This window comes from Gavia stellata, chromosome 24 (genome assembly GCF_030936135.1).
Source record: "Gavia stellata isolate bGavSte3 chromosome 24, bGavSte3.hap2, whole genome shotgun sequence".
NCBI classification, from domain to species: domain Eukaryota; kingdom Metazoa; phylum Chordata; class Aves; order Gaviiformes; family Gaviidae; genus Gavia; species Gavia stellata.
In genome coordinates, this window is record NC_082617.1 from 6692429 (window position 1) to 6755698 (window position 63270).

At 46.2% G+C, this 63270-nt stretch overlaps 4 protein-coding genes across 13 annotated transcripts in view; 2 read left to right on the top strand and 2 right to left on the bottom strand.

The window, feature by feature from the left end:
• Positions 1–19823, bottom strand: part of DNM1 (dynamin 1) — a 69182-nt gene extending 49359 nt beyond the window's left edge. For all 9 annotated transcript variants that reach the window (XM_059828982.1, XM_059828981.1, XM_059828978.1 and 6 more), the window contains exon 1: positions 19663–19823. In XM_059828982.1, coding sequence (XP_059684965.1) covers positions 19663–19823 — 161 coding nt within the window. The remainder of the gene's footprint in view (positions 1–19662) is intronic.
• Positions 19824–28519: 8696 nt separating this feature from the next.
• Positions 28520–47900, top strand: CIZ1 (CDKN1A interacting zinc finger protein 1). Of its 2 annotated transcripts, none has more exons than XM_059828762.1 (15): positions 28520–28710; positions 30780–30895; positions 33386–33552; positions 34597–34732; positions 35650–35710; positions 38566–38645; positions 39016–39095; positions 40144–40326; positions 40679–40809; positions 41229–41313; positions 41925–42038; positions 42365–42544; positions 43201–43270; positions 44349–44470; positions 47151–47900. In XM_059828762.1, exons 1-15 carry the CDS (start codon positions 28613–28615, stop codon positions 47754–47756), a joined length of 2229 nt encoding a protein of 742 aa, XP_059684745.1. In that variant the 5' UTR covers positions 28520–28612; the 3' UTR covers positions 47757–47900. The 2 variants fall into 2 exon arrangements, with proteins under 2 accessions (XP_059684745.1, XP_059684746.1); XM_059828763.1 differs by having other exon boundaries at positions 47214–47900.
• A 36-nt stretch (positions 47901–47936) lies between these two features.
• Positions 47937–52672, bottom strand: BBLN (bublin coiled coil protein). The gene is made up of 2 exons (XM_059828764.1): positions 52585–52672; positions 47937–49419 (listed from the first exon to the last, which is right to left on the bottom strand). Exons 1-2 carry the CDS (start codon positions 52670–52672, stop codon positions 49226–49228), a joined length of 282 nt encoding a protein of 93 aa, XP_059684747.1. The 3' UTR covers positions 47937–49225.
• A 1410-nt stretch (positions 52673–54082) lies between these two features.
• Positions 54083–59696, top strand: PTGES2 (prostaglandin E synthase 2). The gene is made up of 7 exons (XM_059828841.1): positions 54083–54289; positions 55352–55546; positions 56144–56199; positions 56815–56967; positions 57535–57735; positions 58050–58167; positions 58897–59696. Exons 1-7 carry the CDS (start codon positions 54083–54085, stop codon positions 59023–59025), a joined length of 1059 nt encoding a protein of 352 aa, XP_059684824.1. The 3' UTR covers positions 59026–59696.
• The last annotated feature ends 3574 nt before the right edge of the window (positions 59697–63270 follow it).

The following is a 63270-nucleotide window of genomic DNA, read 5'->3' on the forward strand; positions in this document are numbered from 1 at the left end:
TTTGTGCTCTAGGGCTTAGAGATTCCCTGTAACAGTTACAGTGACATTTAATTCCAGCACTATAGCATCTGCAGCTAACTCACCTGTAATCTTGTAGCTGTGCCATTCTGTAGTGGCAAGCATATCTTCCTAACAGTGAAGGAAAGTAACATACAAACAGCATCCCTGCGTATCAGCTCACACTGCAACTGCTTCTCAATAGATACTCTTCCACTGCAAGCATGAGCATTGTGCATTCCCTCCTTCCATCAAATTCAGGTGGAAAAGCACCTCTTCTGGCCATCTCCTTTGCATTGCATATAGACATCATCTACTTCTTTTGCAGCTCATTGCTTTAACAACAGAGGCCCCCTGAGGTTTGTCAAAAGATCATTATGTACTGACCAAGAAATTAAATTCCAGCTATAAACACACCTATGAGAGGAGACTGCATTAATGCAGATCTTCAGAGACAGACCCAACAGAAACACTTTCTTATCGGTCATATGCTCTAGAAACCTTAATATGGTCGGACAAGAAGACTTACTGCAATCCTTTATGTGGCACTACAAATGCATTTTTATGAGCCCAGCTCTGATCTCAGCAAGAACTCAATTTCAGAACAGAAAGATATATAGAAAATACACACACAAGGAAACACAAGAACATTTGTCAGTTCACAGGACAGGCAGCTAGGACTCCTGGACTATAAAATTATTTTTGCCCCTGGTTTATTGAGCCTCATGAACAAGGTACTCTTTGTACCGCAGAATTAAAGCGGTTTTGCACCTTCTCCATCCACTGGTAATCTGTATTTCTGAAAGGAGTTTGAGTCAAAGTTTTTTCATGCATGATTTTAGTCTTCACTGAAGTTGCAACAAGTCATTGGCAGTCAACAACACAACCGAGTCCCTGGTACTATCTCTTGTTCTAAATGGAAAAGACACCAAATGCTTCTACCGCCACTTACTTTCCCTTCTTCCAGGGAAGCTGGAAGGCTTGCAAAGCTGTTTGTAGAGGGCTTTGAAATAAGAGTCTAGCCCTTGTCTAGATATACCAATATACCATCCTTGCAGTTTATTGTTTGTCAGTCCTTTGAGATTCTTGGATTAAAATGCACTAGAGAAGGTAAAGCCTCAATTAAAAAGCCAAAACTGCAGCTTATGAAGAAATAAAGCAGTTCCAAAGAATAGAAGAGTGAACACCACCATCTGATCATTTAATTTCAATTTGATTTCTTATTAAACATCTACAGACAAATAGGGTATTAAGCGATGTGATTAATCCTCAGTTTGGATTATATTATAGTTTCAGAAAATTAAGATTCACACACCCTCCACAATTTCACATAGCTGTTTCTGATTTTTAAATCCAGTATTTGTTAACTCATGTGTTCTAGTGGTGCCCAGGGACAGCAATTCAATCAGAACTGCACTGCACAAAGCTCTATGCCAATATACAGCAAGAAATACCTGCCCCTATGGATTTTACTATCTGGTTACACAGTTCGGACCTGCTCCTGGCTTAAGCTTCAAACTACCTTCATTTCATCTGTCAAGTTTTATAGTTGATTATTCATCATTCACACACATCCAGATCAAGTGTTCTTCATTAGCTCACTATGGCACAATGCATTACAAGAATCCCAGGACAGTCTAGGGGTATCGGTACCTTTGACATATGACTCTTCTGATCATTGCCCTGAATGGCAACACTGACATCTTCATACAGGCTGCATTCTATGAACAGCTTAGAGATATCTCTAAATAGCACTTCATCTCACAGCACAACAGCTATGTTTTCAAACACATTCTTAATCCAGCACGTGTCTCAAATGAATCCTTAAAACACAGGTTGACACCTCAGCAACACATTACCCACAGAGTATCTGCAAGGCTAAAAATATTACTATTAATCTTATTGCCTGCTAAAACAAACACCTCAGAAATGGTAGTAGCTTTCCACTTCTTAGAGACTAACTCAAGCATGGTGCTCCTTCGTAACAGACATCATCTAGTTCTACCAGAAGGTAGAAGCCTGATGCAGGAACCACCCTTGAGAGCACCTTCCTGGTCTGATCTTTCAAGTGACATACAAGTACATTCATAAGCAATTCCGTAACTCAGACATGAGGCAAGAACAAGGACAAATTTGTTCTTTCCTCTACCACCCAGTAGGTTAGCCAGAGGGCTGCATTACAGATTTAGACTTTCCTTTCCTGCCGACTTTGTGGCCTCTATGAGCTCTTATCTTCCCTCAACCGAAGTGCTTCTCAAACAAAAAAGCTAAGACAGGCCAACATGAACAGCAAGCATTTAAAAGCAGGTGTATTACAAACACAAGTGCCCATCAACCTGTTATTTTAACTGTTTTTCTCTGCCCTTAGCTTTCATCTTCCTTTCACGGTGCATCATGTGAGCTCGGACACCAGTGCTACAGACTCATAATCACATGGTAAGTCTCATTCCTAGATAGCCACATTTTTTTTCCATTAAGGTTAGCACTTTTAGACTCAGAAGTTTAAGGCAGGGGATGTGTGTTATTTATCTGCCAACCTCCGCAGCACAACAGTGTGCCTAGCCTTGACCCACTGTGAAAGAGAGCAATTCCCTAAGCACTTGGTATAGTATCATTTCTTAGGGTGTAATTGGTACTGGTCACACAATGGATACATATAGAAATAAAGATCTACTGTAAGTACACCACATTCCAGCATACTGGCAATATTATTGTGCACAATGATTCATTATTCAAGAACACAATCGTGAAAAATAAAGACAGGCAATAGTTCATGAGCATCATCATAATATACATGTTAGCAGAAACAAAAAAAAATACAGAGAAGGCTTCCCACTGCCTTGTACCTTGAGTTCCTATTTACAGTAGCGCAAAGGGAGGTTAACACTATTGTGCTGACTTGGAACACTTACAATTGCTTTCTTAAGTAGTTCTGGCACTCAGCACCTCCAACACCTAGCCACTTCTCCCCAGCACAGGTCTCCAGATCAGTAGCCAAGAAGGGCCAAGCAGACCTCTTCTCAAGTTTCGGAGTTTGCTGTACATAAAGTGAGTTCCCAGAGACTGTCTTACAAAGTTCACAGGTGCTGTCTGAGCAGGGCAAAGCACAAATGCTAGTGTAAGCTGGACCCATTTATAGCATACTACTGGATAATTTGCAAATAAGAGTCAGAGGCAATAGATGATGAACTAGAAAGTGACTGAAGTTTGCACCTTCTCCTATTCCCCTATCTGCCTTGAGTTCTTCTACTTCTTTGCATTGTATTGCAGTTGATACCAGCACAGGTCCTCAGCAACTGTGAGGTGTATTCTGTATGAGATGCCTTTATTAAGGTTTTATGCTAAGACTGAGGCACTGTGGTCTTCAAACATGAAAGGACAGCAACTATGCTAATTCACTGTAAGAAAAAAAAATAAATGTAGAAAGAGGTTGTATTACATGTTCACACACACATCCTGCTCCAGGACTGACATTATGATTTTTACCACAAGAACCACTTTTCTGTTTTACTTCCTCTGCCCCTTTTACAACTGACCAGGATGTGTGGTGTTCCAAAGCTCTCTTGCATTTTTTCCCATGCTGTCCTCTCACTTTATTCAAAGTAAGAAAAAACCAGTAGTATATTCAGAGTTAACATATGAACTAAATAAAGCTACATAAGAAACCTATATTTACTGCAAAAGGCAACATTTCAAAACCATAATAACTCCATATCACAGGCTTTGCCAAAAAGACAGGAAACCTTTCAGGAGACTGCCCCCTCCAAGAGAATCCACCTCCATAGAAAACTGCATGGCTGGCTGTTTGAAAGCCTACATACAGTAAGTTTGGAGAATCAAATCCAGCTCCTCATGAACAAGCATAATGGTGGGGTTTGTTTCACTGACATTTGGGACTAAACAATGTGCCATGGAGAGACAGAAGCTGAATGAGCATCCATCACAGCCATAGGGCTTGTCTTCTCGTTGTGGGACACAGCACAGTTACTTGGCCACTGATCTAGATACACAGAGGTGACAGTCTCCAGCGCTGTTCCCTGTGTCATGTTCTTGGTAATTTCTGGTAGAGCATAGATCTTTTCTTTCCTACAGAACAGGATAAAGCCTTTTGTTACTGAAATGCATTGTCATATTTATGTGCTCTTGTGGGTCGCTGGGAGGACCCGCATGCCTTGAACATGAAGTGTTAATCAAAAATGTGCTTCCCCCACTCAGAACACATTTGTTGAGTCAAGTGTGGGCTGAGGGGGCTCACACAACTAGAGAGGTGATAGGCCCTGTGCAACGTTCTCTTGCATCACTGATACTTTAGCTACAGCGGCCATGTTCAGACTTCAGCCTGCAGCACCTTTATAAACACTGCTAAAGCAAAAAGGAAAGTGCACAGCAATTTTTACATGAACGCTTGCTTAGAAACAGCTCTCTCCTACACCTCCCAGAGCGCACTAAATTCTGCTTTTCTGGCTTATCTCTGACTACACAGACTGGTTCCCAGGAGTCATTGCAGTCAGTGCCTTTCTGATTTACTCTTTCCACATCTCCCTTCTTTGTATCTCACTCGGCCCCTCTCCTGCACATGCCTCTATGCAGGTCTCTGGAAGCAGTGGGATAAAATAAAAAGGTTTTCTATTGTTTATTTTGATTTGAATCCTTTGGGCTGATTTTTCTGTTTCACACTCCACTAGCTTCAGTGTACATCAAAATCTGGAAGATGGCTGTATGTATTATGCCAAGTCATGGCTGCAGCAGAGCCTCTGTGCACAAGTTAATCTGATGTAGAATTACAGAGCTTCATGACTGTACTGCTTCCACAGGGCAAGAGACATCCAAGGAGGTCAGAAGCATTCTTACACTTTAGGTATTACACTTCTATTCAATGGCCTGGGGACCTGCCAGCCTGCAGAGTAAACCGGCACAGCCCAGAGTTTGCCTCAGGGATTTCTGCTGCTGTATGTCTACAGTAATTCCAAGGAAGCCAGTATACCCTAGCTTTATGCTTGGTAGACCTTGCAGCAGGATCTGGCCTGACTTTCAAGGTGCACTATATATATTTTTAGATGACCTGCAAGTAAGGCAGAAATGTTGCTACATTCTTCTGATGCACCCCTGCAAACGTATAATAAGGGTTAACGCATCTAATCAACTCACTGGCTGTGTTACAAAGCATAAAGCAAGAATTTCTGATAGAACTGCACTCCGTCCCTAACTCAGTTTACATAACATGTACTGAAGTCCCTCTCTACAGTGAAGGGAGACAGAAGTCAAGCAAATGGAGTTTCTCTCCATTAGAGAAAGTTACACAGCTCCTGCGCTACATTTGTAGGAGGGGAAGAAGAGAACAGACCTTGGGAAGAGGCTCAAACATGCACAGGCATTACCATTTTTGCCAGTTTTCCATGGTCTGCTTTCCTTCTATGCAGAAATCCAAGCTTCCCCTCTCAGAGTCATTGCTGGGGCCTAGATGGGCAAGTACCTTTAGGACATGAGAGCCTGAATTAGAGGTGTTGGTCAGCCCCTTTTGAAGAATCAGCACTAGGATCTTGCACAAGGGCACAGGGTCCATTCAAACAGACTCAGTACTACAGACCACTAGGAAGATATGGGTTTTATGAAGTACTGTTCTTATTTGAACCTGTTGATCAAGGTTTGTAGTCATGCTTTGATTGCTCCTCTAGTATCACATGACTAACTTTCTTTTTAGAAAAAAGGTTTTAAAATCATTGCCCCCAGTCATAGGACTTCAGGTGCTGGGACTTTCTGAAAGCAGTACACCAAATATAACGGGACATACAATAATTTCATCAGCAAGCAACACTTGAAGCCTCTCTGAAAGATCTCAGCTTCCCCCAGTCCTTGCCGATACCACAAATAGTTCTCAGCTCTTGCCTAGAAGAAGGTGTGCTGAAGTATGAGCACAGTTCATCACCTTAGCCATCCTAATTGAAAAGTCATGCGGGATACACAGTCACAGCTGCCTGTACTATAATGCAGGCCTCTCTGGCTATGAGAATTAACCAAGGTTAATTTTTTTGCTTTTAAGTGCCATGGAGGGCTGTGACCCTGGGAATCCTGGCACACAACAGCAGTGCCTTGTGTCATCCCTGCTGAGGAAGCCTGCAATGGGAGCAGATTGGATCCATGTGCTTCTCTCCCTAGTTGTGATCACCGACTGGATAGATAATCTCTTCATGGGCTGCTGCTCTACAATTGCAGTGCAGCAACCAATCCAATCTGAGAGCCAGAACCAGGCCCAGGGGGATAATTCCCCTCCTACTTCCCTACAACATGGTGAAATCTGCTTGTTTCCATAGAAACAAATCAGTTTGATGTCCACACAGCTCCTGCATCCCTCACTGCTGTGCATCAGCCCCAAGCTGCTGAGGCTGAGAGATTTTAAGCAAGTGTCTACAGCTATAGATCAAGAGTTTGCAGGAGAAACAAGAGGCAATCCTGGCATACAAAACCAACCACCTCACCTGAGATGTCATTTGCTTCAGTTCATCTCTGCTGTAAGAGAATTAATCAGGAATATCCTTCCCCTCCTCCATTTTGAGCATTGACTTATCTGCCAGATCCCTCCCTGTTATCTTCCTGCAGATGGGTTAGCCCAGAATACGTGAGGACACAGAACACAGATGGGAGAGGAAAACAGGGCACTCCAACTCCTCAAGTGCACTTGTGAGCCAATTTCCTCTTTGTATTTTTGCAGGTAAAAACTGTAAAGGGATCTTCTTGTTTCAAACTCTTCATTTTACTGTGGAGGATTATTTAGAAAGTGGTACAGCCTACAGTGCATTGCCTGATCTCAAAAAGTCACTGCCCATTATAGCAAATGCCGCACTGACTCTAGGCTGCAGCACTGGGGAAGGAAAGAGTCTTGAGAGAGTAGAAAATTGCAGCACTGCTGCTGTGCAGCTTCCTCTGGGATCTTTTGGGTAAATGAAGTCCTGGATCTTGCTTGCAGCCTTGGGATATTCAAGGTAAAGAATAACACAGCACTGATTCTACATGACAGTATCAGGAACTCAAGGGAATAAACAGCCTGGTGTATCCTGAATGGATGTGGCAGTAAGGATTACACATTCATGGAAAATGGAGCTGTGATTTGAAGAATTACAATTCCAGGAGAAAGAAAACAAAGCTGATTTCACTCATTTAAAAGAGCAAACATAACACCAGATCTGTGTAGTAATACCAGGATTCAGCGAAAAAGCAACCACAGTACTGCCTGGGTCCAGAGGTCTCCAGAGCCACAGGTATAATAGATGTTGCACTAGCATGATATATTCTCTACCCCAGAAGCTGTAAACCAGACCTTTTGTCTGCCTTGCTGAATTTTCACCATCATAGCATGAAAGCAAGTTTTCCTTTTGCTCCCTCCACAGCATATATACCTTGGCAAAAAGGTCAGGTAGATTTTATCTCCAGAACCTCCCTGCAACTTCCAGTCTCCAAGAGGACAATATCAGGCATCAACAACACCCTAGAGCATCAAATTAGTCCAGTCCTGATGGCAGTAGTGAAGAAACACTGTTTTTTATGGCCATAAAGGTAAACCCATGACCCAGCATCTTTGCTTGTCTCTTTCTCAAGCCGCACTGATCTGTCATAATACTGCAGTAACACTGCTCTGCTTTGGTACAAACAAATCTACTGACAAATCCTCGCTTTGCCATAACAGAAGGGTTGCAGCCCTGAAAAACATGACCTGTACAGCACCTGCAACTTGAGCCGGGAGAAAACAAAAGGACAAGCTGTACACTAAAACTCTGGGACAGGAATGACTGATGGGAAAGCACAGCCACAATAACACCCAAGGATTAATGTATGCTAAGATCCATGAGCAACAGGATGACCTTGCTATTTCCCACCACCAGCATCTTAATCTGTCCTAGCTCTCTGGAGTCAGGCTGTAGCTGAGTCTAGACTAAAGGCTGTCCAGCAGTAAAGGCTCTCCTGTGTTCAGGGACACCACTAGGCTGTGCAGCAGTAACTAATATTCAAGCTATTCATCATATGGAGCCTCTGGATAAAAAGGGGTTTATCCCCCTTTTGCCCTTCTCTCCTTCAGAAAAGGAAACGAAGTACAACGGTAGACTTGAAGATACCAAAAAACTCATGGTCAGTATCATCTTAGATTTCTTGTCAAAACAACCACCACCTCTGGGGTCCTGGTATTTGCTGCAAGACCTATAAGAACAAACATAGCTCAAGGCACATTTCATCACTGCAGTATGGCACTTCCCCCACTCCAGGACAGCACTGTGTGCTAGAAAAGGAGACAGTCTCTCCAGAGCCTGAATGCTATACAGGGTACAGACAACTAAAAGTTCATTGGAAAAGGCAGAATCACTTTGATAAGTCCACTAATACAAACCCAAACGGAAGCTGCATGAGGAAATGAGGTGGTACGTCAAGCCACGATGTGCTATTAGTGGCCAGACAGGGTGGTGGGTTTATAAAGTTGAATGCATATACCCTGATAATTTATCTTGGGTCAGCGGTAAGAGGCAGACTGTGTTGTGGACAGGGAGGTAGGCTGCTTCCAACAGGCCAGGCAGGAAGGACAGAGTTCTGTGGGGTACCAGAGTTACACCACACTCGGGCATCCTGACCAAACTGTCCAAGGTGCATGGCTATCCTGCAGAGGCAACTTAAGATGCCAATTTACATCTCCGCTCTGCCTGGAGAAGTATGCAGGAACAGTGCCAAGCTCCTTGCTATGCACTGCACCTCTGCAGTTTCAGATATAATTAGGATCACCCTGGCTGGAAGCATGGTGCAGAGGCACTGCTTCTTAAGCCCTTGAAGAAAAAACAGCAGACTGACTGCTAACACCTCTAGTGCAGAGCAAAGTAGGTAGGAGGCATTAAACTACTTCAAAAACCAGAGAAGACACCCATTTCAGGCTATACCAGAATGAAAGTTGGGTCAACATTCCCAGAAGAGACGAGCTTTTGGCCTCCTGGCTGGTTCCAATGTGTCTGCCAGAGTCCTGTTGACCAACCAGCAGGACAGCACTTCTCATGTCCCAGGGACCATTTTTTTCTGGTCAGGTTTGGGCAGTGACCATAGGAGGTGACAAAAAGGCAGGTTTACATACAGATACACATCCACAGGATTTCTAAAGGAGTCCAAGTCTTCACAGAAAACTTTTAGAGCTTAAATTCAAAAAGCAGAGCAGGGTCAAAATTGGTGTTGCCTATTAATGGGCACCCTGAATCTATAGCAAAATTGTGGCATAGTGACCTGGACAAACAAACCAGAGCCTTCTGGTCTTCCATTCCTTTCCCTATTTTCCACAAGCAAAGAGTTTATCTAAATTCCTTCCCCAGGTATCTTCCCCCCACCCCTTCAAACCAATACACTGATTTCTAATAATTTGCTTTTGCCTGTCCAGGTGTCCAGTTTGAATTCAACTTTGTCCAAATGGAAGATGCCAAAATATCAAGTGCTAATGCAGCGTCTCACTTGTTCTTTTGCAGTAAGTATTCTTTAAATATCATTCTTTCAATAGTCTATACAAATTCATTCAGGAAATGGACCTCTTTCTCCAAGATGAGTTTGGGGTGCCAGGTAGTTTGCAGCCCTGGCATAACACACGCATCTTGTATGAACAGGCATAAACAGAGAGTAATGCCTAGGAACAAGATCAAACCAAAGCAGCACAGCCCAGAAGGAAGAAGTATATTGCTGGGATCTCTGCTGAGAGCTGCACTGGTGTAGAAAAGGTGACCTGAGTTTCAGCACTGGAGCTGCAGCATCAGCTCTGCAGTGGCACATGTCACACACCAATCCCTGAGGGTATTCTGCATTTTGGTATGTATCAATCTCCTTCTTACCTCTAGCTATAACCCCATCACAACAGATCTCCTCTCAAGGCCACCACCATGCTCAAGCAATTGCCAGCTATTCATAGAGGAGCTTCTATTAAAAGTAAAAGCACAATCAGCTTAAGAAATAGCCAGAGATTACTCAAGAGATCACAGCAGCCAGAAAGAGAGAAAACCTAACATGTATTAGAATCAAGGGGCCCCATTCTGACCCAGAGCAGTGTAAGTTCAGACTAAATCATAAGCAAGTCAGTGGAGCTAAATGTCAGCATAAAAACTGTGAGGGTTAGAGCTTTGTTTTTTACTGGCTTAGTTCTGAACTAACAGGTCATCAGGTATACTCCCCGCTGACAGAGAATTGTTCCTATGCTGGCAGGCAAGCAGCAAATGGACAGTTATTTTCATTGTAAGACCCTGTTTGGGGCTTAATTACTTGGGTGAGGAAGAGCTCCCCAAGCTGAAACAGCCTGTTAATTTGTTGTCAGAGCTCTGAGCCAGATCCTACATAACTTACTCTGCCTTTACACGTGCAAGAGCAGCAGGAAGGCAAAGAGGGGGAACTGAACAAAGACTTCAAGATTTTTGCCTTTAGGTAGCTCTTTCTTTGTTCTAAGAAATTCAGCACAGCCTCCCCCATCCCTGGATCTCCATTCTCAAAAAAAGCAAAAATAATCGTTTTTCCTAGTGCTCTCCAGGGAAAGTTAGCTCTGCTGTAAGAACATTTGCAGATGTTGAGAACCGACTACTCAGCATCTCTGTAGACTTCTGCCTATTGATGCTTTGAGAAAGGGTCTAAATGCAGCTGAAAAACTACTCTGAAACACAGCTGCAGTCTATGCTTAGCTTTTTTACAGCATTACAGCAATGCTGCCTGGCTCTTCAGCCAAAATCCACAGCAGTATCAGTTTGATATTGGCTATGTCCTCTCTCAGGCATCCCATACACTACACCAGTCACTTATGTCAAGACTGTTTCACAGCCACAAAATGACAGTCCTAGCATAGTCAGACAGGATCCCAGCAATTCTCATTTTTGTTACGGTAGCATTAACTCTTCACCCTTCAACACCAGCTGCAACAATGCAACCTGAAGCCGTAAGAAACAGGAAAGGGAGTGCTAAAGGGGACTGTTGAGGCAATACATTATTAAAATTGTATTTTCACCCCCAGAGACTCAGGTTCAATTCCCATTTCAGTCACAAGTAAGGAACTGGGTTTATTCCAAACCTCATTTTGTATAATTTATTGTTTATTGTGACTGCAACACAAGTATTTTAGCAGAGTTTATAGTTTTGGGATTAAGCTCTGATTTTTAGGAAGGGAAGAGTAGACAATGGAAATCTTAGAAGTTTTGGGATTCTTTATACTTGTCTCCAGGAGCACTTAAGGAAGCAGCATCTTTTAAAGAAAAAAGGACCCTCAAACATCCATGTTAGAAATTGATGTTTTCAATACAAAAGCTACACTGCTCTTTGTTAGCTTAATTGCTGTGTCCAGAGCTCTAAGAAAAGCAATGCAAGTCACGAGACTTGCGGAAAAATGGCAGAAGTTGGCAAGTTTGCTTCCAGTCAACAAGACACAGCTTGAGGAGCTTGCATAACATCTGCTTCCAAGATGCTTCCAAAAGCACGTTATGTTAAAATGCAAGAAGTTACTGACCAAGGACTGAAACACCATCTCACTTCATTTGGTCATGGCTGGGTCTGCCAAAGCTTTCAGAGCATCTAACGTGGCAGAGAACAATCAGAGACAGTGTTAGATTTCAGACTCAGGGCTCATTCTTCCTGTACTATGCCTTGAAGGAAAGCAAAGCAGTTATCCATTATAGTCAGCACCAACCTAGGAGCTGTGACAAGCTTGAAGGTCACGTAGGAAGCAACCATTGGCAACTTAACTGTCCTGTCTGCCCATCTATATAAGACAACTTAAGAAAATTACTGAGCCACTTTACATTCAATTGGTAAAGTATTCACTAATAGGACTTCGAAAACTAAAAGCTGGACATAAGTACAAAGTATCAACGAGTCACCTGGAATAATTGTTTAAATACCTAACATTAAATTGTACTCTCAGTTGCCAGTCACAATGTTTTGATGCATACTCCTGCCTGCTCCTCAGTAAACACCGAAATGTTGTCTCAGTCCTCTCTTCATAGACACCCCAATATTTACAGTAGTTAGTCCTGAGCAAGGCATCCAATTCTCATGACCAAACTCCATCAAGTCACTCAAAAATAAGCAAGATGCATGCTTTAGAAGGATCACGGATAAATGTAAATAAAGAGAAATAGCTTTTTGGAGCTTTTCAGAACCAGTCTTGCTTGCAGTCTAACCACCTCCAGGCCTGACCAGACCATCCGAGTGTTTAAAGTCAGCAGGGACAAAACCCTGGGCTTATTCCTCTACGGGGCTGCACTACCCATCCCTGCTCAAAAGACTATACTCAAAAACTTAAGTGCTACCAGCTCATCTAGTGCAGCCTCTCATCTCCCAATGCTTGCTAAGAATACCCTGACTCCTCACATCCAGTATCTGATCTACGCCAGCAGCCAAAGGCAGCTGCATCAGTCCCAACCTCTCTGCAGAGCAGACCTACGTAACCAGCAACATTGGGCAAATGAGGCTGCAGGAACAGCTAAAGGTCTTGGCACACCACTTCTGGAGAGATGGCAGGTCTTTCAAAGGGCTCAGGCAGACATCGCTGTACTACCCTTGCGGAGTTTTAATTTATTGTTAGGAAAAATAGTCTCCTACTTTATGGTTAACCTTTTCTAGTGTTATTTCAAGTGTCAATTAATTATATACACCTGCATGGCATGAGAAACCGACAGCCTCTCCTTTCTACAGATGGAGAAAAAGGTATAAAAATATTAGTCACACAAGAATTTAGTTTCAGAGCTGAGAACAGAACTGTATCTCAAGGCTGAACATGCCTGTCTGTCTGTTATCAGAGACAATATTCCTTTACCTTGAGCTTTCACTCTCTATCAGGATGTGCAAAACCAGGTCTGAGAACAGGAAAAGAAAATTTCAAATGGAATGAGAAACTGTCCCACTAGTGAGCTATTTTCCCACCATGCGTGACTAGATTTCTTGTTTTGGACCAGATTTAGTTTTAGCTCTCCTCCCAACTAGCAGTACTCTGACTCATACGGTCACAGATCTGTGAGTCCAAGAAAGTATTACACCCAAAGTTTTTTGGTTTTTTTTTTCAGTGGCATATCAAGGAAGTATGTTTACCCTGCATATTACCTGTAAATTTCCTTTCACAGATGCCACCTCGAAACCAATTTTACATTGGGCATATAAGCTGAACACCATATGCTTCTAGGTGACTGCCTTCCACCCCTTCAGCAAATCTTCTGGGTTTGCCACTCAAATGCACTGCCTGAAACAAAAATTGAGTATTAGCTCGCATGGGTGGAGCACACATGGGTTTGCTCGTCTAATAAATTATGATGCCTTGAGCAGCAAATAAGTTTCACCTCAGTAGCTAGAACACAGCAAGAACTGTTTTCTTGATTAACTTATGCTAAGTTGTCAACTTCTTGCACTTCTCCTCAAAAAGCATCTTAGAGATGCTAAGAAAGCCTTACTTAAAAGAATTTTTACTCACACTTGTACAGACAGGCTCAAACTTGAAGTTAAGTACAAAGTAGGGACGTTCAGTAATTCACCAGATCAGGAAGGGGATTAGCTTCCTGCCTTAGAATAACATTTTCAGAAGCTGCCTCAGATAGGAGGTGCTGCAGACAGACTCCCACACCGTCTATTTAAGTCTAGTGGAGTTCTGCCTGCTCAGAGCATCTGGAGGAGTCAGGTTCAAGGACTTGACTTGGCACCCCCAGCTAGGTATTGAACTATGGCTTCTGAAAACAATCAGTAGCCTTTAAAAATAGAAGTTTGTCTTTGCTTTGTCTTGGTTTTTTTTTTGGCTGTGTAAAAAGTTATAAGCATGTGGAGTTTTGAAAAACAACTGACAGTTTTAGCATAGGGGAATGCTTTTGGGAACTTCTGACTTCTTTCCCCCACTGGGTTTGCAGACTCTTTACAGTCCTGTATCACAGCATACTGTTTATAGAGCAAACAAAAAACCCACAACACTTGCCTATCTCAAAGTACAGTAAGGACTAATTGAAGCTCAGGATGCTCTAAGATTCCCAACATGAGGATTATCATGGTAGCAAGGAAGAGTCCACGCTAGCAGAGAAGGCATCCTCCTGATCTGCCAGCTATCAGGTGATGAATTCCAGCAATGACAAGGCAACCTGTCATTTTCACACACCCGTAGGTCCAGGCAAGCCCCAACTTGCACAATACTGAGCATCAGCTTCCAAACTGGAGATACAGCTGGTTTCCTTTCCCTGAGTAAATTCTGATATGATCCGAGACATGCCATAAGGTTCTTTTTTCCTAGTAAATATAAGGCTAGTGGGCAGTTACCAGAAGTATGAGATCATACTAAAGAGTTAAGTTGAAGAATACAGTCAGACAGTGAGAGCTGCAGAGAACATTTAACTGCTGCAAGAAGTAGAAAAGATATCAGACTTGTATTTATTTGAGCCAATCTCTGTAACATTAAAGCAAGTAGTCAGAGGACAAATACAGGCAGACACTGCTGCTGCATCTACAAACCTTGAGATTCATGCTTCCCACACACACACTTACAGCCATCCATGTTACGTTATGTTTTAACTTAACTATGTACCTCCTCCTAGCATTCCTCCTCCCACAAGTGTCTGCTCAGAGCTGTACAGATTTCTCTTAAGTTAAATTATTTTATCTTGTTGTCTGCTGTAACACATTATCCATTTCCCCAAGTGCTCCATATTTTCTTCCTTCCCCAATTAATCCGAGATGAAAATAGGTATTTTTTCACTGAAGACCAAAGGCTTGCTGGCATCTGAAGGACTATTATTTGACCACGATTTATTTCTCTAAACAGCAGAATCCTACTCTTGGCTCTTGTACCATCGTCCGCAATCCTAAATAAGTCAGTTCCCAACCAATGCCTACGTCTTTAACCTGCAAATACACAACAGCATTTGGTCAGCTTACAGATGTATTTATCATACAACAGTTAAGGGTCCGTGACCTGCAATCACTCTCTCTGCCAGCACTCTGGGCATGTCAATGTATCTCAAAGCAGAACAAAAAAAAAGAATAATCATATTTAAGGACCCCTTTCATGGCCAGAGCAGAGCAAGTTAGTGAGTATATCTTCTTGTCTAAATTTAAATTTGCCACTAAAGAACTGCATTGATGCTCAGCATTACACAGTACAGCAGACATCCTCAATCCATACATAACGTAGCTATGATTTTTAGAAGATTTATACCCTCAATTCTCTTCCTAGCACTCAAGCTCACAAAGCATGTGCTACAGCATATGCCTGAGCAACTTAAAAAGCACCAAGATCATTGACAAAACAGTATTCCTGCAGTATCTGAACAGACCAAGTATCTGCATCTCTGTATGCATCCTTATAGGATCTGTCACATCTAGATAGTTGCTAAATACTGCTGTTGGCCTCTGAAGGTATTTTGCTGGAGAAGCTTCCCATAACAAAACAAAGTATGGTTATCAAAGAAGGCATTCCCTCATCATACCTTAGGGGTGTAAGTATTTATCTCTAAAAGGCTGGGGAAGGTTGAGATACGAAGATATTAAGTTGCTCCTCAAAGTTATACCTGAAGCCAAACTAAATCCTGTGGCTTCAAGATCTAGCTTTGCATTTTCAGTATGTGACATTGCAAGGCAAAGACACAGTTGCAGCACGTGCTGCCTGGCCCTTGCCTGGTTTTGTCAAGGCGATTATTGTAGCACAAGTACCAAGCTTAATACGTACTTATCCTTACCACTACCACAGGCATTGCAATGCTGCATTTTCCCTGCTCTTTTACCCAACTTTACTGTTGAGTTTAGGTCCATGCCTGCCTCCAATTTCCTTCCAGGCGACATACAAACATCAGCTAATTCAGGATATACCATCGGAGACTGGTGACAGACTGCTACGTGCCCCTATTTGGTTTAGGACATAAAAGCTCCCAAGAACGGATGCTTTTGGGGTAATGCTCAGGTCTGGGGTCAAGGAAACCCTGATTCACTCCATAAATGAGATGGTTTCACCTCCATTCAAGTCCTTCCACCTGTGGTTCCCAGTCCTTAGCCACTGCCTCCTCAGCAGCCCCCTAAAACCATCTGTTCTCCAGAAGTCAGAGGTGCCTTGTTTTCCCCATGAAGGGCAATGCAGTTGTCCTAGCAGGGCTGAGCAGCACACTGCCTTGGATCAGACAACAACAACACAAGGCATAGACATTTATGCAGCCATCTGAACATAGGCACAGTCCTTTCTGTTTTTCCTGTAAAGCAGAGATAACAGTAATACTCCCACAAATCCAAAGATCTGTGTAACAGTGCTCCGAGATCTTATGATTTAAAAAACCACACCTGTATTTGTTATTTTCACATGGCAAAATAAGAGTGGCATGAACATGGATGATTTTACAACTTTGTGGGCTGTCTTGTACACGCCCCCTTCTTGGTCCTTTGGGCTCTCTCAGGTTGAATCAGCACATACCACATGCTTTGTTCTTTTTATTCGACCAATTTTGCTGGTACTGGTGCCTGCTCTAAGACCTTCTAATTTAAGAAAGGTGGCAGCAGGGAAGTAACAACACCCTAAGACTGGACTAAATGACCCCCGAGGTCCCTGCCAACCTGAGTTATCCTACAAGCCTATAACCACACCGACAGGAAATGCCTGGAGCTGACCCGATTAACCTTCCTTCCAGTTCTGGGGCCCAGGATAAACCAGTCTACAAAGAGATGTGTCACCCGTCTGGCTTCTACATGGCTTCTCTCATCTCTTCAGTGATTTTAACACCACCAGCCAGTATCCTAGTCACCATGCTGAGTCTCCAGCAGCAAAAGCACTCAGAGCAGCCACATCAACATCTGGTATTATAAATACAGGTTCTGCACTGTTGGATAATCTGTTAACAGCACAGTAAGTGACACTGGAAGAATAATTAGCAGCAATTAGTAAGCTGTTGCATTCAGGAGGAAAAAATAATATTTGTTTGGTAAGACATGTAACTAAACGTTGATTGCAATCAGCATCACTCCTCTGTGCTTCAAGGTTTCTAGCATTCGTGGGATTCAGTGCTACTGTAAGGTGACAGCAGCAGCCCTAGACTGAAGTCCTGCATGGCCACAGGCTAGGTCTGGCAGCGGGGGCAAGCATGCTGCCCTGCTATGTGAACATGCCTTGATGACAATTTGAAAGGAGCCCCACAAGTACTGAGCAGGGAAACCAGCCCTGGCAGGGCCTCCAGCCCCTCTGCTAAAGCATCCCCATCAAGCACATTGGTCAGTACCAACTGCATCAGCATTTGTTCTTGCACAAATTTCCATCTACTCAGAGAAACTCATCAGCACTCACATTCACTGTGCAGCGAGCAGCTGCTGAGCAATAGCTGCACCACCATCCTGGTATCAAGCTGGAGCAGTGACATATGTCATGTCCACACTACAGCAATAATTGTATTTGTACACAGTAGGTCTATACACAATTTCTTCTTATGCCTATTCAGACAAGAAAAGAGCCCCTATCACAATTACATTGAGGAACCATGCTTATTCTGGATACTATTTCCATAGCTTCTTATCATGGTTTTCAATACCCACACAAGAAGAGACTATACATTACAGCAGGGCCCCAACATTATTTTAACAGGATTGAATTTTGCAGCATATACACATACATTCTGTGGTAAGATGTCTCATGTTACCAGTCTCTAAACTGGCCAGCACTCAAGGGTATCAAATGGAGAAAGACCTCTTCCCTTTGACATAATTTCCATCTCCACTCCAATTATTTCCTCTAAATGCTTTTCTACAGACAGATCTCTCAGCTTCTGCTCAGGGGACCCTTCATTATCTCATTTTCTAAACCCCACAGCACTATAACTTGCTGCTAGAGAGACAACTGATGGGACACAGTGAGGTCACAAGTTCTCCTGGGACCAGGGGTCATCAGAAAGAGACAGAAAACAATTTAATTCATTTGCTCTCCACCAGGCAGATAAAATACCCAGTTCCCAATTGGTACCAGTGGAGACGCAATCAAGGATTAATACATCCCCTTCTGTTTGCTCAGTCTAAAAGAGAGGGGCAGCATACCCCAATACACTGACTGTCCTTCCACAAACCCTCCTCTGGCCCAACAGCCATACATTATATATTACGCCACTGCAGCACTGACTGCATAGATCCTCCAAAAAGGATTTACGAGGTTAGGCTGCCAGTACTTAAAAAGCATGAAAACAGCAGAGCCAACAGGTGAACCTGTTTTGCTCACAGATTTCAGGAGACCTATTTTCCTCTTCTTAGAAAGCTACAGCACAGCAAGTTTTGCACTTTGGTGGTAGGAATAATTATATTCTTCCTGTGTCTATGGACAATAAGTGGATCCTGGTCTATGACCTGAGGCTCAGTAAAATGTATTCCTGCAATGCCCTTCCCTTGGCATGATTCCCAACATCCCTGGGGGATACTGCATGGACTGTTGGAAGTTAGCTAGAAAGGATCCCAAACTCTGTGAATGGGTATCTATAGTGAAGAAAAAAATCTTATTCCAACCATGCTTTCTTTGGACCAGATACAATCCCTGTGCCTTCTTCCTAGTACACACAGCACACCCTGCACTCGCTGCTCAAGGCTACCCTTGCACAAGTCCAGAATTTGGGGCTACTGACAGCTAAACAAGCAATTCATACACACCGCAGACCCTTCCAACAGTAGAAAAGCTTTATAAGCCATCTGGCAGCAAACAGCTTAAAAGAAAAAGTGGGGGTGGGGGAACGACATCCAATAGATGTCACAAATGCAGCTTGCTGGAAAAGCCACGCAAGCGTCTGACCAGGTATCACAGCAGTCACTGCTTTGAAGACAAGTCACCAGCAACTTGCATGCCCCTCATGGCATAAAAAAAAATACCTTGATAACTAAAACCTGTATATCACCGAATACAATTAATTAACGAGGCCAGAAACAAGCTGAGGAGCAACCCCCCTCCCCAGGTGTTGTGTGTCTACACTGGAGCAGACAACCAGGCAGCGCAGTCTGCAATTTACTCAAGTTGCAGATGATGAATGCGAAGGTCACACGAAGGGACGGCATCGGTATATTGCCTGTCACAAAATGGTAGCACCCGGGGATTTGAGCATATAGGAGAGATAACCCCGTCCTTCCTATAGCCTCCCCGCAGCTCCTGACATGGCATCCGCTATGGAGGACAGCGAGGCAGGGCTGGGGGAGGAAGCAGATTAAACTTAAACACACACACACAGACCCCCCGCGACAACATCCATCTCTCGGAGCCCCGCGGAGGGGGCACCCCGGCCCGGCGGCCCCGCACCGAGCTGGGGAGGGGAAGGGGCCGGTCCCCAATGACATTTCAGCCCCCCCCCGTTATGCAACAGCCGGGGCGCATCTCCCGGCGGAGGGGGGGGGCTCCCACCGGCCCCGAAGGTGCGGCAAAGGCGGGGACCCCACTGCGGAGATCCCCACACACCCCCCGAGACGGGTAGACCTCCTCTCCGCCCCTCCCTGCCCCTGCACCGCAGCGGCCGGGCGTCCTGCAGCGCTGCCCCGCTGCCCGCGCACTGCACATGCAGCCCGCGGCTCCGCTGGAGAGGGGCACTGCCCGCGCCCCCCGCCCTGCCCGTGCCCGCCGCGGCTCTGCCCGCGCCCCGCGCTCGTCCCTGCGGCAGCTCTGCCCGTGCCCCCCGCAGCCCTGCCTGCGGCGGGGCTGCCCGGGGAACCCCTCACCTCCCGACGAAATTCTCCAGCACGGAGCTCTTGCCGGCGCTCTGCCCCCCCACCACGGCGATCTGCGGCAGGTCGAGGTTGGCGTTCTGCCCGATGGCGGCGAAGGCGTCCTGCAGCCGGTTGACCAGCGGGATGAGGTCCTCCATCCCGCGGTTCCCCATGGCTGCGGCGCGGCACCGGCTCCTCGCACAGGCGAGCTCACAGCACCCCTTCCCGCGCCCTCGCCGGCGGGCAGCCCGGCTCTCGCCGCCGCAGCCGGTGGGGACCGGCACCAGCCCGCGCCCCTCGCCCCGCTCGACGCCGCTCGCTCCCGCTCGAGATCGGATCGCCTCAGCCCGCCCCGCCGCGCCTGCAGACAGACGCGCGTCGCCGCCAGGGGGCCTTAAGGGCGCCGGCACCGCGCTGCATCCTGGGAGATGTAGTCCGGGCGGGCTGTGAGGGCGGCCCGCGGGGCGGGGGTCGCCCGGCGACACAGCCATCTTACCCCCCCCTCCTCCGAGGCCAGGGATGGTGCGGGGGTCTGCGCCGAGAGACGGGCCAGCTCGCTCCCCCGAAACCAGAGCAGCACAGGCTGTCACACACAGAATCACAGAATCACTGAGGTTGGAAAAGACCTGTCAGATCATCAGGTCCAACCACCACCCCAACCCCACCATGCCATGTCCCACAGTGCCACGGCCACACACTCCTTGAACACCTCCAGGGATGGTGACTCCACCACCTCCCTGGGCAGCCTCTTCCAGTGCTTCACCACTCTCTCAGTAAAGAACTTTTTCCTAATATCCAGCCTGAACCTCCCCTGGCACAACTTGAGGCCATTTCCTCTTGTCCTGTCACTCGTCACTTGGGAGAAGAGACCAACACCCACCTCACCACAACCCCCTTTCAGGTAGTTGTAGAGAGCGATGAGGTCTCCCCTCAGCCTCCTCTTCTCCAGACTGAACACCCCCAGCTCCCTCAGCCGCTCCTCATCAGACTTGTGCTCCAGACCCCTCAGCAGCTCCATCGCCCTTCTCTGGACACACTCCAGCACCCCAATGTCCTTCTTGTAGTGAGGGGCCCAACACTGAACACAGGATTCGAGGTGCGGCCTCACCAGCGCTGAGTACACCCCTTACTCCTCCCTGCTCCTGCTGGCCACACTATTTCTGATACAGGCCAGGATGCCGTTGGCCTTCTTGGCCACCTGGGCACACTGCTGGCTCATATCCAGCCGGCTGTCAACCAGCACCCCCAGGTCCTTTTCCACCAGACAGCTTTCCAGCCACTCTTGCCCAAGCCTGTAGCGTGGCCGGTCCCCAGCCCTCAGGGGCTGTGTGGCACCATGGCCTGCGTGTGGCAGGTTGACACACCGGTATGGCCCAGCCGGTGTCTGTGTGTGGCCTGGTCAGCATGCCCCATGGTTCAGTCAGTCGGTGTACCGGCCTGGTTCAGTCGCTATACGTGCCCATGAGTCTGTACAGCTTGGTCACTATCCCTCCAGGGTTCTGTCACTATATCTGTGCAGTGCAGTCAACATACAGGTATGATTTGGTCAATGTACCCGTATGGTTTTGTTACTACACCTGCACGGTTTGGTCGTTACACCCATACAGTTCAGTCGATACACCCGTGCAGTTTGGTCCCAGTACCTGTACTGGTGGTTGATACACCCGTACGGGAGGGCTTTGTTGCAAGACAGCATTTGCGGAATTGCCAGAATACAAGAAATACTTGCTATCATTAAACTGGAGGCTTGCAGAAGCACTACTGCTCTTCTGCTTCTTCATCTTCATTCAAACATGGACAAAAAACAAGTGTTCAGAAAAGAAGCCGATGGCTAGCAGTGACTCAGGAGGATGGAGAATGCTGCATTTCAAACACCTCTCAGCTCGTGCTACCCAGTACTCGTGTTCACAGCTCAGAGAGAGCTGGGGGTGGTGTGGGAAAGGAATAACGAAAAACTGCAACAGATTTTGAGCTGTGTATTATGTTTTAAAGAGCAACTTTTTAGTTATGATTCTAAGGAAGATTTCACAGATGTCCATCAAATGTAATCCATGCAAAAATACCTACCTGGGTGTACAGAGAAACTGGAACCACCATGCTGAGGGGTGAATTTGCCTCACTCTGCCAGTGAAGATGCCCAAGGAAAATGCTCTGAAAATATCACTGGTGTGCAGGTAAGAGCACTGAAGGAAGGGAAAGGAGCTGCTCCATCTGTATGGGTAACACCATTGCAGGGCATATGTGGGCTGTTTTGGGGGCTGTCAATGCTATTTTTTCCTCTCAGCAAATTGCCCAGCAAATCTCAAGAAACAAGCTTAAGAAACTCCATATAGACTATGGACAAAAGTCTCTGAGCATCTGTGCAGCTATTCTGATAATTTATGTTGAAGGACCCTGGAGAAAAAACATTGTTTTTTCTTTAGAAGTTGATAGCTGCTCCTTGTTAGAGGTCACCACAAAAAGAACAGTGAAGAGTATCAAAGGCTTAAATAATGGTGTCATCTTCCTTCTCCGGGTCAGAGCTGATGCTCGGGGAACTTCAGACCATGAGGATCTTTGAAGCTTTATTTGGAGAACCATAAGAAGAAAATTGTTCTTTTCCCAGAGGTTGCTGTAACCTGAAGTTTACTCACACATCTCCAATTTCAATACAGAGAAAGATTGCCCAGCTACATCACTGCAATCATCTCACATAATTTAACAGCTGTACTGATAAGCCTTAATGGCCATGACCAGCCTCACCTGGGGCCTCTCCCACAGCTGTGGGCAAGGAGCTCTATTTAAGGTCAGCCCAGGGCTATCAGTCCCTGATGAATTATGGAAAAGTAGCAGTCTCTGGGTCAGTACAGCCCTACATGTCTATGGTGTCTTTGGTTCCGATTTCAACTTGTAGGCTGACTCCCTAACTCTGTCTCATTGGTATGGATGTGCCTGGAGATCACTAGACCTAATCCTGGCCTGCAGGTTGGTATCTTTGTTTGACCTTGGACCAGGCTCATCATCTGGACTTTTTGTTAGACCTAGCCATTATGTTTAGTCTGTCCTGCTTGCCTCCCTTGGGTGTTGAGGGATGGGGCCCTGGCTGGCGATAACCTCACCAGTTGTGGGATTTACCCCTTGGCTCCTGCCTCTTCTTCCCCTGGGGAGCAGCCCTGATTTTGTGGCTCCCTGACAACAGCATTCACTGCTTAGCTAGTACGTAATGTGACTTGACTTTGTTCCCCTTCCTGTCCCTCTGCCCTGCAAATCCACACCTGCCTTTAGTACTTCCACAAAAGCAACTCTATTTGATTGTGGCTATCAACATTTTTACTAACAATAGAAACATCAGCCTGCAAGTGTTGTGCTCTGTTCTCTGCTTGATGTTCTAAGCAAGTATTTCGCTCTGGGTGAACCCACTTCAGTCCAGAAATAATAACTTAGGATTATACCACTTTTCCGGAAAAGCTAAAATTAAATTAATACATTTACTTCCAGAAAGGTTTGTGAAAGAATATGGGAAGTACAGTATGTCAACAGCTGCTATTGAAGATTATGGGGGAGAAATAGAGTTTGTTGCCAGTTAAGGAGCTGGTATAGCAGAAAAGCTTAAGTGTCACTTATTTGCAGGTATTCTTTCATCTATCCTCTGGTTTTATTTTTCTGTGAAACCCATACTTAGTTCTTAGGAAGTCTGGTCCCTTTGGGAATGGGGGGGTGTCTAAGGGGGTCCTTGGTCTGACTTATTGTACTCTCAAAGGGCAAAAGTGCTCTGGAGGGACAGGGGGGAGTTATATGGTGCTCTCCAAGTAGACAGAAAAGGAAGAGAAGGGGTGGCAGAAGTGTTAAAAACCTGCAGAAATATTGGTGAACTTCACATAGAATTCTCAGCAGATCAATATTAGTGGAAAACTCTAAGATGCACAAAATGTGCTCCTGTCTCGCAGAGGTGCTTGTAAGCAATTGAGACCCCAGTGTATGGCTGCAGCGTTACCCCTAGAAGAACTCATTAATATCATAAAGTCTGTCTAAACACTTCTGCAGCAATTGTAATCGCACGGCCCAGAGAGACCCAAACCGAGCATCAGAGACGGCGAGGCTTGGTTTTGCAGAAGCTTTAGAAACATACACCTCCCATTGATGAAAAAGAGAACTGCAGGCACTCAGAGTCTAAAGCCTTCCATTTTCTCTCCTGCAAGAAACTGAGCTGTAAGAATGTTAGCAGCAAAGGGGCCTTTTGATTCTATAATACCTCCCACCTATGACTTATGCAGCAGCATGTAGCAGTTATAGGAGGAAAAACAACTATGTGATCACCCTTCATGGGAAATACTGAAAAACTGTAATGCCTGTGAAATAAAAAGGAATTTTATAAACTGGAATGGACAGGAAAAATCTGTTTCTTTCTGACTTGGTAGAAAAACTTAAGATGTAAGCAAAGAAAACCAAGGAGGATGAGAGATTTTTTGCTATAAATATTGCTGGATGTACTTTAATATGAATCTCTAAAAATGCATATGGGCATAACTATGTGTGTTTCTATGTATGGCTATCAACATACTGACAGCTTTGCACACTGATTTTGTCACCTCATGCAAATAGAACTCCCAGTTTAGTTAGCTTAATTAGAAATAGACACTTGAGTGCGCGATTCTGTCCCTCATTCCTTGCCCTTGCAAAAATAACACATCTAGTCCTCAGCAAAAAAAGAGGCAAAAACATGGGCTACAATTAGCTTAAGATTCTCCTAGTTGTCTGCAAACAGAACATTTCACAGTGGGTCATGAAGTGGATGCTCTTGGTCCTTTGGGTTCCTAAGAAATGTTTATAAACACAGGTAAGAATTTAAATTCAATGTTTACAAGCAGAGGTTAGAATGTAAGTTCTGTATATATAGTCCTATAAGAATATAAGGATTGTCGCTGTCTGTACCAGTATAGAATACGTTCTACAGCTGACAAATAGTTAAAAATCTTAATTAAAATTAGCCTCTTAAATGTACATGCCTATGTAAAGCTGCCTATAGAGATAAAACAAGTATCTATTTTATAGGTACTTAAATGCTACTATAGCAGCAATGATACCATAGTAACATCATCGCTCGCTTGTGGTATCAGTTGCTCAGGAAAAAAAAAGTTTCTCTATAATTTTCCCATTGGTTGGAAAAGCTGTCTGAAAAGAAAGCAGCCTTCAATTTTTGATTTTCAAATACAGAGCTTTGCTTTGTAGAATGAAATAGTGAAATGCGTCCTCATTTTCTCTTCTGAAACAGGAAATTTGCTGAACAGGTCTGCAAATCCCTCAAAAAGAGGTAAAAAGGTAAATCTAGTGCATGAGACACTGTCAGGTTTATCTTTAGTGTGATTCCACAGAAGCCGGAATATACATAAGGAAAGAAATAAACTGAATGTTACAGTCCATTAGGAAAGGGATCTGGACATGGGTGTGAGTTTAAATTATTTTAAGAGTAGCAAAGCTGAGTTTTCTGTGCTTTCCACATCCAGGGCAATGATACAAAATAGCTGCTGGAGTATATTTTACCTTGGGAGGCTGAAAATCACTGATAGAAGCTGATTTGCCATGTGGCAAAACGGGTGTAAAAACAGTATCTTAGTTTATATCCTGTGGGCCTGTCCTGCCAATCAAGAAATACTGGGAATAGGTTTCTAGAGCAATAGAACAAAGAGTGGTTGCAAATATCCCTTAATGCACAGATCGTTTTGCTTTGAAATGTTGTGTGGTACTGCTTTCTCATGTGTGAATACAGTCTTCCTCCAGATAAAATAGACATGGAAAACAGTGTAATTCCAGTAATCAATATCAGCTGTTGAGAGCAGGTCCGGTGAAACTTGACCCATTCTTTCAACAAATAGCTCCAAAAGCAGGAGGAAAAAGTACTTTAAAGCTCCATATGCCTTTCTCTCCAAGGAGTTTGGGAGGTTTAAAGACATTACAGTGAGAACTAGTTATATCCTAGTGAAATGGATGAGTAATAACACCATCTTTGTGGATTGCAGAGGAAATTGTGGGCACCACAGTTTCTTGGTGATGTCACAGGCACTGAGAAACACTTGTATTTTCAAAAGCTCTGTGGCTTCACCAAGGGTTGCATACCGAGTCTTTTTCAAAGCCAAAATTAAAACATACAACTGCACAGTCCAGTCATGTGCTGGAAACTAGAAATGTCTGGTTATCTGCATGCCTGATCTGGTCCCTGGAACAAATTCATATAGCCCAGCAAAAACTTAGCTATATAATGCAATCCAGCTCCTGAATAAAAAGTATTCATGTGGTCTGTCCTCTTATCTGCCAAGAAATTTCATAACCCTGATCTAATCATATAGATGTGCACTGCAGGTTGCCTTATACTGATGATCCAACAACTCTGCTGATGATAGTCTCTGTACTGCAGGGTACTTTCTGGGTCATTTTCTTACCTTGACCTTCTAATTCTTATTCTGCTTCGTTCACTTGCATTGCCAATGAGACACAATCTTTGCGTAACCACCCCTGAGCCTGGTGGATACCCAGGTTATTGTCGAGTGATAATGCTGTAATTTGTGTTGTAGCACTATGCTTTTAAGGTTCCATGTATTCTCACATAATGACATGTATTTACCACTGCATACTGAACAGTGAGTTGCTCAATAATTGAAAGGGAGATGTTTCTCACAGGAAAAAACAACTGTCAGGAGATAAGAGGTCAAGGTCAGTGGGCACCCACAGTAAGTATCCTTTGGCTGTCAGCTTAAGACACGCTGTTTTATTGCCTATAATGAAAGAAAGGATCGTAGCCCAATTTTCTGTGCTGTTACCTTACATCTCTGTATGACTTTCAAACTGAATGGCGTGATTAGCTGAATCTGCAATCTTCTCCTTTGGATTCAACTAAACCATCTCAGGTAGGTAAGATGTTTATGTCTGGCTCATAAAGGCATCTCTGAAGATCAGCCTTGGGATCGTAGGTTGGTAAAGTGGCGGGTGTCTTCACTCCCTACAGCTCTAATCCTGGCTTGCGTTGTGCGTGCACAGGATTAAATCCATGGCCAGATTTGTGTTCAATGCAGTAGTATACCTGTGCACTGAATTGTAGGCTTATTGTTCATGAACTCTTGCTGGGGCTGTTTGTTTAATAATTTGTATACAGGACCTCACAGGAGAAAGCCCAAGCTTTGAGGGGAGCCTCTAGACTATGTCAGAATAGAGTATCTAAGAGCAAACAAACCTATAGACTTAGTTACTTACATCTCATTAACATGCTGCTTTGTAGATTTCCAAATGTTACATACAAAGAATACCTATGGGAACTTTAGTTGTAGAAATAAGAACAGGAGACATCAATTTCAGATTTAAGGTTATTTCTACAAGCTGAATTCTGTCTTTTGCATGTCTGGCTAATATATGGATGTTTGTAGGATCATAAAATTAACTCTCTCCCCCACCACTGCAAACTAGCCAGGCTGATAACTGCTGTAATAGCATGATTACACAAGTAAAGAAGATCAATTATATGAAATTATTTGAAAAAGACTCCACATATGTTTTCTGCTCCACATATGTATTCCCTGGGATGATACTTAAGCTTTAATGCTTAACAGCAGAGCATTTTCTCTGTGTGCAGGCAGCTGTGACTGGATAAAGGACTCTGGACATTAACATGGCCAGTCATTGATTAAGGCAGGTGGTCGTCTACAAATTGATTATTGTAAAATCAGGACAATATAAAAAGGGCCAAAGGAAAAATCAGCATATGCTGCTGTGTTGAAAATTATTAATGCTAACTGTATATCACCAGTAACTGTTCAGCTTGCAATACTTTCAGCTAAAAATCAAATCAGAGGCCTTTAATGAATCAAGTAGTCTTTATTGGCGTGAATAATAAGACTATAAAGTAAATTATTTCAGGATGGATTATCTGGAACGGCAAAGAGCAGAAACGCATCTTACCCTTGCTGGGTTTAATATAAGAAGAAATGACAGTCATGGTGTATTTTCATACAGAGGCTGTGTGTACTGAACACCCTTAACATTAATTCACTTACAGAAAACAGGTGCTGCAGGAGAGGTTTTGCTGCAAACTCAAAAGAAAAAAAAAAAAAAAGAAAAAAGATGGACCTCTTAGAAAAGTCATGTCAGTCTCCAGCCCAGAGTAATATTGCAAAAGTCCCTGTTTGTTTTCTTCCAGGTTCTCATGGCAGGCTTGCTAAGATATGACCACAGCGAACGGCCAGAGGCTGTTGGGTTTTTTCCATCCCCTCGTCGAGAGATGGTTACCAAAGATTCCCCTGGACCAAAAAAAACCCAACAAAGAGCAGAAACCCCATGCTGTTGGATGCCATCTGCTCCCCCTCTTCAGCCGTTTGTTCCCTTCCCCCTGGACAGATGGTGTCCATCCATCCCCTCCCAGCCCTCTCCAGGGACAGGGGACCCCGCTCCTGCTTCTGTGCGGGGGATGAGACGCGGAGGTGCCGCAAGCTGGGGCGACCCGAGAGGAGGCTCCGGGGGTGATCCCGAGCCCTGCCCGAGGAGCTGCCTCCCGCCTGGGCTCGGCCGGGGAGCGGGGCCGGGCAGGTGGTTATTGTCCCCAGCGGGAAGATGGAGGCGGCTGCCGGCGAGCGGTGACCGCCGCGGGCTGCGCCGTGAGTGCCGGCGGGGAAGGGAAGGGGCCGCGGCGCTCGGCCCGGTCCGGCCCCGCCGCGGGGAGCGGGGCGGGCTGCCGGCTCGGGAGGGTGGGAGCGGGTTTTGGGAGGTGGGGTTTGGAAGTCTCCTCCACAGGCTGCTGCTTGCGGTGACCCCGGGGGGAGGAGGAGGAGGAGGAGGAGGAGGCAGGGGGGATCGGCTCAGTGAATGAATGGGCGGCAGCGGCGGCGGCGGCTCCCCTGCTCAATGGCTGCTGGGCTGATACGCGCCAGCCCCGCAGCCGGTGCCTCCCTCGCCCTCCCGTGTTTTGTCTCAGGTTCGCCCCGCTCGGGGCTCCCCAGACATGTTCAACCAGCAGCAGTTCCAGCAGCAGCTGCTGCAGCTCCAGCACCTCCTCCAGCAGCAGCAGCACCACCACCCCCCGGCGCAGCAGGGAGGCCGGTAAGCGCCGCTACGCGAGGCCGGGGATCTGGGGCCTGTCCCGGGGGACCGCTCTCCTCCGCCTCCCTCCCTCCTCGCCCCACGAAGGCCGCGGCGGGGCTGGCTGCGGGCCTGCCCTCCCCCGGCGGGGAAGGCGACAAAGGGAGGTGGGGGCGTGGGGGGGCGCAGGCCTCGGTCGGGGTAGAGCCGTGGGGCTGGAAGGCCTGGAGGGGCGGCTGGGGAGCAGGGGGTGCCCGGCGGGGCCGGGGGGCAGGTGGTGTGTGGGGGGCGATGCCTGAGGGAGGGCGGAGGGGTGTGGGGCGGGAGGGGCCGGGCTGCGTGGGGCGGCACACCGCGCTGTGGGGAGGCCGGGCGGGTCGGGGGCTGCGGGTGCTGCCGTAGCCGCTGAACTCTTCCTCCAGGAGCGCTCTGGAGAGGCGTCTCCGCCCGCTGGGTCGCTCCCGCCGCGGAGGCCCCGAGGGCGCGTAGGGTGACCCGGGGCAGAGCGTGCGGGAGGGGATGCTCCGGAGCCGAGCGTCTCCCTCACAGCGGGCCAGGCCCGGGCGGGCGCCGGGCTGAGGCAGCGGGGGGGGGGCTCGGGGGAAAACGCCTTCTCCCGCGGAAAGGCTCATACGCGCCTAACTGAGCCGCCCTAGATGGAGACGCACACTTTATTTTATTACTGAACTTCACTTTTTTATTTATTGTCTTTCCCTGGCCTGGGTGCGGTTATCGAACTTACTTCTGCAGTGGCACCAGCGCTGGGGATGTGACTGAGCACTGGGGGGGGCTGGAGAAAATCATGTTTTGTATTTTAAAAAACAAATGATATCCTCCAGAAATAAAAAGGCAAATAGCTGGGGTTTTCCTAAAAAATGCAAGAGAGAAAATAACTGTCTTAGGAGCCGTTGTCCCTGACAAGCTGAGATTAGTAGAACTAACACAAATTCTCCGAAATGATGAGGTTTATTTGCGGTTACTGTTCGCTGTAAAGCTTCTGGAAATTCAAAGCGATGGGTTGTGAATTTAAGAAGAAAGTTAATTCCTGATTTAATAAATTATAATAATTACTTTATCCTTGTAAGGCTTATGTCTCTGATGTAAATGTGGGAATCTTTCTGTTCTGCTAGAAATACCAATCTCTCTAAATCTTGTTTTTTACCATTTTCATACATCTTGTACTATAAACAAAGCTGCCCTTAAAATGCCAGTATGGGGCTGACGGTGAGATAGCATAGATGCATCTTACACCTTTAAAAGTATGATTTTTCTGGTATAAATACCTCAGCTCTGAGACTGGAACAATCTAGAGCAGCAAACGTCAAGATGAGCTGCTGTAAATGCTGTTAAGAGGGTTGGGTTTTTTTGTCAGCGTGGATATTTTGATCCATGTTTGTACCTCTTTACAGACTTAACAGATATAGCTGTGTCAGCAGTCGTGCTTAGAGGTGGGTCTGACCTTGCGATCGCCTGAAGAAGTGCCTGCCGGTTTCTTCAGACTTTTCTCTCATGTCTGCTCCACCCTCCGTAGGACTAGAGAGTCCTTCTCTGCTCGCTTCTTCCTCCTCGTATTTTAAACATGAAGGCCGTGCTTTATTTTTCCATCCGGTTCTTGCAGTTAGGGGGCACCATTTACAGTTATGACCTGTCTGGCTCCGTGTGGGAGGCGTTGATTTTGGAAAAATGTGCTTTAAGCTACTGAGAAAACTCCCCGTTTTTCAGAACTACTTTTTTGTTGTGTTAAATGTAGCTGCTGATCTAGATAGCTCGTTTCTACTGACGAGTGCTGCATAATTCTGTAGAACTGCAGACAGCTCCTGGGCTTTTTTTATGCTGTTTGACAGGCTTTATGTGGGCTTGGTGCTAAGGAGTTCTCTCTGACCTCAAATTCCTTGATAGACAATCTGTCAGCTTTGGAAATTCCAGGAGAGTGGAAGGAAGAGGATACAGTGCTGGTGTGTGGTATCTTTTCATGCATGTATATCAGTATTTCAGCTGTTCTTTGCTCCTCCGTTTTGTACCTGTTAGGTGCCTGGAATTGAAGGGTACGGTTTTTACTGGGTTCTTATGATTAATGCCTTCTTTTCCAGGGGTTTGCCACCACCGCAACAGCAACAGATGCTGAGCTTACGGGCAACAAATCAACCATCGCTGCTCAATGCCAATCCTATGCTTCAGCGGGCCTTACTCATGCAGCAGATGCAAGGTACTGTCGTTATGGGAGACGCTTACTTATTGGAGTTACCTCATCATCCTTCATGGACTGAAACCATAGCGTGGCTATTTCTTGCTGAACCATTGCAGTCCTTGTATTTGGCAGTTCCGTTTGTTGTAATTTTTTTTTCTCTTCAAATTTGTCCATAGTCCACATCACAGAGGTTCTTCAGTTGTTGAAAATCCCTTGTGCCCAACTGTTCACAACCAGGAATATGCCTAGAAGGTATCAGATTAGATACTAAATATGTGCCTTTCCTCTTAGACTCAGTGGAGAGAGTATTCTTCCATCAATATATTTAGATAAAATACTTAGATTTTTAGTATTTGTTCGTCTTTCTTGGTTGGAAGGTTAAAACAATTTGTTTTGTTGCCTTTTATATATACGCTAACTTTGTTTGCAGTAGATCATTGTCTTTGTCCAAACTTGGTGCAGCACAAACAAATTAAGTACATTGTGGTGGAAAATGGTTCGGGTTTCAATTGTCTTGTGACATTTCAATTCCCTGAAATGACTGTCATTTGTGTGGTGGAGAGTATCACTGTTCTTCCATCTCTGTTTCCACAAGTGGATTTTTTTGCCAGATGTGATGTTTTCAAAACAAATTTATGAAGCTGCCTTAATAGCATTGCTAACATAAAGATATTAGGAATAAAGCTAAGTTTTTATTTTTGCTCATGTCTTAATCTGACAGCTCTTTTCAACACAGAAAATCAGTACCTGGGATAGTTTTAAAGTGCCTAGTTGAGATTAATGCCTGCAATTTTTATCTTGCCTGTGAATCATGCCCAGATGCGAAGACAATAGATTTATTCTGCATGTCGTTAACTCTCCTTTTGTTCTCTCTTGCCCATTTAACGAGAGGGCTCTCTAGTGACTCCAGTGGCTCTCTACAGATCTCTCTCAGGTTGTAGGGAAACTGGCAGTGAAAAAGGACAAACCACACTCTGAAGATTGGTGTATATATTTGTGTCAGGAAAAAAGCCTGACTCCACTCCAGTCAGCCATACTCCTTTCAGATATGTTTGATCTTAGCATGGGCTGACCTTTTCCCTAAAGCAAAATCTCTTATTGAGAAGTTGTATTTAAATAGTATGCCAAGGACCTGAGACAAATTAGATACGAGAGCAGGATAAGGTATGTTAATGAACACTCTACATGCAATTTGACTTAGCGTTCTCTTCTTTTCACTTCTACGTGCTGAGTTGAGTTGTGACTTCTCTTTCAGTAATCTACATCAGATAGCCACAGGTAACACGTAGTATGGTTGCAGTGTTCAGCATGGCCCTTCTTAGGGATCTGAAATTTTTTGGTCATTGGGGTTTGGGTTACATGTAAGAATATCTGATGCTGTAGTACTTCTGTACCTGGGAAACAGCATAAATAATTCATTGATTGTATGTGGCTTCAGCAGTGGGAATAGGAAAAAATAAATACTTCAAGTTGAAATAGATGTACGGTTCTTTAAAGGTACTAAACCAAGAGCAGGAGATGATTTCTTGCTTTATAGATTTTTTTTTTTTGATACAGCTATGCCTTTTTACAGTAAGAGATTATTTACGGTAAGTAACAAGAGATTAGAGTACCTTTGAAGACGGACATGGAGGAGTACTTCCTATTGTGTTGCAGGCTTTAAACAGCATAGCTTGTTTTTTCAGATTTTGGGTGCCTGTCTCCAAACTTCTCTGCCCAGTTTTGACAGCTTCTAAAAAGCCAGAGTATGCACTAATTCAAGTGAGAAATAAAAATTGCAATATAATTCCAGGTTCCCAGAATGATGGACAGCTTCTGAGGGTGTAGCTGAGACATCTGGGCACTTCCATTCCCTCACCTCTGAAATGGGGATAGTAAGGACTGCCTTCATAAGAAATTGTTGAGACTTAGTTAATAGTCTGTGGATGCTGAAAAGAACTGTTCAGAAAGCAGAGCATTATAATTGGAAATGGCCGAGTCTCAAGTGTCAGAGTTTAGGTTGACACGTTGAGGTTGCATGACAACCAGGTGGCAGAGGACTGTGGAATCTCTTGTTTGAAAAGTCCAGTGTTATTTTAAAGGAAATGCTGTTGCTGGCCTGTGTTAAACAGCATCCATACTATGGTGTGAGCTGCCAGCTGCATAAATGTGGGATGAATTTTCCTTTTTTTATGGAGAATTTCTGTAAAACAAGACCTTGGTTGTTGCAAACACAAGCGCTAGTGTGCTCGGATCAAATAATTGCTCTAATAAGATCTAATGATCTTAGCCTGCGGTGACAATCATAATTAAATAGCCTGATACATAGTAACAGTTGTTATCACATCAAATTGTTCTGTGGGGGCTGAAGAGGGTAGAGCATAGAGCACTCATATAGTGCCCCATAAAGGACAGGGTCTTGCGTGGAGGAGCCCTTCCCCTCTCTCCCTGCTGCTTGTACAGGTGGAAGATTTTCTCTCTCCTTTGCACACTGCAGGATGCTGATATGCTGTGTGTTTGCATTTATAGGAAACCTGCGTGGATTTAACATGACGGCGCCAGCACTGCAGCAGTTTTTCCCTCAGGCTACAAGACATTCCCTCCTGGGGCCTCCACCTGTTGGGGTCTCATTAAAGCCAACTCGGCTGGGTTTCCCCAGCCTTCCCTTCCAGCGGCAGAACCGGACCTTTCGCAAGGTGGGCTTGTAGTTTCCAATTGTTCAGGAGCTTTGTGCTCCTTTTACACTTGCAACAGTTGACTGTGTGGTAGGTGGAGAACAAAAGAGAAGGGAGAGAGCCTTACAATAAAAACTGTGTTTTGCACCATGCTGCTGACACAGAAATGCAGCAATAAGTCCATCCCTAAGGTTCTTGTGGTCCACACTTACATTTATGATGCAAAGGTTTCTTGTCACTTCTTGCCCAAGAGAGAGTGTTCCTCATAGCAGAACTGTTTAAACTTAAGATATAAAAGGAGCCTTTAGAAGTACCAGCTTCAAAGTAACTACAATAGAATAAATCCTGGCTGAGTGCTTTGCTCTTCACAGAGGCCAGAATTCTGCCCCATTAGCCTTCCAAAACAGCTTGTTGTTCCCAAACAACCTGCTCCTACCATGAACACATCACTCTGCCTCTTTGGGCTGTTTTCCCCTTTTTTAAGATCAGGATCATATTTGTTCATGTGGATTTTATATAAATCTACAATCTTCTGGGTAAAAGCTTTTCTCACTTTCCTCTATTAAGACCTTTTTTGTATCCTGGAAATGGTTCTTGGGTTAATTGACTGCTACTTTCCTCCTCTTAGATTAGCTTTTGCATATTTGGTCCCATTCTGCCAAAAAGATGTGGTGGATAAGGTAGACTTCCACTTTTGCACTGTCCTTTCTCCAGAGTTGAAAGGAAGGGGGATTATTTGGGACTATTTTTTTCCCCTGCCCATGCACCTCTTGCCAGAGTCCCTCTAAAGTGATCCTACTCTCTGCAAGCAGCAGGGTCTCCTATAGCTGCTACTTAAAGCACTGGAGAAAACTCATGGGCTGCCTGTGGAATTAAAGTGCATTGCTCTGTTTAACCATGTAAACTTGCCTGAAGCAAGACAGTCCATTGTAAACCATCTATTCCCCTCCATTACGGTGTGCTGGAATTTCTGTTTCTGCCCCACGGTAAAACTCCGGTGCTTTGGGCAGTGTGTTGGGTTTGAGGAAGGACCGAGAGCTGGCAGTGACTCTCTGCCCATTGCAGGACTTCCAGAGGGTCCCTGACAGGAAGCGGGAACTAGATCCTGGTTCTTCATCTCAGACACAGGGTGATGAGAAAATGGAAATCCCAGAGGGAGTGCAAGTAGGGTCAGAGCAGAACAACTCCTCACCATCCACAGGTAAGGGGGAGCCTGTAGTGAAACAAATGCTTCTAGGCATGATAAACTTCTCTTTGCTATTCCTGCAGCAAAGACTGGAGGTGGCTTTAGTCTTAAACAGCTGCCTTTCTCTCTAATTGTAAATATTTAAACTGCCTGTGACAGCCCTCTGCTGTGTGCTTCATATATCCTTTTTTCCTGGATATTTTTGGTTTTTATAAGCTAGTTCCATATCTCTTGCATGGAAGCCTCTCAGAAGTCACTTTGACAGTGAGCCCCATTTAAGATGGGGGGAAAAAATAAAACTGCTTTGAAATTAAAGCTTCCACATTGCCTTACCCATGCTGAACTCAACATCTCATGGAGTCAAGCACATGAAGCAGAACTAGTTGCAATCAACACGCTAAGCAAAAGATGAGTTGAAAGAGTACTTGTACCCCAGTTGTCAGAATAGAAACTGCTGACACTGAATCCTTTACAGTGTTGGATACAATACAGATGTGGGAATGTTATTTCTGACTGAAGAGTGCCTAATCTAAAAATGCAGGCCTATGATGAGGTTGTGACCAGTGTATACGCAGTGGGGAAAATTACCTGATTAGATGGTTGCTGTCAGGTAGATATGCCACCTTGGCTTATATGAATGTTCCTATCATCTGGGCTCTTGTCACCTAGGTATAGGACTAAGACCCACTTAGTAGACATAAATATAGATTTATTTCTGGACGACACCTCATACAGTGCCATCTGCAATAAAACTCAAATCTCTTAGGTCGTTATCTAACCTTGTCACTACAATTCCTAAATTCAGAATAAGCCAAGTGTATGGTATTGTTTGCTCTAACAGAGTTTTATTGGCATTGACCATTCAGTTAGGGAACACGCTCAAGGTGGCATGGTCTACTTTGCTAAGGACATCTCCTTCTGTGTTCCTGCAGAGCCAAGAACTCCAACAGAATCTGTGTTGAACACGGAGCCTGCAGCAAAAAGACTGAAGAGGTATTTCTTGAATGGGGCACTGAAGTAGTTACTGGGTTTAGAATTATTGTCTAATTTTATTTTCTAATAACTAGGGCTATACTGTACTGGCCTGATGTCTAGCATGTAGGAGGTATTTCAGATGCTCGTGGACAATTCAGAAGATCTCATGATGCTTGCTGAGATGCAGGGTGTTGTAGGGTCTCTGCTATGGGTGATCCAACTATGGGAATGAAAGATAAGAGATGCAGCTCATGTAAATGTGCAACGAAGTGGAGTTTGCTCATGTGTTCTCCTGCCAGGATTCTTGTAAGAAGCAGAGTTGTTCTTTTCTATTCTGATACATTTCTCTAATTTTCTTCCCTAAATGTCAAAAAGGGAAATGAGCAGCCACATATCAGCAGAGAGGAAAAGCCTTGGAATATGTTAGGTTACAATAGGTGTAGGAGAGGGTAGTTTATTTTGAGGAATGAGAAAGGGAAGGGAATCAATACTCCCTAGTATCCAAGCCTGTATCCATGAGTGTTGAGTTCTGTATCCCTTCTGCAAAGATTGTCTTGCCAGTACCCTGTCTGTTAGGTAAAAATAGACAAAGGCAATCCTATTATCTGCAAGGGATGTGCAGCACGCAGCATGCTGGCCATGGCAGGCCCATCTTGGCACTCCCTGCCTCCCTGGTGCAGGAAGGAACAGACAAGGCTGCATTGCCATCTAGTGGGAAGGCACATCACGGAGTTCCTGGTACCATCTGTACAGTGCCGTACCTCTCCCAGAACTGTCGCCGTTAGCTGGTGCAGAGGGAGAAGAGGAGGGAGTGAATACAGATTTCTGGAGGCATTGATTTGAGAATTCTCCAACATATGTTAATGACTATGAGTCAGGACTCCTGGGTCTTCTTATCTTCCCTGTTAACAATTCACTGCGTGATTTCGGACAAGTTTCTTCACCTTGCTCTTTCCCATCTGTAGATTAGAGATTAATGGCTATCTTTAGGGGGAATATTCCAGGATTACTTTGATGTTCAGATATTACCTTGATCATGTAAAACATTAAAGAGTGATAAATATTATGTAAGCAGGGACCATTGTGAATTATGGACTCTGATTAGCAAGAAAGTGAATAAATTCAATTAAAGCTAAGTCAAATGCATTTGAGCGTATGCTTTGTTAATCTGTTTGCCAAAGCTAATTTAATTTTAATTACATTAATATTTAGTAGGGTATTAATCAAAGTCCTGTTACATACACTGAAAAAAGAATTGAGTCTGACAAATGACAGATCTCACTGCAGCAAGCCTGCTATTAGGAAAATCCTTTCCTAAGCAGTAGTTGCGGACTGCCAGATTTGATGCATATATTATGGCTGGTATTTACTTAGAATAGATCATTCCTTAGCTTTTTCTTTTTTTTTTTTAAGTGTTTCTGTCTACTTCCAATTAACAGGTGATGGATCTCTGAAAAAATAGTTTACTGTTCTCATATTGCCCTTCACAGATGAGAAGGGCATTCCCCCCATCCATGTCACAAACTTTTGTTTCGTGCTTCATTGTTCCATTTCCCTTCGGCCAGGAATACCAGCCTCCTTCTTCATTTCAGGTTTTTCCCACTTCTGCCTTTTCTCCTATGTACCATCTGTATGCCTGGAACAACATCTTCATTCCAGTGCAGAAAGCACTCATCTTCAAATCCTCCTTGAACACCCACTTCTTCTAGCATGGCCTGACAAGTATCCATATAATACCATTTCCTCCTTAGATCATGCTTGTGATGGCTTTTGCTCCCTTAGATTGCTCCTTAGATTTGCAGTTTAGACTGCAAACCCTTGCCCTGGAGTGCTGTCACCATCTGTGTGTGGTATAGTGTTGAGCCTGCTGGCAGCACTTGACAAATAATGTTAATGCCAGCCGCTCTTGTTTTCTTCGTGTTTCCACTGCCCAAACCCTGCTGCATATTTATAGCCATGTAACCCAGTTACATTATCACTCATCAATCTGATAAATTATGCGGTGCGTGTATTTGGATCACTGGAGGCAGTACCTGCACAGTCTGCATTCTTGCTTGCGCAGAATGTGCTGCTCCCTGTTGGCAGAAGGACACCAGGGCAGGATATTGAGCTGGCCTGAGAGAGAAGACATTCAAGCCATGGTGAAAAGTGCTAGCCCTGATGGAAAAATGGGGGATGGAGAAAGACATTGTAAAGTACAGTTTGTGCCCTCTGGAAGTCAACTGTTCATTCTCAGCAGTCCCCTCAGGATCTTTTTTCTCCTTAGCAGATCAGCAGTACCAAATAAAACAAAGCAAAATCCTTTTGATTTGTGCTTTGTACAGCTCCACTTCACCCACAAGCAGAACTGTAGGGACTCTGGAACAAAACACAACTGATACAAATGGAGCAGGCAGTTATAATGAAATCCCTGTAAGACACCATTGAGAACCCATTCAGTTCTGACAGGTCTCTGATTGTTCCCTCATGCACAGAGCAGCCTGGAGTACTGTCCGGGTATTGCAGTTTCCCTGCAGGTCGCCAATCAAGACAGGAGTGAGTTCTCAGAGCTCTTACTAAGAATATTTCCTGTATGAACTTATTTCCCTGCAGACCTTTTGCAGGAGAGGGCAGTGATCCAAAAAATCAGTTGTAACCTTCTTGTCCAGATTATTTGGCTGCTATTTCTGAATCTGTTCTAGAATGCCCATTCTTCATTGTTCTTATTTATTTCTGCTGAATCCTTGCCTGAAATACCACTTCCAGTAGCTTATTGATTTGGGGGTTTAGTGGAGAGTGTGGTAGCTTAGACCCCAGCCTGTGCCTCGGTGTGTCTTCTGAATCTCTTTGTCTGTAACATGGTAAATAACCTTATTTTCTTGATATCCTTGAAGTCTGACTGAGGAGTCTGCATTAGAGGATGCCACAGATAGCAAGGAAGCGGGAGAGTCAAGCACCCGTGTCCAAGCTGATGGTGAGTTGCTGAGCACCACGATTTGCACTTTTAGGGCACTCCTTGCTGGAACTGCACCTATAGATCAGCATCTGTAGATTCCTTGGGTCTCATCAGAAATGTCCTTCCTCCATTCATACAGGATGGGGAAAGGAGGAGAAAATCTAGGAACGAAATCCAATCATAGTCCCCTAAAACCTGTTGCCTAACAAATGCAAATGATAGGAAGTTTCCCTCTTTAATAAGGATTTCTTTGGAGAAAGGTTTGTGAACTGGGCTTATGGCCAGCAGCACTGTGAGGAAAGCTCCCTGACTTCATTCACCTGCTGCTTTGTTTTTTCTGTCATTGCTATTTTGATTTAAGGCAGCTAAAAGGACTCTCTCTTCCTAGGTACAGACAATGCAAAGGAGTACACAGTTGAAGATCTCTCTAAAGAGAGGAAATTCTCTGAGGAATCAAAGGCTCCTGAGGTGAGTAGACACTGCTCCATGCAGGCTGGGGTGGCGCAGAACATACAAACCTCCCCCTCCATCCCAGAGAAGCCCGTTGCCACTGGGAACCAGATGGCACCCACGTCTGGAGCTCTGTCTCCTGCTGTAAGCTGTTGTCCCTGGCAATAAGGCATAATATGTCTGCAATTAGTGCGCAGTCTGCTCTGACTTGCTGCTTTTGTAAGTCTGCTAGCCTGTACCTTACCTGCTGCTGGCTGTTTGTGCGTGCTGGGGTTCGTTAAGATTTCAGTATTCATCTGGAAGGATGGAAAGTTGAATTGAAAGAGCCACTGAGGAATATATGTATTGAGGTACATCCTTTATGTTGCTGAAGAGCAGATGTAAAAAAATTCAGGTGATGGTAGTAAAGATGCAGCTGCTGTGGCACTTGCCACAGCAGGCATGAGCAGACAGTGGGAGCGTGTGCTTTTGAAAGGCAGCTTGGAAAAATGAGACACAGGTGAAGCCAGCAACATGAGAGTCTTTTGTGTGAAATACGTTGCCCACATGCTAGATGTTAAACCAGGACCTTACACTGTGTAAATCTGTAAGCAGGCAAAGATTTAACCTGTGGTATGAATCAGACTTGATAGTCTCCCATAATTGGAGACATTAGTTGATGTGATCAAATGTATCATCCTGCCCTTGTTTGAGTTCCTTACTCCATCAGGTGTGGTGCTGAGTCGCGTTTCGTTCTGCAGTGGAGAAACGCAAGCTGATCATGTCCCTTACCAACTCATTGTTTGTTGCTCCAGTCTCCAGAGACTGGATCATACAGTGCCTACAGAGGCTGTAGAAACAACTGTCTGTACTAATAGGCCTGGTGCTACGACACGGGGATCACTGGTTTAGCAGCGTTGGGAGAAGGAGTGTGTATAAGAGTCTTTCTGATCAGCTTCCTGTGGATTCAAGCTTAAATGCATTTTCTTAAGGGGTAGAGAGCTTAGGTCACGTACAAAAAGCAGGTGTAATTTTTAGTGTCTTCTACTGAGAGATTGGACTTAATCTTGACTCCTTCTTTTGGCAGGTGTTAAGCTCTGGAGGTTCACTGAAAGTGACTATCCAGCAGAGCAGTGAGAGCAGAGCTATCAGTACAACAGCTCTGAAACCAGGGCACTGGACCTGTGAGGTGGGCACAGCTGATCCCAACCCTGAATCGGTCCTTAAATTCTACTGTTACATCTGCAAGACCAACTGCTGCAATCAGCAGGTAAAAATCCACAGATCTGACTGGGATATGGGTGGTCAAGAGAAGTGAATTAGAGGGCCGGCTGCCATGGGGAGGTGCAGCAGGAGACTTGTTAGTAAGGGCTCATGCTTCAGGAGCAAGGAACATAAAAAATGATGACAATCATGCAGATAAAATAAACCTCTCCTGAGGAGCTGGCAAGCAACCTGCTAGAGAGCGAATGTGGGTGGATCCACAGGCAGCCATGCTCTTAAGCTTTTATACCATTTCATTGTTAAACAGCAGTCAAGAGAATGGAAAGCATAGCTCATACCTATTATTTTCTGTATTTTTAATACATTTAAATGGATTTTTCTCTTAACCTCTCTCTCAGAATTTCCAATCCCACATGGCTGGAATTCAGCACCAGCAGCGACTTGGGGAGATTCAGCACATGAGCAATGTTTGTTTTGTTTCATTACTGCCCATGGTGAAGGAGCAGAAGGTGCTGGCAGAGAAAGATGGGTAAGTGTTGATCTGTGCTAGAAAATGCAATCTGAACGTGCACCTACATGGCTTCCAAAATTCCTCACTGCACCAGGGTACCCCTGTGTTCTAGGTAAGGTACAAAATCCCTCTGGTTTCAGGGGCCTTAATCTCCTTCAGGTAACTTTCTTCCTGCTGAAGGATACCAGTGTTGACTTTGACTTGCTGTGTAGTTTTTAATACAGTAGATCAGGTCAGAGACTTGTTTTAACTGGTGCCTTTCTGTCAGCATGAACTAAAGCAACCTATATAAATAGCTGGGAAGGGGAGAAGATAAATCCGAGCCTGTAAAGATAGGAGTGCTGGGGAAAACAATGCTGAGAACAGATTGCAAACTGCAGTATTCCATGGAGAATGTAAAAAGGTGTGACTTACAGATATATCTGTTGTCACTTCAGAGAGACCCAGCAGCGATGGTGTAACACTTGTCAGATACACTTCACAGGGGATCTAATCAAACATCGCAGGACCCAAGAACACAAGGTAACAACCATAGCATGGACTTCATCTTTGCACTGACCTTTTGTGGGGATTGAGTGGAAGTGTCTAGCATCTCCTGCTCCCCAAGCAGCAAAGGAAAAGTGATTGGAGTGGAGAGACGCACAGAAGGATCTGCCAGTAACATCCTCACTGTCTAAGGGCACTGCCATGCTACCTCCTGCCTCTGAGCACTGGCATTGTTGGAGCTTCCAGCTGTCATCCTGTGTCAGTACGGCCTGAAGCACCTCAAGTTTATAATTCTTGACTTTTCTCAATAAATATGGCCTATCATACTCACCTAATCAATTGAATGGAGGAATTGGTAGGCAGCCTGTAAATTTTTGAGCTGAAATTTAGGCAGGCCTTTATATTTATTGGTTTCTAGGGGAGAAGTGCCAGAACACCTTTTAGAAATCACATTTGCTTTGCTCTGCCTGTTTTCCATCTTTTTGGCAGATAAGAGCTAGGGAGTCCTTTCTGCTGAAAAGACTACTCTCTTTTTGTGGTCTCCCTGCTTTAGATGCAGGGCTGTGACTTTGTTTCACTCAAGATTTATCTGCATTTCTCCAAAGTGGTGCCTCTTGTGACTTACTGGGTCATCCCTCCTTCCTTAGTTGGCCAAACGCTCGCTTCGTCCTTTCTGCACTGTCTGCAGCCGCCACTTCAAGACGCCTCGCAAGTTTGTGGAGCATATGAAGTCCCCTGAGCACAAACAGAAAGCCAAAGAGGTAATACTGTGCAGGACTGGAGGCAGCTACACTGTGGAGCAGGTTAACTTTCTCCTTCCCTGAGTATTGCAGGGATGAAAGGAAGACGTGCAGTTCTTCCAGCCCTGTTTTAATTTTCATCTGTGGCTGGACTTCAATTGTTAAGAGTTTAAAGAAATTGAGTGAAAAAGGGACAAGGAGTTAGATGTGTCTAAAAGCACAATAGCTTCGCACCTCTTTTGCAGTCCCTTCTACTCATCAGATACAGTCTGTTCAGAGTCTGGGGTCTTCCTTGGTTAAATGGAGAGTGCAAAGTTCATCTGATCTTTCTTTACTGTACCTGACAGGTGAGGCTAGGAGAGAAGGAGTTGGGCAGCCCAGAAGATTCAGAGGAGTTGATCACAGTGGATGCTGTTGGTTGTTTTGAAGATGATGAGGAGGAGGAGGAAGAGGAGGAGGGGGGAACTGGTGAGGAGGAAGACCTTGATGTAGTGCTGATGGAGAATGAGGATTCTGCTGCCAAGCAGGTATGCCATGCAGAAGGAGAAGGAATGATCTATCTGAGAATCTGCTGCGGGCTCCTGTGACTTAGTTGGTCTTGGCTGGTTGAGCTCAGGGTTTCAAGAGTCCCATCAACCTTGCACCCTACAGCAGGAGGGTGAGGGCTCTGGGGTTCTTCCAGAGCACAGGACGATGCAAAAGAGAATCAGGCACTACATGTGGGATGCAGGAGGGTGTTTCTGCTGTGCTGTACAGCTCCTACTGGTGCCTTCAAACATTGCCTTGTTGTTAAGGAGCATAAGCAACGTTTTTTGAAAGAAAAGAATTTCTGACAGACATTGACATAGTCTCTTTGAATAGCCCAGCAGCAGCTTGGTCTCATAGCAAGCATATGTGTGGAGGTTTATCTTGATAAATCTCATTTTCCCAGTAGAGAACAGTTACCAAGAAGGAGGTACATGGCTAAGCTACTTCAGGCTTGGAGTGCAAGGGACATTTTTAACCCTTGTAATGAAGTGGCCTCCTGACACTGGGTTTTGTATCTGGCCCTAACCAGATGCTGTGCAACTCTTTCTGGTATGTGAATCCTCTGTTTAGCTCCCAAGCTTGCCAGAAAAATGTAAGAGCCCAGGAAGGGAATTGGCATAGATACAGTAGGCACTAATGTTCTTTTGGTTTCCAGACTGGGCTGAAGGAAGTGTCTTTGGAGGATTACGAAGGAAGCGAGAAGTATTGTCCAGACACAGCCTATGGTAAGCAAGCAGAGTTAAGCAAAGGCCCACAGAGCCTTCTCTGGCCACATGCTGTATCTGTGAGAGAGGATGGTCTCTACCTACTGCTGTAACGACTTCTTGGGCCGTAGTGCTCCAGCATCTGCATTGGACTGGTGCAGGTGACTGCTGCCTGGAGAAAGGGCCAAACATTGATTTATTACTGTGTGATAAAACATAAGGATGTGATTGATGTTTGTCAGCTGCCTTTTGCTTTGAAGAAGAAAGGACGAGAGCCAGATACCTTACTAAGGTAGGAAATGGAACGAGTAGGGCAGGAGTACTAAAGAAAGTAGGTAGCAAATGAGGGATGCTCTGGAAAGATGGAGCCTGAAAGCATATTGAAAAGAATGCTTTCCAACAGAAATGCAGCTTGTATAGAGATACTGAGCAGTATTGACAGTATCAAGCTCTCTGCCAGAGCCCAACTGTGCATGTTTCCTCCGCTTCAGAACCCCCACGCTCTACCTAGTGGTTATTCAGACATGTTGCTGGACTGGTGGGCAGTGTTACCTCCAGATGGCTGTCTCTGGTCCCCACCCTGTAAGCGATTCTGACTTCAAACCTCTAACGGCCACTCGTGTTGTGAGGAGGGCAGCTCTGCAGAGGCTGTTTTGTGCCCAAGGAGAGCTCTGTTTACACCAATCTTCCATATTGCTGTAACCTTCCACTATCGTGTGGCAGATGGAATAATGATTCATGCTGTGAATGTTCTCTGCGTGTTCCTCTTGCGCGCCTGCTGTCTTCTGCTTGGTTTGATCCCATTACATTAGATCACATGTTCTCTGTAGTTTTCCATTGTATTCTTTTTTCCTTTTTTTCCCCTTAATGCTCTGTGTAGTTTCTTTGCTCTGGCAGCCAGATTTCTCTCTGAATATCAACCACACAGCCGTTCCATGGTAAGATGAGATATTCAGGAAGTGATCTTGCAAATCCCTGATTAACAGAAGCAAAGCTTTCCACTTTTCTTTTTCTCCCTCCCCTTCCCTTTTAACATGCTTTCATTATTTGAGTTCCATTCAATGTGATCTGTGATTTCCCTTCCCCTCCCGTTTCGCAGGCCTGGATTTTCTGGTCCCCGTCGCAGGTTACCTCTGCAGGCTGTGTCACAAATTCTACCATAGCGACTCTGCTGCCCGGCTCGCACACTGCAAGTCCCTGATGCATTTTGAGAACTTTCAGGTTAGACCCTTTGGCGATTGCATGGCCTGGCATTTGTTACCCCCGTGTGTGTCTCTTCAGCAAATCCACCACGTTAGCTGTCTTGTCTTCAGTTCATTTCCATCATCCTTGGTGTCCATTGTGCCATAGCTTTCTCCTGGTGTGCTCTGTGTTTGTCTCCCATCACCCCTGTAGATCTAAAACCAGTGCAGTCCTGCTTCCCGGCTACTGCTGCTGTCATCTTGTTGCCCATTTCTGGCTGGAAATCTTCCTCAGAGTGTCTGCTCTGTTTGCTGAACCTGTGGAGTCTGTCATGCAGTATAGGCCTCTTCTCTGTTAGACAGATTACAGGTGGGTCAAGATGGGGAAAGAACAAGAGGTAGATGCTGTTCCTTTTACAGAAAGCTGGTACATATGCATCTTTTCATGCGACACTGCAGGAACAGCTCCTTTAGCCAAAATTGCGGGTATGATGCATCCATGAAGGGGCCTGGTAAAATCAGGTATTGACCTTAGAAATCTGGAAATTTAACATTACAGACTCCTTATCTGATGGAAGCTACAAGCTGATGAGAGTCTGTTTGGTCCCCAGGGTCAGCCTGCAACAGGAAGTCAGTCTGTCTGTCTGTCTGCTACCCTTTCCTACAAACTCCTTAGCACAAAGCTCTGCCAACTGATGCTGTTCCTTTGCTTTACTGGCTCCACCTAAAGAAGCCATATTGCCCCTTGCTGCTTTCATATCTAGAAGCTTTTCCTACTGGGCTGGCCTGGAATCTGCCTCCATTGTTCTGTCCTTGTTGACTTGCCAGGGGGTGAGGGGCCTGGATTAGTACCTTGTGGTGGGTATGCAGGGCTTGCACTGTCTCTGCCCTCTCCCGTGACCACTGCCTGTGCAGGAGAGCGGTATTCCCTGACCCTGGCAAAGAGGGAGGCTCCCACACTGACTTTGTCCTCTGCCTGCACCCAAAACCTGCTCCAGCAAAAACTGTTGTGCTTCCCTACCACAGATGTATCCAGCTTTTGTTAGCTTAAAAAAAAAAAGAAGAAAAATCTTAGTGTTTTTCTGCTAGTCTTCAGACAGGTTAACTATTCCTAGTCAACCGTCACTGCCTCTAGAAAGGGGTGGGGTGCTGCAGAAGCCAGCACTTAGAGCAGTGGATTTGGAACGGCAAGTAGCAGGAGAAGACCACAGCTGTTCCTTCATGGTTGCTCCTCCTCTCCCACTCCTGCAGCTAGTCATTTCAGGAACGAAGGAATTGGCCTTGCAGTTTTCCTGGCTTATTTTAGATCAGCTTAGAGTGAAACTGCAGCAGCAGTGTGTATGCCTCCCTTTTGGCCCACTTAGGGCTGAAATCAGACATTCTTCAAATGGATGCCAGAGTGATCTGGAAGGATTATTTATGACAAGAGTCCAACCTTAAATACCTGCCGGCAGATAACTATTATCCTGGGCTGCCCAGGTGCCTTGGGGTTGTCACAGTCTGAGTTAAATCATTGCCAGTTTCTGGGGTATGCTCATCAGAGTAACTCAGCAGAGGGTTTCAAAATGAATTGGCATGCTTGCACCTGGTTTAGTTTGGCTACATCATTATGACTCAACTGATCTAGTTCCAATGTATTATGATACTACACATATCGCATTATTTGAGGACAGGGAAAGAGCAAGCCTGCAATGATAAATTGAATTACAATGTAAAGCTGCCTGTCTGATGTGCTGTAATTCCACATTGCAGACTACAGTAGCACTGGTTAAGACAGTGGTGAAAGCCAGTGCGTTCAAAATAGTTTTCTTAAATTTTCAGGTCTGATGCTAGTGCCAGTTAAAGGGACCCTTTAGCAGAAATTTGAAAGTGAGTTGATTGTGGAAGGAACTGTTGTGGAAAAGAGGGAGCTTTGTTTTATTCTTTTAGTTCATGCTCTGTTTGGGTCTTGAAGACCAGATTTCTACTGCATGTTAGATAGCTATAGAGTTGCTGTTTTTTCTGAAATCCAGTCTTGAATAAGGCTAGTAGCCATTTTAATCTGTTTACAGACCTCTACTGGTTCATCATGATAGCTAGTGCAAATGAGTCATTTTATTGATGATATGCTTATCTTTATTCTGTAGAGAACCTCGGTACCTTGTTAACAAGAAGATATTTTTGATATCTTAGTGTTCCTGTCAACAGTTTCATTGGCTGCACAGACTGTATCAGCAGAATGAAAAATCTTAAGCTTTCAACTTAAGTCTTGCTTTAGCTGATAAACATTAAATCACATCTGTGTAGCTGAGGGCAGTGCATAGCCTCGTGTATCCAGGGTACATGTCCAGAGTTAAGTCCTGGCAGTAGCTGAAGCAAGAGCTGTCACTTGCACTGTTACATCTACAAAGTCCTGAGTCTGACTGAGATTAACAGTTGCTGAAACATTATTTTTTGTCTCAGGAGCCACAGGTCTGCCATGCACTCGCTCAGCATTAAGTAATGTGAAAGGGACTTCAATTTTTAATATCGTCACTTTTCCTCACAGGAGCTGACCCTTCTCTGCTTGAAAGCCTCAGCAGCCAGACCAGGAGAGCTGCCGAGACAAGTCATGCCCCTGCAGATTCTAGCTGCCACTCACCACTACTTTTGTACAGGTTTTCCTGGACCAGCTGCTACTTGCTGCAGTGACAGTAGCTGAGCTGGACTTGTCCCTTACGTTGGTTTGTTTGTATTTGCAGAGATACAAGGCAGCAAGGCATCGTGCCACAGCTGCCTACCCCGAGGCTCCTTTGCATTCCCAGGGCTCCAGCTCCCAATTGCTGGATGATTTGAAACAGCCTCCTGCTACAACAGCAGATACCAGCAAGAAGATGAATGATGATCATGGGATAGACAAGGAGGGTACAGAGCTGTCAGCCCTGCAAGAACAAGCTTCAAGGTCTCCGGAGGGTAAGGGTGAGCTGGCCACCTCTGTAGCAGAGGGCAAAAGCCTAGCCAGCATGACTGATGATGTATGTGGAATCATGGTTGTAGAAGAAGAAAGTCTCCAGGAAGAGAGCACGTCTACTACCACTAGTGCTGACTGCCCACTCTCTGAAGAGAACCGCACTGTAGGGGAGTTACTGGGACACGCTGTGTCTGAGGAGGAGGAAGCCAACGCAGCCAGGCAAAGGGAAGGCACAGACGACTGCCAGGATCCAGGGAGTGGAGGGGGTTTAGGACAGAACGAGGCAGCAAACACAGGCCAGGAAGCAGCGGCAGAGCCTTCCTCCCTAGCCAAAGGTGAGGCAGCCAGTCTTACCTCTGCTGGGTGCAGACGCTCTACTAGGCGCAAACCCAGATAGAGTGGCCTTAAAGGGAGAGCCCTTTACATATGATATTTGCTGGAAATGTTTATTTTCTGAGTCTTTTAATAGAGCAAAACCCTTCAACTTTACTGCTGTTTTTATTTTAAGAATAAAATAAGCCTGGCTTTAGCGTGTCTAATACAGGATGGTGTTGATTATTACTTGTACAGTTGGGATACAGCAATTATGTGGAAAGACTGAGGCTTGGATTGTTGAACTTGAAACAAGACGGTAATGTGATTCCCGTAGGGGACAAAGTTCATGAGGCAGATAGATGCAGACTTACTTTTCACGAAGAATTCTTTGTAGTTCCTCTCGTTTCCTTTCCAGGCAGAGGAAAAGTTTATCTCTTGGGAGACTGTGTGCCCAATTCTGCTCCTCAGAACAGTTTCCTTTCAAAGATGCACACTCTTGGACAAGCACTGTGTCCTAAGCTAGGCAAGAATGTGCATCTTGGTCCTTTGTTAATACCACAAGGCTTAATACAGTCTGTTCTCATAGTTGAGACTCTCAGGAACAAATTTTGTTTCAAACTGATTTTAATAAAACAGATTTCTTGTAAATAACTTCTTTAATTTTCAAAAAAACTCCTTTAACTCTACAGAACAGTAAGACTTGCTTCACAGTGCTGGGCCCAGGCCATCCTGACAAGATCACAAAGTTTCAGAACAGAATGCTCAAGCGTACTCTTTTCAAAAGGTACAGGGAGGACTCTGCTTACAGCCCACCACAGGCAGGCCCATCTCTGCTCTGTATAGCTAATGCTATATGTGGTGGGGGCTAACCAGGCTGCTCTGCCTCTCTCTAAAGCCTGAGTCCTTAATGGCAGCTTAAGGAGTTAGGCACCATCCAGTTATAACAGTCAAAAACATCACCCTGGTATCTTGTCTTGGAAGGGGACAGAAGAGTCCAGTGGTCTGGGACCATCTGCCAATATTTCTTACGTCAGAGTTAATGTGAATAATGGGAAAGCTGTAGTTTCAAGGCAGGAGCTGGCCTAGGGCCCCCCTCTCAAAGTCTGTCAGCAGAGTTACACTTAGGGGCAAGTCTGGAGTCAGGAAAGCTCCTGCCTCCTGTGCTTTTTGAGAGAAAAGGCTAGAGCCATAACACTCCTTGCTTGGATTTAACAGTGCATAAGAGCAGAGATCATTTCTCCTCTTTCTGAAGAGAACCTGCTTGCAAACAACCTGCATGGCCTCAGGTTTCCTACAACCAGCTTTAACCAAGTGTCAGTGCAGGCTCACATTGGGGAGCAAAAAGAACCAACTCTTTTACATCCTCCTGTGTGCTTCTGCAGCTATCACACAGCTAAAGAAAAACGGAACATGGATGTGAATGGCAGGACACACCACAGGAAGGAACAAGTAACAGCCACAAAGGTACCTCTTCTACTCAAGTTTTACGTTAAATTGGTGACCAGTAAATGTCCCCTTAGCAATATCAACTGAGAGTTTATGGCCAGCACACTAGGCAGGAGGCTGTGATCCCTGCACTTCAGCTTCCATGTTCTGCTGCTTGCTCTGCTGCTGGAACTCCAGGCGGGTCTGGCGGTTGGACTCGAGCAGTTCTTTCAAGCAGGCATGTAGATAATCATTCTTTTCCTCCAGGTGATCCAAGCAGGAGTTGATCTGGTCCAGCATGGAGTTTATTGCTGCATATTCTAGAAGGAAGGGAAATGAGAGACTGAACAACGTAAGTATATTGTCACTGCAGTCAGTGAAGGCAGTGAGAGCTCTTGCAAAACATGTCCACAGCATTTTGGCTGTGCCTTATCTGCCACTGGGTGCGTGAAGTACAATGCAACTGAATCCTGCATGTGTTGTGTTCACCGATCAAACGGGACCAGTGGGAAGCTGCAGGACCGGTAACAAGATCTAAGGCAAGGTACCTGGGCAGTCCAAACGCGTTATGGGCATATCTGACAGCCTTTGATCTCATACATAAATAGCTGACCACAGGCTAAGTGCTAGCACGCAGCGATCCACATTGCAACAGTACCAAATAAACCCCAAGGGCAAGTTAGCCTTTTTAGCTGCCTTAGGGATCATCTTTCCTGACGAGGGTGCAGGCATTTTGGCAGCATGCCGAAGTGTTTACATTCTGTGAATTATTTGTGGAAGGCTCCCAGGCTGGGATGTGCTTCACAAGGGCCTGGCTGGGGTCAGACTGCCAAAACAGCACGGCCATTGCTGTGGCAGGAGCTGGGATGAGCCCAAAGGTGCTGGTAGTGGCACCATTATTTCCAAAGGGAGGTAAGTGTGGGGCACCAAGTCCAACCACAGGATTTTCATGCACCATTAAGGCTTTGGGTACTTCAGATTAAAACCAAACTCATTCGGGATGATCCTGACAGTTGGTTCCCTAGGTACAGTTTCTTATTTACAGCACTTGTTTCAAGTGGAGAAGCGTTAGCCTCAGTGCAATGGCATTTCCAAGTGATGTGTATTAGCCCTGTTAATCAGATGGAGATAGCTGTGCTACTGTGATGAAACACTTGCTTTTGGATTGCTCCAAGCAATATTCACACAATCCTTAAGAATAACAAAAAACCAAACTGAAAAACCAGACGAGGTTAAACCTCTGCTGACAAGTTAACTACTCAGGAACCCCGGGGGGTTACAGGAGACCCCAGGCAGAGCCAGTCCCATGTTCCTTTCTGAAGTCATATGGGCTGAGTGAGTGCAGGGAGGCAGGCATCCAGCTGTGACCCGCAGGCTGACGTTTATGAGGATTGTGGGCTGCAGGACAGGGAAAGATGCCTGTGTGGGTTGGACAAGCCCACACTTCACTGGGTGAGGCTGGCTTCTCTCCACCCGGCTCCTCCGAGCAGCTGGGGGAGCGTCAGAGCCAAGCGTGACACACACAGTGCCTGGCTGGAGTGCTGCTCTGAGCTAACGGAGAAGAGAGAGAAAGTGAGGAGGATGAGGATGTGCTCCGGGCACCCTTGTCTTATGGACGAGGGTCGAGCAGTGCTGGACTCCCCCAGCCTCACAAGCCCAACTTTGCCCCTCTCGGCTGCCCCCTTGACACTTTTGTAGGCAGGGTGCCCAGAATCCCCAGCACACCAGGCCCAGGCACTGCCATTACCAGCAGCTTTAAAAAACCAGTGAATATTTAAATATTACAGTAATTTGCATTAATAGCTAAGGAGAAGTTGAATTATAAAAAAAATTGTCCTCCTTTTCTTATACTACTTTGGAGCCATTTGCAGCAGTGTTGCAGCCTTTAATTCTTGGGAGAATTGTGTACGCTGCATTTAAGCTTACTTATAAAAGTTTGGCCTCACAGGTATATGCAAAGATGGCATTATGAGCACTGCTGATGTCCTTGCATTTAAAAATCCCACAGGTACGTTCTTTCCAAAAAGGCGGCAGTTATCAATATTTTGCAAACCCTGTTTCAAGGTATGCGATACCTGAATGTCCACGAGTTAGAGATCTTTACTTCAACCCAGTATTTGAAGCACCATGTTCCAATTAAACCGTGAGCAGATCCCAAGCGGATACAGTAACTACTTCTGACAAGTCACATTATTCATCAACTTGGCAAGAAGTCTTTAATCACAGCAGGAGCCTAATTGTTCTCAGTGCCTAGAGCTGAAGCGAAGGCTATATAAGTTGTGCAGCTTTGGGAAGTGAAAAAAAAAATTAGCAATTTTAAAATAAGCTATAAAAACATTTTATTTAATTGTCTCCTGTTAGTTGCAGGCTTGGTGTATTTTTGTGAAAACATAACCACATCCCCTAATGAAAATGTTAACCAGGAGTACAGCAATCGCATTGCTCACTCTGCATTCTTACAAGAACAGTTGCCAAAAATAAGGTTTCCTATTTGAGATCAAGGAAGTGATCCACAGCTTCAGCTCCACGAGACCAGGAAATAGCTACAGACCTTTATGACCAGCAAAGCCCCAGCTAATGACAGGCGGAACAACTTAAGGCAGAGCCTCAATGTAGGTCAGATTTAGTGACTTTCTCAGTCGTGTCCACAGTGTCTCTTAGCTCTTCAAAAACTCTGAAACATAAATTACCATGATGATGCAAAGCAGTGACCAGTCTTGGGGTGTTTCAGGGCAGAAATGATCCTTCTGTCACTGCAGGTGGATCACAGCCAAAACGAGGAGATTCACCTGCGTGGGTCACACCTGGAAACTGAATGGTGTTTTGGCAAACAGCGTAACCCACCTCTTCACCATTTTCAAGAAAGGAGTAGCAAAGTGCTTAGTCTTTGAAAGATTTCCAGTTTTAAGAATGACCTGTACATACGCATTACAGCTCTGCCGTTGTCACGCTTTGTCCATCGGCTTTTTCTATCTGGCTGGGACACTATCAGAATTTTCATACCTAGGCACTGTAAAAATGCCCAAAAGTGGAATCTGCCAAACTAATTGCATTAAATTCAATTTTTCCACCCATGACTACTTCTTCCACCGTCAGCCCACGTGATCTGTCCTGCGCTTTCAAAATTTGAACATCCTCTTTCTCCTCGGTCCTCCGCACCCCGTACACCAGCAAAAGCACGGAACAATCTTTCCAGAAGAGAAACTAAAAAAATTAAAATACCCCCAAGGCCGCAGCACGCAGGAGCTTAGTGCCCCATCGCCGGGCGGGGATCATCCCAGCCCCGCTCGCCTCCAAAACCCGCCCGCCCGGCACCGGGCGCACCCTTCGCGCCGGGCACCGCTCCCAGCAGCAGCAGCAGCATCTGGGAACACCCGGGCCTCGTCACCGGCGAACCCGCGGCCCACGGGGCCGGGCCAGGCCACCCAACCCCACCGGGGGCCGCGGTCAGTCAGGCGGCACTGCCCCGGGCCGCCCCCACGCACCTTCCTCCCCGAAGCTGTCCCCGTCGTCTTCGTCGTTGCCGCCGGCGCCGCCCACCGGCACGTGCGGCTCCCCGTTCGGTCCCGACATCCCGCCGCGCTGCGCGACGCCGCAGCCGCGCGTCGGAACCGCCCGCACGGCGCGACGGTGCGCCCGCAGGGCCGCTAGCCAATGGGAAAGCTCGGCGCCGCGCGCGTCACGCAGGCCGGCCGGCCGGCGCTGGGGTAAAGCCTGTGGTTAGCGCGCAGGGCGCGGGGCGGGCGGCGCGCGGGCGGGAGCGGCCAGCAGCCCTCGCGGGCAGTGGGGCGGCCCCCGAGGGCGGCGCGCAGAGGGGGGCAGCTCCGTGCTCCCCATTTCTTGGGTGTTTTACCCAAATGCGTTCCCAAAGCGAAGCTGTCTCCTTGCCCTGCCGTGTCCTTAGGCCGCCCAAGGCCTCCCTGTCCTCTGGGCTGCCACAGCACTCGCCAGCACAAGCGAGTACCTTTGGGCAAAGATGCCCTCAGGAGCCGCCATCGGCACCCAGCCCTTCTTTCCCCAGACAGCTTATGGTGCATATGAATAACCTGCACCTCTGCCCGTGAGGAGCCCCCCAGGCTGTCCTGCGGGTGCTGAGGCCGCAGCTGCGAGGGCTTTGCTGCTGAACTCCAAAATGCAGCTGCCTCGCCAGCCCTGCTTCGTCCCCTGCTTTGTCCCCTGCTTCGTCCCCTGGGCGGCTTGAACCGCCCTCGGGTCACCTTCAAACCTCCTCTTCCCTGAAGGAACCAGCGCAATTCACTTCGCCCTTCCTTGACTTTGGCCCAGCGTGGGTCGTACCTCACACGCCCTGAGGAGATCTAATCGCTGTCTCGTTTTTTCATCCCCGGGAGAGGTGTCACTGGGATGAAAATAACTTGCAATTAGAGCATTAATTCAAGCAGTGCTCCTGAGGTAAACCCGGTTTGAGGACTCCGTTGTTAAGCGGGTATTTGGGGCAAAGAAGGAAGGAAAGGTTACGTCCCCATTTAACATCGCAGTCAGCTCTTCTTTCTGTGGGGTAACGCCACTGCGTGTCGCCGAGTTGGGTCCATGTTGTGGCACGAGTGGGGGGATTGAACGTTAGTGTAATTCATGGGCGTAACTGTGCTTTAGTGAAAAAGATTACGACTTCCAGCGTGAAGGTTTGTGCTCCCACTGTGGGTATGCGCTGGACAAAAGCAGCAGCCCCCACCGGGCAGGACGTCCTCTCAGAGAACAGGTTATTTTATTTCCACTTTACGCTTTGGTGTCTCCTCAGCGAACCCGGATTTTATAATTCCCGCGAGAGAGCGGGGCCGCGCTCGCTGTGGGCCCCTGCGGCCAGGCGGCCTCGCCGCACCCGCCTCGTGTAGGGTTGAACATCGCTGCGGGATTTTCACCTCAGCGCGGCGCCGCTGCCGCCATTTCGGGGGCGGGGGAGGCGCAGAGGGGCGGGGCGGCCCCGTTACGCCCCCCCCCGCCACCCGCCCGCGCTGTGCCGGGAAGATGGCGGCCGCCGGCAGGGCCTGGCGGGCTGCCGCGCTGCTGCCGCCCTGGCGGCTGCGGGCTCCGCGCCGAGCCTACGGCGCCGCGGCGGCGGGAGCGGGTGGCGGCGGGGGCCGCCTGCTGCTGGGCGCTGCCTTCGCGCTGGGCGGCGGCGCCGGCCTCTGCCTGGCGGCGCGGCACCGCCTGCGGGAGCACTCGGCCGCTGAGGTAACGCGCTGCCGGGCCCCGCTCGCCGCCTGAGCGGCTCCCCCCGCCCGCGGGCTGCGCTCTCCTTCCCTCCTCGCCGCTCCGGCCGCCTCCATCCCTGCGTGCTTCCCTGGGCGCCTGCCCTTCCCTCGCCCCCGGGCCCGGCCGCGGCGGCGAGCCCAGGGGGACAGAGCTTCAGGGGGGGCGCGGAGCGGTGTCGTCCCGCTCTGCGGACCAAGCGGCTGCTTTTGCTCCGGTTTCAGTGAGGAAAACGCTTAAAATTGTTTAAAGGAGCCCCCGTCAGCACTCTCCTCGAGGAGCTGTACGGAACGCTTGTCAGAAAGCGAGAGGTTGCTGGGGATGTGAAGCAGCATTGTCTGTTAGCGTTGTTGCTTTTTCCCAGCACCCACGGAGGGTTGTGTAACCCCATAAATTGCAAATGAGAAGCAAAGTGAGATGACTGCATTTGTTTTATAATGTATGAGTAATGATTGGCATGGCCTGTCAGATCGCTGAAGTATAGCGGTGTCGGGAAACATCCCTCACCCCATGCCGCATTGTCTGTGCTACCCTGGGTTCTCCCTGTCATGTCTCAGTTGTGCACGGGTTGGTTAATCCCAGGAGTCAGAACTTGGGCAGCCACATGCCTAAAATCAACAGCAAACTCTTTCTGCTCTCCCCGCCCTATGACCTCAACAGAGGTTATTGAGGGGTAGGGAAAAATTGGATTTAAAAGGCCATTTTGGTTTTGATTTAAAGATGATTAAAATATGGTTGTGTTTTTCTTTAGTTTCAGAATTGTGTGTAGAGGGTTAAGCTGTCTGGATTTAAACTCTTTTTTTTGGCTGTGAGTAGGAGTTTCTGGCAGGTTAAATGGATGTTTAGACAAACAGGTATTTGGTTCCAATGGAAGGTGAATATTTGTGATGTGAAGAAAGCATCTGTTAGCCGAGATATTTTGGTGATCAGATGTTGAAACTGAATGTCAATGGCTATGATTTCATAACAAAAATAAGGGTGGAAGGAAGGTAATATAAGTATTTTTAGTAGACAATGGAAGCTTCTGGTCTCTTCTCTTCCCAGCTGCCTGCAGGGAGCCTGCAGCTCACTCTCTACCAGTATAAAACATGTCCTTTCTGCAGCAAAGTCCGAGCTTTTCTTGATTATCATGGACTGCCCTATGAAATTGTGGAAGTGAACCCGATAATGAGGAAAGAGATCAAATTCTCTTCCTACAGAAAGGTGCCTATCCTGCTAGCCAATGCTGGAAGCCCTCTGGTAAGTCTTACTATGTTGAAACCTTGATTTCCCCACAAGCAGTGGTTTGGAGGCTTTGTCTCGGTCATGTCTCTGTGGTTTATACCATGCAGTGTAATCTTTAAATCATCTTTTATTCTCTCAAGAGCCTAAGATTTGTTTCGTGCTTCATGATCTTCTATACCTTGGCCTTATTAGGGTTTTTGTTGGACATATCATTTGGACTAGCAGTAACAGGGACTGCTTATATCTTGTGGGAAAAGAATGAGATCTCAAGAATACTGAAGATTCAATTTGGCTTTTTTTGTGTTAGTGTTGCTTTTCCTCCTTTGCTGCCAAGAGTCTAAATCAAAAACCCACTAGTATTGCCTGTGTACCTGGCCTTCAGGTCCTCTGTTGTCAGAATGAAAGCCAAATTTGAAGTGATACTCTGAAATGATCACAGAAGAGATCAGAATGTAGGGCTGTCTTTAGATGTGCAGGGACTCCTATGGAAATGCATGGGAGGAAAACGGACTGTAGTAGTAACTTGGAGCCTCAGCATGCAGGGGAAAAGGTTCTGAAGACTTTCAATTTCACCAACCGCTTTTAAAAGTTTGTTTTAATTCTGGTTTTCAGCAATTGAATGACTCTTCGGTGATCATCAGTGCAATAAAGACCTATCTCATTTCCAAGTAAGAAAACGGGATGATGGGAGAAGAGTTGAATGTGAATGGCCCTAGTGAGCTAGAGATTGAGAAGACTCTCTCTGAGTTGGTCATAAATATCTTGCTGACCTTGGTTTCTGAAGCTCTGGGTGTTTGGCGCAGCAGACCTGACCCTGGCTGTGATGGGGTGGATGGTGCCTGTATATGTTGTGATGTGCATGTGCAGTGAAGCAAAGCTTTTACCTTTCAGAACTACTTTGTCACCTGTGAGATTCTCTTTGCACAAAACCTTCTTAAACACGGACTAGTGTTAGTCCTGGAACTAAGCTTACAATTAGCCAGTTACAACATCTAGAATGAAATGAAGCTGCTGTGCCTGTGGCCTGTCCTTTAGGTCTGTGCTACAGAGCACTTGAGAATGGTAGGTAGTTTTATGCCTGCAAAAATTTCTAGTCTGACACAGTCAAAGGTATGTACATTAATAATAGTTATTTGCCAGTAGCTGTTCCAGTCTCTTTTCAAAATTTATTTCAAATAGAATTTGGAACCTTGTGCGCTTATTTTTAGAATAATACATTTTAAAGTGTGTGTTTCTTGATCTGCTCATTTTTGTAGCAGCCAGATCTGTGTTTCTGTCCACAGGAGGAATAGCTTAGAAGAGATTGTGTCCTTTTATCCTCCTATGAAGACGGTGACTGAGCAAGGCAAGGAGGTATTTGAGTATGGGAATAAATACTGGCTCATGCTGGATGAGAAGGAGACAAAGCGAGTCTATCCTGTCAAAGAAGTGAGAGTGTAAGTGCTCTTAAGTTTTTGGGCATTCCAGGTGGAGTCACAGCCTCCTCCAGATGTACTCAGGGATGGTGCAGATATAAAATCCCGCTGGTGCTGACAAATCCTGTCATACCCCCCCCCCCCTTAGTGTTCAAAACCTCAGTAGTTAGAGTGGTTTTGCTGTGTTTCTTATGTAATTTGAAACAATGCTGTTAGACGGCCTAGTTCCCACCATCATGGTCATGCTAGCCTTCAGTTGCCTCTGGTTTCCTTCTTGGCCTTTCTGTTATGTCACAGGGGAATGCAATGGAGTGCTATTTTCCCATTCTGCTTTAGTTCTCATATTGGGAGGAGAAGCTAGTGCTCTATCTTAGTCTTAATTTTAGTTTGAGATTGGAGGAGCCTTGCCAAAGATGATGATCCTGAGTGCATTTCAGAGAGGTCACCAGAGCGCAAGGCTGGGCAGGAGTTTTTGATACATTTGTCCTTGGCAGACTCTCTGGTTAATGCCACTGTGATTCTGCCTGCCTCCTGTAGCCCTGTGGTCTGTACCCCATTCACTGAAAAGTCTCTTTTGAATGCTTGCAGGGAAGAAATGAAGTGGAGAAAATGGGCAGATGATTGGCTCGTTCACCTCATCTCCCCCAATGTTTACCGTACCCCCAGAGAAGCCTTGGCATCTTTTGATTACATTGTCCGTGAGGGAAAGTTTGGCACTATGGAAGGTTTCTTTGCCAAGTACGTGGGGGCTGTTGCCATGTTCTTCATTAGCAAGAGGCTGAAGAAAAGGTTGGTACCACTGAGCACCAAGTACACAAGAGGAATGTCTCCTTAACCACTTTAGCTGTGAAGCCAGATGTCAAAGGGCAGAACCTCAGTGTTTTAAACCAAACCATTTAATCCAATGTGAGTAACAGCTGTACTTCTTTAACTGGAGGTACTGAGCCCCTCTACTTATCTACTATTTAATCACCAGCTGCCCCCTTCACTCTCAGATACCTTCCTAATTCCCAGGTAAAGACCAGCCCATAAGATGAGAGATGATAAAAGGTTAAAGAAAGGAGCAAACTGGTGTCTTCAAACTAGTTCTTCTCTTTATCCAGACATCACCTTCAAGATAATGTCCGAGAAGACTTGTATGAAGCAGTTAATGAGTGGGTAAAAGCTGTTGGCAAACATCGGCTGTTCATGGGTGGAAACCAGCCGAACCTTGCTGACTTGGTAAGGAGTTAATTCCTGTATCAAGTATTTAACAAATCATCTAGTTGCTCATCTGTGTGAAATGGTTAATACAAATACAGACAGAGAAGGTGAGTTACACAAGATACATTGTCGATGTCCTTTGTGCAATAATAGAATTCCCACATGAAGGGGGAACTTAGAAATGTTTGTGTTACATAGGATGGTATTTGTTGGTTTCCTCCATAGAAAAGTTTCCTAAAATGGAACCTGCACTTCTCATCTGCAGGTTGTTACTGATCATGTGGAAGCATGATAAAAGCAGGTTACAAGCCAGGACACCTCTCTGGCTTGTGAATGCTGGTGAATAAAGCCTCACACCTGCACAGGTTTTATTACATTCAGTGCTGCTGGGGTTTCCTTTGCAGGCAGCAGTGCAGAGTGGAGCAGGATTCATCCCCTGCACCAGCAGTTCTCACTGGAATGCAAGTGAAGGATTTCACATGAGGGCTTGATGCAGAGATGGGACTAACTTTTGCCCCATAACTGCACGTAGATCCTGATCTTTCCTTACTGTTTTGCCATGGAAAAATATGCATGTTCTTAACGACCTTTCTGCCATTCGGTCTTCCTTGCTAATCAGAGTGGTGGAGTAGATGGCAGGGCAGGGAAAAACCCTTACTGGCTAGGCTATTGAGACACTTATTGGTGCCCTAAGCCATTCTCCACTGCTGACTCTTTCACTGTTCTCATTTTTATACTCTGGCACAGGCAGTGTACGGGGTCCTCAGAGTCATGGAAGGGCTGGAAGCCTTTGATGATATGATGGTTCACACCAAGATTCAGCCTTGGTACCAGCGCATGGAGGAAATAATTCAAAAAGCTGAAGTTGCAGCCTGATGCCAGCTGCAGTTGCCTTCCTGAAGTACTTGCATGGTAAAAAAACTTCAGAAGGGATGGCGTTTATTTTTAAAGAATTGAATGGACTGGTCACACCTACTGGACTGACATGCAGGCACAGAGACTGTCCCGTTCAGAATATCAAGTTGCAGTGAGCAGAAGGGATCTGGCTGGATCCATGTTTGAATGTGGTATTCAGAAGGCTGGGGACAGGTAAAAGGGAGGGATCTTGGATGCTGCTGGAAAGGAGAAGCTCTGAACTGAAGAATGCGGCAAATAGGCTTCTTTAGGTGAGAGCCATTCTCAGAGCAGGTTACTATAAAAGCAAGATGCTCTTGGCTAGTAAGTGTTACACCCATATCGGATGTGGTGGGTTTGACTAGCTTTTGCTTCAGGCTGTCTTGCACTACTCATCCATGTCATCTGAAGTGTTTTCCTGACTGAGACACTGGATACTAGTCTTTAAATGACAATTTTTCCTGCAATAGAATTCTGTAAGCCCAGTGCTGAGACAACTGGAGGAATCTACGGTACTGGGAAAGGCAGCCTTCCTATGACAGAAGCAATGCTGCACTCAGCAGATTGTATGCTTTTACTCTTCCATGTAAACGGTTCTTTCAGTACTTGATTCTGTACGGTCTGCAAGGATAAAGGCTTGCTTTTTTCTGTGCCCTTTGTGAGATCTGTGAGTTCTTACCTTACCCGTTACCCTCGGAAAGCACACCCCCCACAGAAATCACTAATGCAGAGCAGTTATTAGAAAGATCTGTCTTGCATGAAATATCTCTGGAATACCCCTGAAAATCAGTTTGTTCTGATTAGGATTAAGGAGAATTAAGAGGAATCTGCATGCCCAGGGGATCTCTAGCTGTTTCTGCCATGCAGGAGTAACAAAGGATTTGCTGTTGTAGCAGTCGGGTCAGGAGCTATCGCTGCAGGTAGCATTGCGTAATACCAAGTCTGCTGAGCTGTGCTGGGTAGAAATGCCCGATGTTTGTTAGTGAGAGACTGAGAGATGATGGAGGTTTGAATGGGAGGGATCCTCTGTAGCCCAAGGCTTAAATTTCCTTGTCAATGTGAAACATCCTCTGTTTCCCCAGAAGAAAGGGCAGGTTTCAGGGAAGCTGTTTCGCTGAGCTGTTACAGGTGCAGCTGAAGTTGGTCTTGCACGGTATGGGTTCTGTGGGGGGGAAGGTGGGTGGGCACCTTTGAGGTACAACAGCAGAGGTTGTGATAAAGGGGTTGGGCTTTTTCCAAATGTAAGACTAGTTACAAGTTCAGTTCTGATGGGACATGGAGGGGAGAAAGAAAATGTTTTCAGTAAGAACGGCTGCGTTGCTGGTCTGTGACTTGATGTATTTGTTGAAGCTGTTCTGTACTGAAATGTGTGTTCCACGGTATGAAAGGAACAAAGTTCAGGCGGGTGATGTTCTTAAAAAAATTACGTGAACATACATGGGCAGGAGCTTGAAGAAACCCTTTATGATCGCTTAAAATATCCCTCTGTGTAAACCCTAGATGGAAGAAAAGTGTTCCACAGCCTCGTGCCCCAGAACACGTCAAATGAGGGGCTGAAACACCGACAGCCCGGTGACGCGGCTTCTCTCCGGCGGCGCTGCGCGCTGACTGCCTTACCGCTGCCTCACCCGGCTGCAGCCCCGACGCAGCCGCGCTCGGTCACCCGGCCCCTGGGGCGCGGGCTGGCGGGAGGAGCGCGGCCGGGAGCAGCTGCCCGCGGGCGGCTGGGGTTCCCGGGGAGCGCGGGGCCGGGCCCGGCCCCTGCGGGCCGCTTCACGTCACTATGGCGACGGGGCCCGTTGCGGGGCGGGGCCTTGTGACGCGGGCGGCGGCGGCGGGCCGGGTCACGAGGAGGGTTTGAATCGCCCAATGGGGGAGCCGCGGGCGGCGGCGCGGCGGCGGCGGCCCCGGAAGTGCGGCGGCGCCTCCTGCCCCTGGTGCAGCCTCCCGCCGCCCCCCTCGCCCCGGCTGCGGGGTCTCCATGGCAGCGGCAGCGCCTCCCGCCGCCTCCCCGCCACCGGCGAAGACCTCCTGAGGCGGCAGCGGCTGCGGGCCCCGCGCGGCCCTTCATGGTGAGGGGGCCGGGGCCGCTGGGCCCTGTGAGGGGGCCCGGCCGGGGAGGGCGGGGGTCCCCTCGCCGTGTGGCCGCGGGGATGTCCGAGCCCCCGGGAATAATTCCTTCGGCGCCTTCCCCGCCGTGTCAGTAGTGAGAGGTACCTCCTGCCTTGGGCTGGTTCCTCCCGCTGCGAGGGAGAGCGGGAACTATCAGGCGACTTCAAATGTATAACGGAAAACGTGCTTGGTATCGGGGCAGGCGTTGGGACGGGCTGCTCGGGGGGGTCTGCCTCTCCTGGAGGTTTCCCAGCCCCACCTGGGTAAAGCCCCGCTCTGACCTCAGAGCTGATCCTGCTCTGAGGAGGAGGCTGACCCCAGACTAGGTCCCTGCCAGCCTGAGGTAGCCACAGATTCTTTGAGAAGCCTCCAGAGATGTCAGGAGAAGTTTCTTAAGCTTCTGACGTAATCCTTGTTGCTAGGGAAAGCTGGCTGACACCACTGGAGTTTCACTTGTGGTGATTCAAAAGCTCTGTGTAAGTTTTCAGTTGGTACTGTAGCTGATGCGCACATTTGGCCCTGAGGAGAGTTTAACCCTTCCTTGGAAGGAAGAGGATTAAATGCCCAGTGGTGTTTGGAGTTGTTCCTAGCTAGAAGCTGGGGAATCCTGTTCCTTCAGAAAACTGTCGCTTCCTGTTCCTGATTAAGGGCAGTATGTCTTCCCCTTTGTAATTTTCATAAATCTGACATGATATATAGGTGTGTTTTGTCTTAGACACATACTGCTTAAAAACTGATGCAGTATTATTAGTTTTTATTTAGAGTAGGTTATTACATGAACCTTGCGAGCTGACAAATTAATCAATGAGCTATAGAGAATGATCTCAACTCTAGTCTAGCAGAAGTATTGTACAAAATCCTGCTCTACTGCTTTACAAGTAACGCTTTACTTGTAACGCTTCTTCTTGCATAGCAAATTGTGAAGGAGCATTACCGTAAGGTTAGCCAACTAAGCCTGATACACCACCGCTTCATCACTCCCTGATAGGCATTAGTCCTTTGGGGATTCCTTCTCCCTCACTCTCATTTCTTCAAGTCCCCCAAGTACCACCAGGCAAGAAGCCGCTCATGCTGTGGCTGACTCCCAGTTCTCTGTGTGCTGCTGTTTAGCCCACCAGTACCCACGTATCTCCTGGGCAGGTGGTGACCACATTACAACACGGGTCTGTGTGGTGCTGGGTTTCCTTCAGCATAAGCATTAATTTGGATGCATCTCTTCAGCCTGCAAAATGGTATAAACTTAGAACCTCAACATTTCTGTCAAGTTGTACAGAATTTGTTGGTGGTGGCAGAATTTAGGGAGGGTATGGCGTTTGGGAGGGGATGTACAGGTACCCTGGAACTGTTCAAACTTTGTTTCCTTATGAAACTGGTTAAAATTGCAGTTAGAATTTGAAGGTTTGTAACTGTTCGAGTAAGGCCATCGTGTAATTGTACAAGAGATTACCATTGTTTAAACCAACTTTCATCATAAATATGTAAGGAATTATAATCTCAGTCCTTCCCTCATCCCATGCTTGTCAGAGGAAGCCAGGACACACCAACTTTTGTTGTTTGGGTTCATACATTTGCTGTGTTTCAGCCTGCGTGTTGCCTTAAACCGAAAGGAAGAGGATGTTCAGAAATTGGCACCTTTTCCTATTAGTGGTCATTTTATTATTTCTGTATCAGGTGTCCCTCATCCATCAACAATGAAGTGACTTCAGTCTCTGCACAGAGCACACTGTCCAGAAGAGCTAAAAGCTTTAGAATAACTGTAAGTAATTTTACCTAGGCTGACAAAAACCTTTTTGCCAAAATCAGATCAGTACTGCTGGTGGATTTTTGTAAGATTTGCAATTGCATTATACCGTTACCTCAACCAAAGTATCAAGCTCAAAGGTGATGACTTTAACCTTGCGTCTCTAGGATTTTCCATGTTCTGTTAGATATTGGTTAAGGTTATGCTTTTTTTCTGAAGATTAAAGAAATGCCATGATCCAAAAGCTTTTAAGCATTTGTTTAACTTCAAAAAGACACTTAAGCATACATGTAAGAGTTTACAGGTTCAGGGTTCTAGGATGGAAGGATCAGATGGTTTCCTGTTGATTTTTCACTAAACTGTTAAATTAATGC

Bases quoted from the DNA above. Each gene is read 5' to 3' on its own strand.
- PTGES2 (XM_059828841.1), top strand. From the start codon at position 54,083: ATGGCGGCCGCCGGCAGGGCCTGGCGGGCTGCCGCGCTGCTGCCGCCC. The intron at 56,200-56,814 runs GTAAGAAAACGG...TTCTGTCCACAG, and splicing joins AAGACCTATCTCATTTCCAA to GAGGAATAGCTTAGAAGAGA. The intron at 57,736-58,049 runs GTTGGTACCACT...CTCTTTATCCAG, and splicing joins AGCAAGAGGCTGAAGAAAAG to ACATCACCTTCAAGATAATG.
- BBLN (XM_059828764.1), bottom strand. From the start codon at position 52,672: ATGTCGGGACCGAACGGGGAGCCGCACGTGCCGGTGGGCGGCGCCGGC. The intron at 49,420-52,584 runs GTGCGTGGGGGC...CCTTCCTTCTAG, and splicing joins GGACAGCTTCGGGGAGGAAG to AATATGCAGCAATAAACTCC.
- CIZ1 (XM_059828762.1), top strand. From the start codon at position 28,613: ATGTTCAACCAGCAGCAGTTCCAGCAGCAGCTGCTGCAGCTCCAGCAC. The intron at 35,711-38,565 runs GTATTTCTTGAA...ATATCCTTGAAG, and splicing joins GCAGCAAAAAGACTGAAGAG to TCTGACTGAGGAGTCTGCAT. The intron at 40,810-41,228 runs GTAAGTGTTGAT...TTGTCACTTCAG, and splicing joins GTGCTGGCAGAGAAAGATGG to AGAGACCCAGCAGCGATGGT.